Source organism: Lactuca saligna, chromosome 8 (genome assembly GCF_052625555.1).
Source record: "Lactuca saligna cultivar CGN05327 chromosome 8, ASM5262555v1, whole genome shotgun sequence".
Taxonomy (NCBI): Eukaryota; Viridiplantae; Streptophyta; class Magnoliopsida; order Asterales; family Asteraceae; genus Lactuca; species Lactuca saligna.
The window spans coordinates 147709409-147765297 of NC_136424.1; the positions used below are offsets into that span (position 1 = coordinate 147709409).

The 55889-nt window shown below is 37.5% G+C and overlaps 1 protein-coding gene and 1 non-coding gene across 2 annotated transcripts; one reads left to right on the forward strand and one right to left on the reverse strand.

Moving 5' to 3' along the window:
• Positions 1–24057: 24057 nt before the first annotated feature.
• LOC145008141 (protein LURP-one-related 5-like) lies at positions 24058–25340 on the forward strand. Its single transcript, XM_078966755.1, has 2 exons — positions 24058–24554; positions 24638–25340. Exons 1-2 carry the CDS (start codon positions 24192–24194, stop codon positions 25175–25177), a joined length of 903 nt encoding a protein of 300 aa, XP_078822881.1. The 5' UTR covers positions 24058–24191; the 3' UTR covers positions 25178–25340.
• A 19766-nt stretch (positions 25341–45106) lies between these two features.
• LOC145013541 (small nucleolar RNA R71) lies at positions 45107–45213 on the reverse strand. The gene has a single exon (XR_013665094.1). It is a non-coding gene; the product is annotated as a small nucleolar RNA R71 (small nucleolar RNA).
• Positions 45214–55889: the final 10676 nt, after the last annotated feature.

Sequence of the window (55889 nt, forward strand, 5' to 3'; positions counted from 1 at the left end):
CTTTATCACCTCCCACCCCACTCTCGAAACCCTAATTGATCTTGTGCATTCTTGAGCCATTTCTTTGCATTTTGTGTAGCATCTCAGACTTGATAAAGGTATAAAGCTTATACCTTGGCTTCTATCCACTTAGATCTTCATGTATGCTTGTTTATTGTCACTTTTGGGTCATTTCCAAGGTCATTCCGAGATTTCGACCTTAGGGGATGAAAGGACTTCATATCTGGGCATTACTGAGCTTTAGAAGCTCAAAGTCATCACCTTTATTCAGCCATAGCCCCATGCCATGACTTAGACCCCCTTTTTATCTTGTAATGAGTGTTTTGGTCTTATATCATCATATATATGCATGTACAGTTAGCAACTTTACGTGTTATGCTAGTCTAAGGAGTCCAGATATATGAATTACAAGCATTGGAATGGATTAGAATCGATTGAATGTACATGTTGCATGGAGGACTCGACGAGTTGGGGTTGACTGAGAATTAACTTTTACTTTGACCTTGACTTTGACTTTGAGTAGGATGTTGACCTTGACCAAGGGTAAAATAGTCAAGGATTATCAGATTTTGATTAAATGTATTATGTAGTTAATAGCTGGGGAGTCGCGGGTGCAGTAGTCAGAGATTCTTCACTCGAGTTTCAGCAGTCAGCCTTACGAGGTGAGTTTCGTTTCAATAGGCACGGATCAAAGGCACCAATGATGGCCCGTATATGTATGTTAGTATATGTCGGTCCTAACCGATGCCTGGGATATCCTGATACAGCTTATATGTTCCGGACTTCTGTCCGATGTCGGGGCGGTCCCGAGAAGAGTATATGTATGCTTAATGTTTTTGTAATTCATGTATGTTATGAGTTATGTATTTTGGGGCAACCCCGATGCAAAATTAGCTTACATGTTAGGTGTACCAGACTTCCTTATGATGCCAAGGAAAACCCAATGAAGCCTATTATGTTTATATGTTATATGATATGTGTTATGTGCTTGTTGCTAAGATATGTATTCCGGACTTCGGTTTGATGCCGGGCAGGGCCTAATGCCGGACTTCAGTCCGATGCTGGGCGAGGCCCGTTGCCAGATTAGTCTGATGTCGGGTGGGGCCCAATGAAGTGGGCAACACCCAATATGTGTTATTATGTGTTATTGTACGGTATGTGGTAGTTTGGGGGAGCTCACTAAGCTTTATGCTTACAGTTTTCAGTTTTGGTTTCAGGTACTTCCACTAGCAAAGGGAAGGGCTCGAGATGATCGCATGACACACACCGCAGTTTCATCCTGGGAATTTCTTAGACTATGAAGTTTTCTTATTTGATTTTGATACATTATTTAACATGATATTTTGAGATACATGGTTCTTGATTCTATTTATGATGATGGATGATTTATGGTTTTATTAATGATTCAAAAACGAAAATTTTGGACCGTATTTTTTGGATGTTACAATTGAATCACACAAGCTCCCACCTTATTCTACATTTTAACATTAACAATTTGACCAAAGTATTCCTAGTAAAAAATCAATGGTCAAAGATTGATTTGACTTGCCCCCACGTCGTGGTTGATGAGTTTGGCCCCAACCCAACCTATCAAACGCAAGGAAAACCATCGCCATGTCGTGGTACACAAATCTTCTGGGTTTTGAGCATTCTAACACTTCCTAAGTGTACATGCAACCCTAATAAACCTTGGATCTATTTTTTCTAAGATACATGCAAATAATTATTTTTCCAAGGTTCATATCCTAACTAGCATGGCATGGGGAACATGAATCAAATAAAGCTAGTAGAAATACTTACCTTGTAGTAGTAGTTGATTGCTTGGAGTTTTAGAGCCTAGCACCAATAGTGTGAATGCCTCAAATGGAAATCACAAATCACCACAAACTTGGAACTTTGAGAGAATAGTCACTACTATCTTGAAATCGGCCCTCACCTCAACAAGTGTCAACTAGTGTGATTTCAAGAACCAAATCCTCCTTTATATAGTGGGGTGGATTAGGGTTACATCCATGTAAACCCTAATACCCATGTCTCTTCATTTCCATGATATCATTGGGTTAAAGCTCCATGGAGTATGCATGGACTTTTCTATGCAAGCCTAGCCCATTCCAAATAAGCATTAGCCCACACTATATAAATATAGAAGCCCATATTTAATTAGTAATATCTTTGATGTCTAAATTAATCCTAGATTAATTATAGATCAATACTAATTAAATAATATGATCTTATATTAATATATTAGAACTTATAATATATTAATAAATCATAACTTGTACTATTCTCAAATATTATCCATAAATTGTTCGGGTGAAGTGCAACCCAAATGAACCATGCCGGGTCGGGTCAAGTACATACCAAATATAGTTATGGACTTAGACACTATATCCAACAGTCTCCCACTTGGATAAGTCTAATAACTATAGTTGCAAGTATGACTTCCGAAACCGATTAGCAATCGTAGCTCTTTAAACTATGTTGAGCTAGAACGTAATGGATTAGTGTCTAAGCTAGTAACCATATTTGGTAAATACTTGATCCGATTGTGCATGGTCCTTTTGGGTTGCCTTCACCAAAGCAACTTGACTGGAGAAATAATAGAGAAAGAGGTTATTATGATTTATTAATATGAATAATATATTAAAGGAGAAATCATAATTGTTTAATTAATATTGGTCAATAATTAATTAGAAATTAATTTTGTGATCAAGTGTAATTAATTAAACTAGAGGGGCTGAATTGTAATTATGTGATAGTTACAAAATATGGAAATGGTTATCCTAGATATAGGTTGGACAAATTCAAGGGATAATATATCCTTGAAATTGTCCAAAGCATAAGGATAAGGGTTTTCAAGGCTTATCTTATGGTTACTTGGTGGGCAAGCAACTAGATAAGGATAAGGACTGAAACCATAATCTCTACACCTATATAAAGACCCCTATGGCCATAAGAATTCGTCCATGACTTGTCTAGGGTTCCTAGGGACGAATTTCACACCTCTTCCCTCTCTCTATTACCTCTCCATTTGCTCTTGGTGTTTGTGAGCCATTAAAGGCACTACACTTGTGGTGCTTGCTTTCAAGACTTAGGGTTTGAAGATTTAAGTTGTTATTACAATACAACAACAAGAGGTATGTGTTATAACCTTCTACATGAATTTCGAAAATTGTAGGCCACATTAGGATTTCTTTATGTGTTCATAATGTTGTGTATCTAATAGTGAAAACATAGATCTAATTCTAGGGTTGCATGCACACATAGGATTGTTTGTACAAAACCCATCAGTGGTATCATAGACTTTGGTTAACTTGTTTTCAATTAGTTTATTCAATTGTATGAACTTGAAATTTTAGGGTTTATTGCCAATAAACCCTAGGAGGCTAGGGTTTTTCGAGATGAGAGTTTGAAAACCCTAATTTGCAAGAGTTTGAATAAGATCTTCAAATCCTTTGCTTAAACCCTTAAATTTCGAAATCTAGGGTTTGTTTTAATCCATCGATTTTCGAAATTAGCCTCCTCCCCATGATAAGATCCTAAATTTTAGGGATTTGGATTATCCTATATCTTGTAATTATCCTTTAATGATTGTATATGGTAATTAAAGATTTTGAATTATCCTATCCCATGATTTTTGAATTTTAGAAGGATTAAAAGGATTAGGATAAATTAATTATTTAATTGGTAATTATCTTTCATGATTTAAATAATCCCTTATGATTTAATAATTATCTTGAATTAAACTATTAATTTAAATGATTAAATCAAGAGTTTTAATATATAAAATTTTAATTTAAATAGTATTAAATTTCGAAAATTTTAAAGTGAGATAAAAACCTAATTGTTTTGAAAAGTTTCAAAACTTGCCCTCAAGTTTTGGAATTTAAAAGTTGATTAAAAGTTTAATTTAGGAATGTTAAATTCTAAAACCCTAGTATTGTTTTGAAAAGTTCAAATCACACCCTTATGGTTTTATTAATTACTTAAAGTGTATAATTAGAAGAAGTTTAATAAAACCATAAAAGTTTTGGTTTAAAATTAAAAGTATAATTGTTATATTTGACCACCTAACATTTTAAATGTGTAAAATACACCCTATACTATATATAACATTAAAAGTCTAACATTATATATATGTATGAGTAAAAGTCAGTCTTACCGTTAGTAGGCCTCATTCACGAAGCTGGACTATAAGGGGTGTTTAAGGAAATTGCCTATAAAATGGCGATTAAATGGGTATCGACTCTTACCCACCGCACTCTTGATTAGTGGAGGGTCGTTAGCCGAACGGGTAGGATATGACAAAACTTTCCATTATAAGTATAATGAAGTACAAAAGTAACTAAATGTTTTACAAATTCCCAATCTTAGTTACTTAGGCAAAAGTGAATTGATGCTATTCCATGAAATTACACTTTGTGCCATTACGAAGACGTTAGTGGAACGTGTGTGGTTTACCGGCACACTAAATGGTTCTAAGCAAAGGTAGCAAAGGGTGACTCAATGTTTGTCATAACTCGGTGGAGCATGTGTGGTTTACCGGCACATCGAATAGGTGACTGTAACATATGAGGGTACCATGTAAGTTTGCATGGTTATTCACACCCGCTTTGTGATCCTCGGCATCCCAGTCACAAACAAGAGGGGCATATCGAGATTTAAACATGCCATTGAAAGTTCAATGAATCTCAAAGGATCTAGGAGTTTTCATAGATTTAAAACTTAAATTTCTTTTTCGTTTTTCGTGATGGAAATTAGTGAATCGTCATTCACTTACCTTCAAATATTCTACAATTAGGGTTACGACATCCCTCTCCCGAGTTATAGAATATTGTGTTGGGTCCTAGCCTTAGTATCTCATTTGGGTGATTTACTAAGGACTCAAATCAATCAACTAACTTGAATTTGTTTCTCCCGTTTTGTAGATGTCTAAGTTCGACAACTATGGTCTTCCTAAATCCCGTGGAACAAGCATTTCACATGAAGATGGTATTCCACGATTCTATCGAGGAACAAGAAATCATGCTTCACTTCCTCCACCTCCTCCAATTGTTCTCCCTAACCCACAAGATCGAAGAATTGAAAGGTTCGATATCACTAAATCCCTATTGGAAATGAAACATGAAGATGGTAAATCCGTGTGTGCCCACGTTCTAGGAATGAAATCACACATCGATAGGTTGATTATGTTGGGTGTGTCATTTCCCGATGAGTTAGCTGTGAACTGGGTTCTGCAGTCACTCCCTGAATCATATAATGAGTTCAAAATAAAGTATTATATGATGGATCATGACAATAACCTCATTGACCTAACATACATGCTCATTGCTACTGAATCAGAAATGATTTGGCGAAGCAATGGAGCGTATTTGTTAGGAAAGTCAACCGACCATACTTCCGAGGACGTTCTAAGAGAAGCGACCTGCGTTTGCTGCCAAGAGAAAGGGCGTTAGATAGAAGTCTGCCCCAAGAGCCTGAAGATTCCAAAGATGGGAGAGTTAAAGAGTATGGTTGTGCTTCAGGTAAAAATCCACTATCTAACTCCATTAAGTTCATATTCATTGATTCTTAATACATGATGTGATATGATTGTATTTGAATTTTTTGCAGGATCAGTGAAAAGAAAGGAAGCTTGGTAAAAGAGCAAGATGAATCTAATCACAAGGAATGGATCTTGATCACATGGAATTGAAGATTAGATTTTGAGCTTAGATAGTTATGATAGAGTTGTTAGAAATCTTCCTTTTGAAATACATAGTTTTCAATGGATTTTGCATTGTAAGGACAAATGTTTTCCGCTGCTTTTATAAATAAAATAAAATTTTGTTTGACTTATTTATTTATTTGCTTATTTCCTAGCAATGAAATCGTTATGAAAATTGGTGTTTGCATATTTCTACAACGAATGGATATGATTCTTATTTATGGAAATGTCGAGAATTTACCAAATAGGGAGATTTTCTCATCGCCCATGTTTCAATTGGACAGAAATTTGGAATCACGTAACTTGGTTGCATGATGAATGAGAAATTTCATATTTGGAAATTAGACTAATTCATTGACAAAGTGTCAAGTGAAGGACTAGGAGATCGAGTACACAAAGTTGTGTGTTGATCAAGTTCGCCATAAGAGTAACAAAGATATTCGTCATGATTCACTAAAAGTTTAGTAAATATGATTATACTCATAAGATTAAGTGTAATTCTGAATTGATTGAAAAAGTTTAAATCAATAGCAAAACGAATAAGAAGAATCAAGTAGGCTGAAAGATAAAAGTTTCTCCATTCTAAGAAGAAGGGAGAGTACCTTTTATGCTTTATGATAGGTCTTAATGATTAAGAACCATATCTCAACTGATCCTCTAAGTGAGTCTTAGTACAATTGTATGTCTAAGAAGAGGAATCAAGAATTGAAGAAATGGTTAAATCAAAAAGTCAATCATACTTCGTTCCAATAACAAGTCTTAAAGTTAAGATTGTGACATTGAGTGAAAAAGTATTTAAAAGGTTTATGACGTTCATCAAATGTGGAAAGTTGTGATGTCTTGGATAAGAAAAAGTCCAACTAGGACCATTTTATGAAGTGTTATGTTTTGATAAAAACTACACTAACTCTTGAATATTTGGTTGTCAAGAAATGTTTATTGATAAGAGAATCTTATATGTCAAGAAGTCAGTAGGAGTCTTAATGGTATTGAAAGGTTTCAAGAACAAATCAAATAAACCTTATCGATCATCACTCACACACAAGTTGAGGTTAACAACCTATCGTGTTGACATTATTTTGTTTCTGTATTGTTCCAATTGAGTTAATCATGCATGTGAGTCCTATGAATTCTCATTTGAATGCATAAAAGGCAAGGACCTTGATCAATGGAAAGTACATTGATAGGAAAAGGTGAGTTGCTTAACTACTTGGAAGACATGAAGGGCAACCGTGCTACCATAAGGCAAGAAATCAAGATTAAGAAAGTTCGGTCCATATGAGTTTGAATTTGTCGTAAACCTTGGTTTTAACAAATTCACATGGATAGGAACACATACACCGTTTAAATCTAAGTGTCATAAGATTTCCTCCTTCATGAAAGTGATTGTGAGAAAATGCTTTCACTAAGAAAGATTTTAAGAAGATAGTGATTGTAAAATTGCATTCTCAAATTCGATTATGGTTACGGTATCCCTTTCCATGATTTGAATTGTGAGGTTTGGCAATTAGTCTTAATTGTTTAGACACACATATGAACTATCTAAGGCAAAGGTGTATAAGTTCAAGAAATATTGATAAAAGATTATCAAAGCACTAAGTATTAGAAACATGAACTTAAGAAATTCAATAAGTATTGTCTTTCTGAAAGTTAAGTTGTTTCTGAATACATGTCAAAGCTAGTGGGAGCATAAGTGTTATGTTTTATAATAATCATCATGATAGTGGGAGCATAAATGTTATGATTGTATGATTATTAAGGCACGTATTGCAAGTTGGCAATATTAATTATAGAAAAAAAGAGTTATACCTTGCAAAGTTGTAAGGGTTGTAAAGTTGTTTTGCTATAATTAAGGGAGAGAATATTATGCTTCATTTCAAATCTAAAGGCTTAGGTTGAGAAAAGTTAATAAATTTAGTCAAAGGTACATAGTGTGTTCTTAAAATTTCGATTATGATTACGGCATTCCTCTTCACAATTCGAATTTTGAGAACATAGCAAATAAAACATTATGCATCATGTCCCATATGCTTCGGGTATAGTGTCGATTGCAAATGCTTTAATATTTGACCATTCTAAAATTTTCCAAATGTCTAGCACATTTAGAGGGAAAAGGGACTAGAATCGGTTTTGACTAAAATAATTAAACAACTATCAAAGGACAATCCAAAGTTTGATGAGGATTGGTTGCTTGTGAGTAGTTGGAAGCATGGTATTGGATGGACCATATCGGCATTATTATGAATTGAAAAGATTCTATTAAGAATGAGTTGTCATATGGAAAATATGGAAATGTTTCCATATTGGATGGACCATATCGGCATTATTATGAATAGATAAGATTCTATTAAGAATAAGTTGTCATATGGAAAATATGGAAACGTGTCCATATTGGGAATTGAATATTGAAAATCTATGTCTAGATTAGAAACATTTATGCAAAAGGATGTTTAAAGGAATGTATTTTGAGTGAGAGACATCATATCTAAGGAATTGTCTTGTAACAATCTCCGATAGAGGACTTTGTAATATCATTGGCAATAGTCTTTGTGACTTTGGTGCAGTGACATTATGAAAGGATCATTGCATAAAATGTTAGAATCTAGCATATTCTATAAGTAGCAAGAATTTGATATTCTTTCACTTATGGAAAAGGATTTGGAGTTGTGAAATGAGAATGATTGGAAATGTGTTCAATTTGATCTATTTCACAAAGTAAGAACCATAGGTAAACATTGTGTGCATGCTAGGAGCATGAGACAAGTGTAATAATTCAAGTAAGAAGTCGATTACCCGAAACGAAAAATAATGAGTAATCGATATGGTGATAAATAAAAGGTGTTTTATTTATACTCAAAGGTTTAAGGCCATATGAGATTAGTATTATTCTTGTGTTTCACTTTGCATGTTTTGACTTCCTGAATAATTTAATTGATTAAGAACAGTTAAATTATTCGAACGGGCCACAGTCGTTAATATGTTGGAAGTAGGTATGAATGAAGCATGTCGTGAATTGGTGTGTGGATTGTCTAAAAGAGTATTAGACATAAGCAAATGTTTGCTGCAACGTTCATGAGTGCTTATGAATATGATTTTGAGCATTGGAATTGTAACAGCCCGAAATTTCAGGTATTGTTTTAAAACTATTTTTGGGGCACTTTTAGGAGGAGACTCGGCGAGTTGGTGCCTGACTCGCCGAGTAGGACCACGGACTTGGTTGCAGATTCGCGACTGGACTCGACGAGTCCATTAGGGACTCGGCGAGTCGACGCTGTTCAGCAGAAACCCTAGCCGTTTGATTCTGGATCGTATATAACGTCTTTAGGGCCGTCATTGCTCGTCTTTTGGCCGATTGAGGAGAACCTAAAATGTCTGTGGGCATCTGGAGCAAGAGTGAGGGCTAGTGGAAACTTGAAGGCTTTGTTAGACAAGAAGAGGCAAGGTTGTGGTCAAGGAGGATCAAGGGGATTGAGCTCTGAAGGTTGGGGACACAGAGAACACGTTTCCAGGTAATACTCGGACCATTTCTGTCGTTTTGGTGTTGTACACGAATCTAGGGTTTATGAGACCCATTTGGGGATTTGATAGATTATTGTGTGTTACCCAGTCGTTTATACCCCAGTAATAGGATACTTAGACGTCCAGAAAGTCCCATGGGTGTATGTCTCGGGACCATGCGTATTTCAGGGAGCAGGTGATCGACTGCATGGCACGGACTCGCCGAGTCCAATGATCAGACTCGGCGAGTAGCTTGAAGATTTACAGGGACTCGCCGAGTTGTTCTTCAGACTCGGCGAGTAGTTGAGGATTCATTGGAACTCGTCGAGTCGTCTTCAGACTCGGCGAGTGGAGTCGGGGTGGCCCCGCGATTCTTCCACGAGTACCTCGTCGAGTCAAGAGGGATACTCGACGAGTAGAAAGGGAAACAACAGGGGAAGTTGGGGAGGACGTCTAGACTCGTCGAGTCGCCTTTGTACTCGACGAGTCCGGTCAAGTTGACCATTGACCAGAGTTGACCTGCATGTAATTTCGTAGGGTCAGTTGTCTTGTTTGATAAGATTATTAATAAGGGTATATGGTATTATAGGGAGACTGCAGATTGGCGGACCGAGTGCGAGTGGTTTCAAGAGTTTATAGTTTACATACTACGAGGTGAGTCTTCTCACTATACTGTACCCGGAAGGGTTTGACTGTGTGACCGGAAGGTCGAATATGTTATGTGTTATATATATATATATATATATATATATATATATATATATATATATATATATATATATATATATATATATATATATGCTATAATTGAAAGGAATAGTTACTATGCATGCTATGTATGTTTCTATGGGCCGGAAGGCAACGTACTATGTGACAGGTAGGTCAGGTATGATATATGATATATGTGATATATGTGTTAGAGTAAATGTATTATGTGTTATATATGTTTATGGGCCGGAAGGCAATCATGTTATGGGCCGGAAGGCAATCATCTTATGGGCCGGAAGGCAAGTATTTTATGGGCCGGAAGGCAATTATCTTTGGGCCGGAAGGCAATTATATTATGGGCCGGAAGGCGATTATCATATGGGCCGGAAGGCATTGTACTGTGGACCGTAAGGTCCGGGCCTGGAAAGGCGTATATGTGTAAGTGGTATACTGGGGAACTCACTAAGCATTTATGCTTACAAGTTGTTATGTATGTGTTTCAGGTACTAGCGAGGACCGTGGGAAGGCGCCGGCATGATGCATACACACTGCTGATATTTGAGATCTTGGGGAATTTACATATGTATTTGTTTTGAAACATGAAATAAATATTATTGATTGAACGAACTCACTTGATTTAAAATGAAAAATTTATTTGAAAATTTGCGTTGTTACAGGAATAAACCCACGCTCACTTGGATCACTCCATGGATTGTATCATGAGTGATTGGTGAGACGATAACATCTTATATTCTTGAAACCGAGATGTGTGAGTTGTATCTTTCAAATCGGTTGCACATTGATAATATGCAAACGCACTAGTAACTTGCTGTCATAAAACATATTATTGTGTGTGATTTGGTGAGTGAGTGCAAGCGAGCATTGAATCAAATTTTATCCGTTCCTTTTATCCCAAGTAGGATAAAAGCAATATCTTTGGGCCCCTCGATGATTTAGTGATGACAAACGTAAATGCTCGGTCGGGCTAGGGCTAATTTGATTTGTTCAATTAGTCGGTCATCGTAAAACGGAAATCGAGAAACAACACATAGACTGAGAGAATAATTTCAATCCATGTCTCGTGTCAATACGATGTCTAGAATGGAGGAATATATTATCCCTTATCTGAAGGACAGGTTACTGATAAGATCAGAGTTTGATAGCGTCTTTGAGAGCTACAATTGCAAATCGAGGTGTACTTACATTTGTAGTTACTAGATTTATCCAAGTAGGAGACTGTTGGATTAGTGTCTAAGCCAGTAACCATATTTGGTAAATACTTGATCCGATTGTGCATGGTCATTTTGAGTTGCCTTCACCAAAGCAACTTGACTGGAGAAATAATAGAGAAAGAGGTTATTATGATTTATTAATATGAATAATATATTAAAGGAGAAATCATAATTATTTAATTAATATTGGTCAATAATTAATTAGGAATTAATTTGTGATCAAGTGTAATTAATTAAACTAGAGGGGCTAAATTGTAATTATGTGATAGTTACAAAATAGGGTAATGGTTATCCTAGATATAGGTTGGACGAATTCAAGGGATAAGATATCCTTGAAATCGTCCAAAGGATAAGGATAAGGGTTTTCAAGGCTAATCATATGGTTACTTGGTGGGCAAGCAACTAGATAAGGATAAGGACTGAAACCCTAATCTCTACACCTATATAAAGACCCTTAAGGCCATAAGAATTTGTCCATGCCTTGTCTAGGGTTCCTAGGGACAAATTTCAGACATCTTCTCTCTCTCTCTCTCTATTACCTCTCCATTTGCTCTTGGTGTTTGTGAGCTATTAGAGGCACTACACTTGTGGTGCTTGCTTTCAAGACTTAGGGTTTGAAGATTTAAGTTGTTATTACAATATAATAACTAGAGGTATGTGTTCTAACCTTCTACATGAATTTTGAAAATTGTAGGCCACATTAGGGTTTCTTTATGTGTTCATAATGTTGTGTATCTAATAGTGAAAACATAGATCCAATTCTAGGGTTGCATGCACACATAGGATTGTTTGTACAAAACCCATCAGAACGCGCCATTTAGATAAGTGATCATATAATCCTCTACTCAAGATATCAGCCGGACAAATACATGGAACATGGTCTTACTTATTGTCCAGTATTTGTTTCTCGATTTCTGATTTTTTTGACATAGAACTTAACTGAACACATCAATTTAGTTCTGACCAGGCCCGGTACATAGGTCAAAACACAATCATCGAGGGGCCCATATATCAGCTTCTAATCCTAGAAGGAACAGATAAACTTTGACTCATTTGTTTGTTCTACCACTCATTGAATTATACACAAAGGCACATTTTATAACATCGAGTTACCAATGAGTTTTCGTACAATCAATGCATCATCAACTCGTAAGTAACAAATCATATCTCTAGGTTTGAAGACTTATATGATATTACCGTCTCACGATCACTCGAGATAAAATTCCATGAAGTGATTCTAGTAAGCGTGGGTTGAGTCCAATGCTCAGAACTTATGAGCACTCATGATTGTTGTAGCCATGTCCAACACCTTAGACCTCTGCAACCAATCATGACAGTCTTGATTCATACCTACTTCCGACATATGACCGACTGTGGAGGTTTGAATAATATGATATACCAAACATAATTATTCTAGAAGTCAAAACATGCAAAAGAAATATAGTAAACGATTGACAAGAGATAGCAATACTTTACTCATAAATAAAACACCTTTTATTTATCATCTAATGTCAATTACACTTTACAAATTTCATAATTTATCTAACTACTAAACCTCATATCATCCTTCAGCCCTATGCTCCGAGCATGCTGGAGATGCTTAACCCTACTCAGTCCCTTCGTGAGGGGATCTGTTGGGTTCTCATCCGATGATACCCTCTTTTCCACGATGATTCCTTCTTCTATTTGATGTCTGATGAAGTGATATTTTCTGTCAATGTGTCTGGATCTCCCATGATCTGTCAAGTGGAATCAGCCATTGTCTCCTGCTTGGAACTCTTCCAAGTGATTTCTACTCCGTTTAAGGTAAAGACCCAGTCTGACTGACAGCGGAAATTATCCCTATAAGTCTGGAAGCTAGCATCACTATACCCTACAACTCTCAAGTCATCACTCCCACCGAAGGTAAGGACGCAGTCCTTAGTCCTTCGCAGGTAGTTGAGGATATTCTTTACCGCAGTCCAGTGTTCCTTGCCAGGGTTCCCCTGATACCTGCTAATCATGCTCAAAGAAAAGGCTACATTAGGTCGAGTACACCTCATAGCATACATGATCGATCCTACAGCTGAAGCATAAGGAAGTCGACTCATTTCTGCTATCTCAGCCTCAGTACTAGGGCTTTGTGTCTTACTCAATCTGGCGTTACTCTGAATGGGTAACTCACTTTTCTTGGAGTTATGCATGTTGAATCTTTTCAACACTTTGTCCACATAGGTGCTTTGACTAAGTCCAATTAGTCTTTTACTCCTGTTTCTCAAAATCCTTATCCCTAGGATATAGGCAGCTTCACCAAGGTCCTTCATAGCGAAACACTTCCCAAGCCAGGACTTTACTTCCTGCAGGGTTGGGATGTCATTTCCTATGAGTAGTATGTCATCGACATACAATACCAAAAAGCTAACTATACTCCCACTAGCCTTGACATAAACACAAGATTCATCTTCACTCCTAGAAAAGCTAAATTCCTTGACCTTTTTCATCAAAGCAAAGATTCCATCTGCGAGGTGCTTGCTTTAATCCATAAATGGATTTATCAAGCTTACACACTCTATTAGGGTACTCGTTGCTGACAAAACCTTCTAGCTGACTCATGTAAACATCTTCAGTCAACTTTCCATTAAGGAAAGCGGTTTTGACATACATTTGCCAAATTTCATAGTCATGAAATGCAGCTATGGCTATCATAACCCTAATAGACTTAATCTTGGCTACTGGAGAAAAGGTCTCATCATAATCCACTCCAACAATTTGAGAGAAGCCCTTTGCAACCAGTCGAGCCTTATAAGTGTGTACATTACCATCCATGTCGGTCTTCTTCTTGAAGATCCATTTGCACCCTACAGTCTTACGACCTGGTACATTCTCAACTAAGTTCCAAACTTGATTGTCATACATGGATTATATCTCGCTATCCATAGCCTCTTTCCACTTAGCAGACTCGGGGCCTACCATGGCTTCCTCGTAGCTATTAGGGTCATCCAGACCTACTAGTGTCCCATCACTAATAAGTGTCTCACCTTCTGCAGTAATATGGAAACCATAGTAATGCTCAGGTGCATTCCTAACTCTTGTGGAACGCCTCAGAGGTACAGATTCGTCAATTGGCTCAACAGGAGTTTCCTCCTCAAGTTGAGGGCTAGCGTTTGAAGTTCCTTCACCACTTGACTCTTGAATTTCTTCAAGATCAATTTGCCTCCCACTGTCTCCTTGGCTTATAAACTCTCTCTCTCTCTCTCTCTCTCTCTCTCTCGAAAGACTCCTCTTCTTGCTACAAAGACCACATTATCACTAGGTATGTAGAAGAGGTAACCAAAGGATCTTTGTGGGTAGCCGATGAAAATACACCTGTCGCTTCGGGGTTCTAGCTTATCATGAGTCTCGCATCTCACAAAAGCCTCGCAACCCCAAATCTTGATGTGGTCTAGTTTAGGTACTTTACCAGTCCACATCTCGTGTGGAGTTTTAGCAAGTTTCTTTGTAGGGACTAGATTAAGGATATGGGCGGCAGTCTCTTAGGCATACCCCCAGAATGAGATTGGTAGCGAAGCTCGACTCATCATGGAACGAACCATGTCTAACAAGGTTCGATTATGCCTCTCAGGCACACCATTCAACTGTGGTGTCTTGGGAGGTGTCAATTGTGAGACAATCCTACATTCCCTATGATAGTCGAGGAACTATGAACTAAGATACTCACCACCTCGATCGGATCGAAGCATCTTAATGTTCCTGCCCAATTGATTCTCGACTTCTTGTTTAAATTCCTTAAACCTTTCAAAAGTCTCTGACTTATGTTTGATTAAGTATACATATCCATATCTACTGTAATCATCAGTAAAAGTCAAATAATAACGATTAGCATCCCTTGTGGCATGTTTGAATGGTCCACACACATCCGTGTGTACAAGGTCCAACAAACCTTCACCCCTCTCACAAGAACCTGTGAAGGGTGACTTTATCATTTTTCCAAGTAAGCATGATTCGCAACTATCATCTGAATTTAGGTCAAACGACTCCAAGACTCCATCCTTTTGGAGTTGGCCTATGCGTTTCTTTCTTATATGTCCAAGACAACAATGCCATAATGATGCTTTATCCAAGTTATTATTATTAATAGAATCAATACACAATACATTATTTCCTAAGTAATCAACCACAGATACTGTTTCATACACGCCATCACAAGGTAATGCTTTAAAATAAAGAGCATTATTAAAGAAAGCATTAATAGAACCAACTTCATTATTAAATGAAAAGGTAAACCCTTGTTTATACAATGCATGAAAGGAAATAATATTTCTTGCCATTTCTGGCGAATAACAACATTTATTCAAATCTAAATTTAACCCACTACTTAGAGACAAAGTATAAACTGCAATCTTGGTGACAGGTGTAACGTTCCTATTCCCCATGATTAAGTTTATCCTTCCTTGCTCCACATTCTCACTTCTTCTTAGTCCCTGCAAGTCACAACAAATATGAATACCACAACCGGTATCAAGGACCCAAGATTTAGAATGGGGTGAGTTATTAGAAATGATAGTGTAAATACCTGCATGGTTGGGTTTAACTTTCCCATCCTTCACATCTTGCTGGTACTTTGGGCAGTTCCGCTTCCAATGTGCCTTTTCATGGCAATAGAAGCATTCAGCCTCTTTTGGGTCAGAAGAAGGAGTGATGAAACCTTTCTTGGTTCCACTTGAAGAAGATCCATCAAGGCTCCTAACCTTGGTACCCTTCGAAGAACTCTTTCTCTTCTTCCCTCGTCCTTTCCCGATTCCCAAGACAGGGGCGGAGTTGGTAGGAGTAGGAGTAACAATCGCCTTAACCTTAAGACTAATTTTTGCGGTCTTTAAGAGTCCTTGAAGTTTGCTGAGTGTGACCTCTTCCTTATTCATGTGGTATGTCATGTGGAATTGATCATAACATGAAGGTAAGGAATGCAAAATTATATCTATTGCTAGCTCCTCAGGGAAGTTCACACTTAGCTTCAGCAAACGGTCCACAAATCTTTGCATTTTCTACATGTGGCCCGTGATGGGTTCACCATCCTTCATGCGAGTTGTTATCATGGAGGAGATGATTTCATACCTCTCTTGACGAGCACTTTAATGGTATCTTTCCATCAAGTCTTGGTGCATCTCATAGGGGTAGAAATCTTCATAGGATTTTTGGAGATCAGCGGTCATAGTGGCCATCATGATGCATGCCACTTTTGTGGCATCCCTTTCATGTGCCCTAAACTCAGTGATCTTTTGAGGAGTTGCAACTGTCTCATCAATCTCCTTAAGCTCCTTACTGAGGAAATATTCTTTGTCCTCGTAGCGGGTAATCATTTGGATGTTTCTGATCCATTCATTAAAGTTGGATCCATCAAAAGTGACTTTCCCACACAAGTTCATAAGAGAAAATGAGCCATTAGGATTAGAGCCAGTGTTTGCAGACATCTAAGAAGAAGAAACGTTTAGTTTAGAAATAGGAATAATCCTTAATAGAACACCCAAATGTAGTATTAAGGCTAGGACCCAATCACAAAATATTATACTTAGAAGAGGTATGCCGTAATCTAAGTAATAACATATTTGAAAGGTAGGTGAATGACGATTCACCAATTTCCACCAAAGTCGAAATATTAAAATATTTAATTGGGTTCTTAGAAACTCCTAGATTCTTTTAAGATTCAATGAACTTTTCAAAGGCATGTTTCAATCTCGAGTGTGCCCTCCAAGTTTTGTGACTGGGATGCCGAGGATCACAAAACGAGGTGTGAAGTAACCATGCAAATTACTTGGTACCCTTAATAAATTACCCCTCAATCGATGTGCCGGTTAACCACACACGCTCCATCGATACTATGATAAATATTAAGTCACCTTTTACCTACCTTGTTAAGTCCAAGTTAGTGTGTCGGTTAACCACACACGCTCCACTAACGACTTACACAAAGTGTAAAGTGTAATTTCATGGATTAGCACCTTATTCACATTTTTCCTAAAGTAACTAAGATTGGGAATTTAATAAAACATTTAGTTACTTTATAATATTCATCATACTTTTAATGAGAATTTATAAGTCCTTATCTTACCCGTTCGGCTAACGACCCTCCACTAGTCAAGCAAGCGGTGGGTGAGAGTGGACACCCATTAAGTTTCCATTTTATAGGCAACAACCTTATACCCACCTTATAGACTAGCTTCGTGAATGAGGCGTACTAGCGGTAAGACGACTTTGATCTTATACATATATATATATATATATATATATATATATATATATATATATATATATATATATATATATATTATTATTATTATTATTATTATTAACTTATAATATTTTAAGTATAAGGGTTGAATTTTAACTTTTAAAATTCTAAGGGTTGGAACTAAAGTTTTAATATGACTTTACTTGTTCCAAAACTTGAGGGCAAGTTTTGTAAACTTTCAAAACTTTTCATTTCTTGTAACTTGAAGACTCTTCATTTTTCTAACTCTTGTGTTCTTTTAATGGTTTTTAATTCAAGTGTGACTCTTGGTTTTCCATAACTTGAGGACAAGTTATGGACTCCATTAAAACACATTATGATCAAGAATTAAACTACCACATAGGTTACAAATAATTCATATGATCATCTAAACATCATAAGATCCAGAACATGAATATGAACACTTTCATGAATAAAAAATTACACATAAAACTTTGTAATTTTGATAACAAGTTGTTGTAAATGGATTAGCAAAGACATTACACCTTCTAAAACAAGTTTTCAAATACCAAAACAGTTTAGGGTAATGTTTCTAGTCCATTTCCAGCAACTAAAGTCGAAAATATGCACTCTGTCGCTCCTACTCGTCGAGTGCATAAACCTACTCGCCGAGTAGGTTGAAGATACACATGAACTCGGCGAGTCCCCCCATGGACTCGGCGAGTGCATCTGGCAGACATCAAGTTTTTTCGACTTTTTCAACTATATTGCATCAAGTATCAAACAAGCAAGCCTAGGCTTTGATACCACTGATGAGTTTTGAGCATTCTAACACTTCCTAAGTATACATGCAACCCTAATAAACCTTGGATCTATGTTTGTCTAAGATACATGCAAATATTTATTTTTCCAAGGTTCATATCCTAACTAGCATAGCATGGGGAACATGAATCAAATAAAGCTAGTAGAAATAGTTACCTTGTAGTAGTAGTTGATTTCTTGGAGTTTTAGAGCCTAGCACCAATAGTGTGAATGCCTCAAATGGAAATCACAAATCACCACAAACTTGGAACTATGAGAGAATAGTCACTACTATCTTGAAATCGGACCTCACCTCAACAAGTGTCAACTAGTGTGATTTCAAGAACCAAAGCCTCCTTTATATAGTGTGGTGGATTAGGGTTACATCCATGTAAACCCTAATACCCATGTCTCTTCATTTCCATGAGATCATTGGGTTAAAGCTCCATGGAGTATCCATGGACTTTTCTATGCAAGCCTAGCCCATTCCAAATAAGCATTAGCCCACACTATATAAATATAAAAGCCCATATTTAATTAGTAATATCTTTGATCTCTAAATTAATCCTAGATTAATTATAGATCAATACTAATTAAATAATATGATCTTATATTAATATATTAGAACTTATAACATATTAATAAAACATAACTTGTACTATTCTCAAATATTATCCATAAATTGTTCGGGTGAAGTGCAACCCAAATAGACCATGCCGGATCGGGTCAAGTACATACCAAATATAGTTATGGACTTAGACACTATATCCATCAAAATCAGCATGCCATGGAAACGAAAGTTCAAAACATTCACGAATTTCCCAGTCTCCACATTATGGCGAACAGTTTTTCATGCCGTTGGCGATGAATTTTCATTACTTAATGGATTCAGCCTCCAAATCACTAACCTTACCCTTCATCCTTTCGAGAAAGCTTCCTAATTACCATTAAGTACTAAATATTGATGTTTTTCAGTCATGCGTGAGCAATACATGGCTATAGATCAATCTAGGTCAAAAGTGAAGAAAAACACCAATATTTCATGCAAGGTGCTCCAAAATATCAACACACTTTAGATCTAGACTATATGATACTCCAAGGACCTCAAGGATCCATAAAGTTGCCAACTATATTGGATCCTTCCACTTTAACTACATCATCATAACAAAAATAGGACAAAAACCTAGATCTAGAGACATAGAGCAACAAATGTTGAATCTTTATCATTTAAAAAGGTCCAAAATATAAGTTTGGAGATGATGACGAGGCTTGCAAGCTAGATCCACTATCCATGTATGATTCATTCTTCTCTAATACACCAAAATACCAAAAATGCTCAAGATCTTCAACAATAGAGGCTAGGGCTACAAAGAGAGTGAGAGGGAGGTGAGAAGGCTGAGGGTGTGAAAATGCTAGCCATCATATCCATTGAATATGGGCACAAAAATCAGAACTAGGGTTTTGCATAAAATAGACACCACGTTGTGGCCAATATAATGCCACCCGTGGTACTCATCAAGGATGGACGCCCCAAAAACGCACCTCTGTGTCGTAGTGATGCCTCCACCACATCGTGGCCAACCAAAAATCCCATAATGCTTTTAAAATTCATACCTCAAATATCTGGATATTACAACTCTCCCCCACCTGTATCAGAATTTGTAATTGAAGTCCGCAGCCACAAAACAACTCTGGGTACTACTCCTTCATATCCACCTCAGGTTCCTAATTCCACCCAGAACCCTTCTAATGTTGCTATTACACTTTCACTAAGCCCACCACCTTGTTGTGCAGGGTCTTCGTCTTCTTGTAGACAATCACAATTGGTCTCGATACATTGTTTAGGCGCTCATCCACCTGAGCATCCATAGGCACCACTATATAATCATCTGCCAAACATTTCCGCAGTTGAGAGACATGAAAAGTGTTGTGAATCTAGCTAAGCTCATCAGACAAATCCAACCGATATGTCACCTTGACCACTCAAGCAATAATCATGACGGGACCAATAGAGCTACAACCCAACTTTCCCCGCTTCATGAACTAGATGACTCTTTTCCAAGGTGACACCTTCAGAAGCACAAAATTTATGACCTGAAACTCAAGGTCGAGGTCTGATCACTGTCGGTCAGTATAGTTTTTCTGGCGACTCTGCACTCTGCGCAACCAATTGTGCACCTTGTGTATCAAATTGGTAGTCTTGGGTACAACCTCAGTACTCCCTATAACCTAATGTCTAACCTCGCCCCAACAAACTACGGTTCAACACTTCCTCTTGTACAACATCTCGAAGGGTGGTCGATCAGTAATGGCATGCTAACTGTTGTTGTAGGAGAACTCGTCTAAAGGAAGGTAAGTAACCCAACTCCTATCAAAATCCAACTTACACACCCTGAGAATATCCTCGAGCATCTGAATAGTGCACTCACTTTGCCCATCAGTTTGGGGGTAGTATGATGTGCTAAGATGGAACACAGTACCACATTCCTCATGAAACTTCCTCCAAAATATGGAGGTGAAAAGGACATCGTAGTCAGAGACCATAGAAACTGGAACCCCGTGATGAACAACTACCTCCTTGTTTTAGATGTCAGCCAAATTCTTGGGAAAAATGCTCCTAATTATAATAATGACATAAGCACTTTTGGTCAATCTATAAACAATGACCCATATGCAGTCCACTTCACACGTCGTCCTTGGCAATTTAGTAATAAAATCTATGGTAATATCCTCCCAATTCCACATGGGGATGGGTAATGGCTGGATCTTTCCATAAGATCTCTCATGTTTGGCCTTGACTTTCCTTCAAGTCAGGAACCATTCCACATACCATGCTATCTCCCTCTTCATACAGTATCACCAATAACTCAACCTCAGGTCTCGGTACATCTTTGTGGCCCCCGGATGAATCGAAAACTTCAATTTATAAGCTTCTTCTAATAATGTATGCCTAAAGCCCCACCAACAATTAGGACCCAAACCCTACCGCATTGAGTCAGTAGTCCCCGACTATCCCTGAAGAAATGTGAAATATGACCCCCGATCAGGAGATGCTCGCACCTCCTTAGCTATCAACTAAAATGCCCTACTCTTCAACATCAGAGCCTCCGCCTTTCCATAGCGACCATCGGTAATCCTCAATGTAGCTGGTGCAGGCACCACCACTGCTCATCCCGTCAGTCTTAGGCAATCAACCTTTTTATGCCCCCTCTGATTGTAGTGGAACCATATAAGTGCTCAACAAGTACAGTCTCTACTGAAATGGACTGCATGGCCGCATCTGAAACAACCCCCTCCCTTCTCACGACAACTCCCCTCATGATACTTCCCACACTTGGCACAACGGCCCCGACCCTACAAGGTATAAATGTTAGTATATATGTTTTCATATGTATGCATTTGCATTGGTAAGCCCGTGCCACACCTATTAGTCTAGGCCCATTTTGTGTATGTGTGAATGTATATGTTCATTGTAATATCTCGTTGGTGAATCAAGGAACATTATTCCATAATATGGTATCAGTGCACAAACTGGACTCATCCGGACCTCCTGTCATGGACCCCATGCTATATCGCAGTCTGGATGGTGATCTTAGTACTTAACGTTCGCTAGACCTGATATTACTTTTGCTGTTCAACAAATCTCTCTATACATGCATGACCCCAAAGAGCAGCACTTTCGTGCTCGTAAACTCATTTTGCGGTATATCTGCGACACCATTGATCGCAGCCTTTTTAATCATGTATCCCCCATTGCCAATCTCGTTGCCTACTCAGATACGGTTTGGGGAGGTTGTCCGGCGTCACACAGATCTACATCTGGACATTATGTCTTTCTAGGAGACAACCTCATCTCATTGTCTTCCAAACGAAAAAGAGTTGTCTCACGATCCAGTGCAGAAGTCGAGTATAGAGGGGTTGCAAATGTTGTTGCTGAAACCAGTTGGATCTGCAATCTTCTTTGCGAACTGTGTTGCCTTACAAACAGAGCAACCATTGTCTACTGTGATAATATAAGTGTTGTATACATGTCAGCAAACCCTGTTCAACATCAGTGAACAAGACACATAGATATTGACATTGATTTCATTCGAGATCAGGTTGCCAAAGGACAAATCCGCGTCCTTCATGTTCCCTCATCTGCTAATACGCCGACATCTTTATGAAAGAGCTAGTGTATATTTATCGGTATGTATGCATTTGCATTGCTAAGCCCATGCCACACCTATTAGTCTAGGCCTATTTCGTGTATGTGTGATTGTATATATTCCTTGTAATATTTCGTTGGTGAATCAAGGAACATTATTCCACAGTAATAAAATGATAATATTCATTTAAATAATCCGTTGGGTGGCAAGTGAGATTTATTTTTACTAAAGTATAAATATATAGACAGATGGTCGTTTAGGAAGTGGTGGTCAGAATATAACAAAAATGTTATCATTTAAAAAAAAATACTTCATAATCAAGCAAGTAATCTCCCAAAATTTGAACTCTCATATAGAATATTTTTGATAATATACAACATAGTTTTGAATAGTTTCATAAAATACTTTACACTCGTTACAGATATATAAATTATAACTTAGTCGTTTCAGTATTGGATTTCGTTAGCATTTTTAAATAAGACTTATATTGCTGAATCATTTAACTGTTATTTAAATCAGCTATATAATAAGGAACTATATTAGGCTCATTTTCCCAATTACAACACACACACATCCTCAAATAAAGAAACATCTACGAAACTTATTGGTTGAGAACGAACCAATTTATACACCACTAATTAATAATAAATAATTCAATTTACAAACAACAGATTTGAAGTTGAAGGCGTAACTACTTTCTAATTCTGTTCATATCTTCCACACCACTTCCCAACCATTACATTCTCTCTCTCTCTCTAAAACCATTGATTATTTTAACCTGATGCTCCAAATACGCTCTTACATTCTCATAATACTTACTAATTTACATGAAAATGGCTATTGTATTATCCGTTTTTGATTTGCGAGTCTCGTTAAATTCATTTGTAATTGTATAATCAAAATATTGAAATAGTAAAAGAAAATAATATTAATTACTTAGATTCACATATGAATTTAGTCAGATTAATTTTCTTAGATTCACATATGAATTTAGGCAGATTACATGTGAATGTCAACATCTTTTCGACTTCATATGTAAATTCGACATATCTAAATTAAAGATCGTTTATATAGACAATTTTCATTCATATTCATTATTGACATGTGAAAAGCAGTCATGTAGAGCAATAAATTGATAGATAATATACGATGCTTGTACATGATGACAATTTACATTGAATGTTAATGATCAAAAAACATATGCTTATGACTTGTACATAATGATAATTCACATTGAATATTAACTATTGAAAAAATATATGTTAACGACTAATTAGCGAATGAAGAATGATTAATAACTATTGAAAAAAAATGAGTACAATCATTCACATACGGATTAACTTTTATAAAAAAAAAAAAAAAAAATGCTACACTTCATATTCACATTTGACAATGTGACTTGAACTAATATTTTGAAGAAAAAATAGTTATATATATATATATATATATATATATATATATATATATATATATATATATATATATATATATATATATATATATATATATATATATATATATATTGATACAAAAATGTCTATTAATAATGGTTAAAAAATTATGAATTTTAATTTTTTTTTTCCAGTTAAAAGAAACTGAAAAAGGATGAGTTTTTATGTATATAATTGGTATATATGTAAAAATTTAAAAGGATAAATATAAAGATAACATTGGTTTCTTAGTTCTTTTTTTTTAATTATATAGTACTTTTGTAAATCATGTATTCAACTTTTGTCTATATATAGTACTTTTGTAAATTAACATTGTTGATATACGAAAAATAGGATCTATAAGCTCCAAATTGGCCGCTTAGACTCGCATCGAATTCATCTCCCAGAAATATTTAAACTATAATCACTAGATTGCCAGTTGCGAATTCAAGAAAGAGAGAAATGTCTAGAATTCATCCATCTTTGGAAAACAAAAGCGGATTAAATCGCCTAACAAGCGATGATCATGATCATCTGGACCCGATTCCAGTTCCAGTTTCAAGTCCAAAACACACGACTCTTACTGTATGGAAACGATCAAGCATGAGCTTCCATGGCACTGATGGGTTCACTGTGTATGATCGCAATGGAAAGCTGGCTTTCCGCGTTGACAACTACTCCAGGAACAGCCATGTTCGAAGCCGCTGGTCTTGCTCTTCTGTTAACACTAACGGTGGCGCCGGATGTGGTGGTGGTGGTAGCGGTGGTGGTGCTCTTGTCCTCATGGACGGATCCGGCAATCCTTTAATTACCCTCAAACCACAGGTACGTATATCTTCTTAATCATGTATGAATATGCTGAGATATATTGATTACATATTATCAGATTTATATTTATAGAAATTCAGATTTTCAGTATTCAAAACCAGTGGAATGGATGTATATATAGAGAAGATGATAACATATCATCAAAGAGCAACAGAAGAATCTTCATGATGAGGAGACCATCGTCGTCTATGATGGCTTTAGGAAGAACAAAACACGAGCAAGATGAATGCGAGGCTGAAGTCTTCTTCACAGGCACGACAACCGAGCACCAAAACCATCATCATGCAGAATCGGAAACCGGTGGCGGCGGTGGTTGTGATTCAAGAAAACTATTACGCAAACCTGATTTCAGAATAGAAGGTTCGTTTTGGAATCGTAATTGCAAGATCAAGAGCACCGGTAGCGGAGAAGTGGCGGCAAAGATTATGAGGAAGAGAACAGCTCCGGGAGCGGCGATGATGAGTGGTGGCAGTAGCAGCACTGGTAGTACGATAATGTTGAGTGAAGAGGTATTTACCCTGGTGGTGAAGCCAGGTTTCGACCCTCAACTCATCATGGCTTTTGTTGTTGTTCTTGATCGGATATGTTTCAAGCCTTTTTTCACTCATCTCATGTGTTAATTAATTTGTCATGTGTTTGCTTCAAGATGTACAACTTGTTATTCATCCCTTTGTTTGAAACAGGATTCCATTCATCAACAATAGCACTTTAAATGTAAGGTGGATGGTAGCTTGTTGCAAATCTATTCATTAATTACTGTCTATGATGCATCGGTTGAAGGAATCAATCTTGTTATGATGGATGATCCAAATTAAACATGGATTCTGAAAAGAAAATGCTTGAGGAATTTACAAAGACCGTTTAAAGATTGTATTTTCATTTCAACGACTTACATAAAAGTATATGAACACTGTTAAAAGTGTTCGAGCCGATGACATATACCTTTTACCAAGATGACATGCAATTTGAGAAAATTGTTTATTCTAGCAAATATGTTATCACATTTATTTTGTGGGCATGTCATCTTTAAAGAGGTGGATCTACTTGTTGGCATTGAAACCCCTCATATTTTACCATCTATAAATTCGTCAAAATCTGTCACAAACCGTCGAAATCTGTCACGTATCCTCCGTTGGAAATCTATACAAAGTTCTAATAAGTGTAAATTGAGTGTAAATATATCGGTTTTATCTTTTAGTGATGGATTTTACAATGAAGACTATCGTTCAATTTTTTTTTAATAAGGCAACCCCTTGATATATTATATATTTATTTGTGTCTGCTGCTAAACCTTATATCGAAAATCTCATGATCTATTTTGGACACATTGAGTGAAAAAAGTCTTTAAAATTGGTTGAAATGTGATAACAATTCTGTCGCAAAACCGTGATAATTAAACTGAACGGAGTGTCGCTGTCACGATGGAGCTTTTAAGTTTTGCAATGGAAGACATCGTCGCTAATCCCATAATCCTGTAAATTTTGTTTCCCACCCACTACGATGCCAACCAAATAGCAACAGGGGTTTCATATGTTAATAAATATTTAGCAACAAAAAGAATTTAGCGAAGAATTAGTGAAAGATTAGCAATGGTTGGACGGTTTATTCGTTTAGCGATAAAATGCAGTTAACTTATTTGTTTTCTTAAACAATTTTTTTTAAATTATACAATCAACACGATGATTTGGATGTTAAGAGACATTATCGATCATGGAACTAGATATAGTATAAATAATTAACTAAACTCACAACATTCAAAGATTACATCTTTTAAGCAGTGTTGTAAACTCGGCCTACTTAGCCGATTACTCACAACCACCTATATGTTGAGGTCATTTTCTAAGAATCAGGCAAAAACCTCGGAATCGGTACTCGGGATCAACTCAGAGAAAATCAGTCTAACTCGGTCAACTCAGAAAACTCGGCCAAACTTGGAAATTTTGATATTTTTTGTAATAAAAAACTGTAATTGTTATTGGTATTCATCTATTTTGTTATAAGTTTTAATAAATTTATGATATTTATTATATATAAAAATTTCTAAAACTTATTTCTTTAGAATTCACTCAATCTGAGTATTCCATGTCTAGACCGAGTACTAACTACTCGCTACTAGAATGACCGTGGAGGCCTAATGACTTTGGTAACACTACTCTTAAGCACACCCTACAAATGTTATGGCATCCTCTCTCTCTCTCTCTCTCTCTCTCTCTCTCTCTCTCTCTCTCTCTCTCTCTCTCTCTCTCTCTCTCTCTCTCTCTCTCTCTCTCTCTCTCTCTCTCAAACCCATATCTCTAATTACATCTTCTAAGTTTTCTCTTGTCATCCACCATGAAGAACTTCACATCCCAATATTATTGGCCTCACCGTTCAAAATTGATGACGAGACTCTGAAATCCGAATAAGCAAGTAGTCATGAATAAGAAAACTCAATGAGACATCGTAGTGAGAAGCAACGACAATGAAATCTGTAAACTCAAATGTTTGGTGGTCGATAAGTGTTGATGTGCTCTAGGCTATGAACCAAGGTAGAAAAATCTCCAATGGGAATAATCAGCCTCAACTATCGAAAGTAATCTAAAAAAATATGGCATTTTAGTGAAAACCCATAAAAAATACCCACTTTAGAATCAAGCACTCCGAATCACTTTTATGCACCTCAGACAATTAAGAGCTCCTGTCAATATCACATTAGTCTTCAAAATGAATCATGAAAAACATCTAGTAATGCCATAATCACCTAAAAGCATTATGTGAGGAATCAAAAACTTGATTCTCAGCCAAACTCATTCAAGGAGAACTAAACTTGGGTCAATCAAAGCACGTAGTCATCACATGAAATAAATTCTGAAATATGCTCACCGAGACACAAAAAGTACACAACTTCAATAAATCTATTTCAAGCTTAACAAAAAAAAAATCAAGATTTGAGAAATAACAATCTTCTTTTGAGTGACCCTATCAAAATCTTCCCCTTTTTGTAATTGAAATATGATTATAAAATCTTGAAATGGTCATGAGAATATGTTGGAATCATATATGTCAAAGTAAAATCCCCTTGATATGAGAATAAACGTGAAGCACCAAATCTGAAAAATTCGAAAAATATGACATTTAACAATTTTTGAGTTATCAGAAAACCTTTGACTTGCATCTAAATCAAGAAATAGTTTGCTCACTTGAAATATTCTTGCAAAAATATTAGATATGATCATCTAAAACATCAACTCAGCCAACTCAGAAAACTCAGAAAAATCGGAAAAACTCAAGATTTTTGATATTTCTGTAATAAAAAACTATAATTGTTATTAGTAATCATCTGTTGTGTTATAAGTTTAATTAACTTATGATATTTGTTATATATATATATATATATATATATATATATATATATATATATATATATATATATATATATATATTGAAACGTCCCAAAATACGATCCAAATTTTTTTGTTAAAATAATACTAAAACCATAACATCGAATGCCATAAAATAAAAATCATACGTCACTATCTCAAAACCATCATAAAGTGTCGTGATAAAAACTGTATCAAACCATGTCAAGTCATATTTAAGAAAAACTAAACCAACTCCCGGGATAAAACTGAAGCCGTGGTGTGTGCGATGCCATCATCCCGGGCTCTTCCCTTTACTTGCGGAAGTACCTGAAACCAAAACTGAAACTGTAAGCACGAGCTCTTCCCTTTACTCACTGAGTCCACCTGCAACTTAGTGGTTCCACTCGGCATAACCCAAAAGGGGAAAATCGGGGACTCGTGGCTCGACTCGCCAAGTCTGAAGAACAACTCGCCGAGTTGCTTCCATGCAAACACTATACAGTCGATTCTGATCAATTTCATTGCATTCAACTTATAGATCTCGGTTCCTAAGGCTTGTTTCACACGTAAAGTTTCCAACTTTACGTGTGTATATGCATCAATGAAGGTTTAAAGGCTCTAAAGGGACCAAAAGTGTAGATCTAGGGCTTTTTATGCAAGAATGGTCCCATAAAGGCAGTAGATCTGAGCTTCTAGAGCTCAGACATGGGTAGATCAGATGGCTATTCATCACCACATGTTCTCCATACTAATGCCAAGCCAAAAATGGCAAAACAAGCCAAATAAGAGATCTAATTGAAGAAGGACAAAGGTTTGAGCTTGATACCTCAAAGAAGACTGTAATGTAACAAGGAAATCGAATCTACTTTGCTCCCCCTTGATTCCTCCTCTTCTCTTCTCTTCTTCTAGCTTTAAATGCACCAACAACTTGCACAATATGAGAAATCACACCACAAATGATAAGGAACGGCTAGGGTTTTAGTATGGAACTCTCTATGGGTGAGGGAGGCTGATTAGTGAACAAAAAGTTGTTTAAATAAGGTGCAAACCCTTAGCTTTAGGGTTTCATCCAGACTGGCGGATTCGCCGAGACCAAGCATATGGACTCGCCGAGTCGCCGGCTCCAAACACGTGCTTATCCCGTCTCTACTTGACGAGCCGGGCAACTGACTCATCGAGTCCCTCTTGAAAACTTGAAAAATTAGATATTTAAATACCTACCAGAATTGGGGCGTTACATATATATATATATATATATATATATATATATATATATATATATATATATATATATATATATATATATATATATATATATATATATATATTTCCAAAATTTATTTCTTTAAAATTCACTCAATCCGAGTACTCCCCGTTTAGACCAAGTACTCGCTATTCGCTACGTGAACAATCTCAGAGGCCTAGTGACTTTTGTAACTCTGCTTTCAAGAAAACCCTACAAATGTTATGATAGTCACTCTATATAGGAGTGTACACAAGACTCTCTCTCTCTCTTTCTCTCTCTCTCTCTCTCTCTCTCTCTCTTTCTCTTACGTGAACCGACAAGCTTAGCATGGAGAGCCCCTTGACGCCATGTAACACGCACAAAATTCATGAAAATTTTAAACTTTTAAAATAAACTCAAAATCATCATTGTTTACAAATTTTATTTCAAAAAAAAGTTTCAAATCAGAGAAATCCAAAAATCGTAAAACAAAACATGAGGATGTGCACGATCACGACTTCACGTTCCCACGATCCTCTGAAGTATCTGAAACATAATCCAAAACTGTAAGCCCAAAGCTTAGTAAATCCTCCAAAATACCAATACATAGCAAATAACACAAATATCATAACAGTATGCAATGGGTCCACATCTCTACAGATCGAATTACCCCAGAGCCCACAACATAAGTCTGGCTTGCCCTACGGGCCACAACTTAAGTCTGGATTACTCCCCGACCTAAGTAAGGCATGCTATTCCTGGCCCTTACCTTGTATTTGGAATGCTCATAAGTCCTTAGTATGAGTCTGGCATACACTCCCTGGCCCTCAGCTCATATTTGGCATACTCCAAGGTTTGTTGCCTACAACACAAAGCAGTACTACCTCAGCCCATCCACACAATATGTTGACATATAACATATAATATCATAAACAGATAAACAGGTAATTCACATGTAGTCCTACAGATCTACCGAACTAGCATATCAAGACTACCATGCATAACTATATCATACTCAAGATATCAGCAGCATCAGGTTATCAAACCAATGAGTCGGCCATGGTTCCTTTGACCCGAAAGTATAGTGAGGAAGACTCACCTCACAATGTCGAGCTGAACTGAAACCTCCGACTGCCGACTCACTGAAATCTCGAACTATCACAATAACAAACACCTAATAAACAATTGAAATACCACTCTTGACTAAGGGCCCCAGACATAAGGTAATTATCAATTACCTTTTCTCTAATTGGGCCAGGCCCAAGTCTAAAAATTTACATCCAAAAGGCCCAACTATTTCAAGGCCCATTATTGGACCAACTTTCCAAATTGGGCCCAATCCCCTTGTTGGGCCTCACCCAAAGATCCGGTCCTCTTATTAACCCAAAACACATTTGTCCAGATGGTCCAATAAGGCCCAAGCATCAAATCCTACCAAACGACCAAATACCTGAAGCGTAAAGTAGCAAAACCCATCAGGCTAAGTACTCGGAGCATACTCAGTTGTATGCTCAGCGTACCCATCTTGACCAGAAAGATGACACAGACCACCTACTCCTGATGTACGCCTTGGTATGCCCAGCATACACTGTGGCCATGAAAATCTCCATTAAGTTCCTAATATCTAACATTCAGACGTCCTAAGCCAGATCTACACCAAAAAAGGTGTCCCAAACCATAACGTTTCCAACTTTATGGTTATGCATGTCCAGTAAATACCTAAACTCAAAACCCTTGCTTATCTTAACCATTTAAGACCTTTATAACATGCATGAAACCACTAAATGGGCCAAGATAGCATTTTATGACATAAAATACCCTAAATCTCCTGAAAGGACGGACCCTTTGGTCCTATAGTAGCTCAACTCATCAAGACCAAGAAAAGGGGACTTAAGCTCACATAAAACTTTTAATGCAAGATCTAAGGGAAAATACAAGTAAAGGTAAAAGCTTTTTTACCTTCTGCAGCTTCCCAAAGCGATGAAGATCTGAGATCCAAAGCTTGAATCCACACCAAGGCTCTTCAAGGAATCTCTTCTTCTTCTTCTTCTTCTCAACAAAAAGGACCCTCACACACACTCAAACTCACACACACAAGGCTAGGGTCTTGGAAAACGTCTCAAAGATATGGAGGCTGAAAATGTTGGGAGAAATGAGTTATAAGGACACTTATATACCACCCAAACCCTAAAAATTAGGTAAGTTTGAAGACTGTTGCAACACCACATCACTCCTAAACACATGTTGGTCACATCTCGAATGAATATAATTGATCAGCCTATATTGATCCTAGCTATGATTACATAACTGTCCAGGTTTGACCGCAGTGTTCAACCTTTAAATACTTCTGTTCTTGCTCTTCTTGTGATACTTGTTCTAGTATGTATATATTTATAAGCAAGTAGGTATATTTTTATAACGTATTGTTATATTCTTAAAATATATCATTATCTAGAGAACTTAATGATGGGTTTTAGCCATAAGAACTTTCCTATGTGCGCATGCAAAACCCTAATGCTTGGATCTAGGCTTTCTAATCAAACATGCTTTGAATCCAAGACTTCTAATGACTATTTAGGTGTAATAACAATATTGAAACAGATCTAGAATCATACCTTTGAATTCCTTGTTGATCTTGTTGTCTTGGAGCTTCTAGAGTCACAATTGTCACTCCTCTAATGGCTTACAAACACCAAATAGCAAGAAGGATGATTTGGGAGAGAGGAGAGGGGAGGAATTCGGCCAGAGTCTCTCTACTTTAGATGGGATGTCCAATTCCCTCAGTCATAGGGTCTATTTATACTTGTAGACTCCTTAAGGGTTACAGCTTAAACCCTAATTGGATAACTTAGACTTTAAGTTAATCCATATCCTTTCCTTGATAACCCTATGGACGATTTTGGCTTATAATAGCCTTAGAAATCGTCCAATCCTTTATCAATAAGGATTTACAGTCTAAAGTTTAACTATCAAGCAATTGACAGTTTATACCCTCTTATTTAACTAATCTCTTTAAGTCACCAAATTAATTCCAATTAATTCTATGACTTATATTAATATATTATTCTTTATATTATTCTCATAATATACTAATAATATTTACTCTCTCTTAATAAATCATCCTATCATGTTGCTATGGTGAAGGCAACCCAAAAGGACCATGCACAATCGGGTCAAATACTTGCCTAATATAGTTGCAGCCTTAGACACTATTCCAACAGTCTCCCACTTGGATAAGTCTAGTAACTATATGCGCAGGTACAATCCGATTTGCAATCGTAGCTCTCAAAGACGCTGTCAAACACTGATCTAATCAATCTTGTCCTTTAGATAAGGGATCGTACAGTCCTCTGTTAGAAATCATGATGACAATACTATGGAATAGTTAGTCTAGCATTTGGTTTCTCGATCTCCGATTTATTTGACATAGAACTTAATCGAACACATCAATTCAGTTCTGACCGGGCCCAGCACATAAGTCAAATCAAATCATCGAGCGGCCGAGATATCACTTTTTCCTTCTTAGGATAAAAGTTACAGATAAACTTCGACTTATATGCATTTACTTATTCATTAACCAACTACACACAACAATGTGTTTTATAACATCGAGTTACCAATGCGTTTTCGCATTATCAATGTACAATCAATTAACCAATAACAAACCATATATCTAGGTTTTAAGACTATATGATATTATCGTCTTGCGATCACCCTTTTATATCATATTCCATAAGGTGATTCCAGCAAGCGCGAGTTTATTCCAATGCTCAAACCTAGTTCATAAGAACTCACGAACGTTGTAGCAATCTTTTGCTATATCTAACACCATTTAGACACTCTACATACCTATTCATGACAATCTTCATTCATATCTACTTCCGACATATGAACGATTGTGGACTATTTGAACAATTTGATTATTCTTAATAAACTCAATTCATATCTTCATTCATACTTCCGACATATGAACGATTGTGGACTATTCATGACAATCTTCATTCATATCTTCATTCATGACAATCTTCATTCATTGATTATTTGAACAATCTTCTGGAAGTCAAAACATGCAAAGTGAAACAATAGTTAAACAATTAACATGTGACAGTAACATTACTTATAAATAAAACTCCTTTATTTAATCATCAAATGTTAATTACATTAATCTATTATATGTTTCTAATACTATCTAATCTATGCTGATATCATCCTTCAGCCCAATACTCCTAGCATGCTGCAAATGCTTAACCCTAATCAGTCCCTTCGTAAGCGGATCTGCTGGATTATCTTCCGATGATATTCTCTTCACTACGAGTTGTCCTTCTTCTACACGATGTCTAGAAAAGTGATATTTTCTGTCAATATGTCGTGATCTACCATGATCTCTCGGTTCCTTGGTCAAGGCAACCGCTCCTTCATTATCACAGAAAATCTCCATCGGCTCCTTTATGGCAGGTACAACTCCAAGATCACCAATGAAGTTCTTTAGCCATATTGCCTCCTTCGACGCTTCTCTCGCTGCGATGTACTCTGATTCGCACGTTGAATCAGCTACGGTTTCCTGCTTGGAACTCTTCCAAGTTACTGATCCTCCATTCAGGGTAAAGACCCAGCCCGACTGCGAACGGTAGTTGTCCCTGTCGGTCTGAAAACTGGCGTCACTATACCCTCGCACCTTCAAGTCATCACTCCCTCCAAGGACTAAGAACCATTCCTTGATCCTCCGAAGGTAATTAAGGATATTCTTCACCGCAACCCAATGGGCTCTGCGAGGATTCCCTTGATATCGACTAACCATGCTCAAAGCAAAGGCTACATCAGAGCGAGTACAAGTCATAGTGTACATGATTGAGCCAACTGTGGAAGCGTATGGAACTCGGCTCATCTCATCTATCTTGACTTCGGTACTTGGAGTTTGAGTCTTACTCAACTTGGCATTGCTTTGTATCGGTAATTCTCCCTTTTTTGAGTTTTACATACTAAAACGTTTTAGTACCTTCTCTAGGTAAGTGTTCTGACTGAGTCCTATTAGTCTCTTACTTCTTTCTCTTACTATCTTTATTCCCAAAATATAGGAAGCCTCTCCGAGGTCCTTCATAGCGAAGCACTTCCCGAGCCAGGACTTAACCTCTTGCAGAGTCGGGACGTCGTTTCCTATGAGTAATATGTCATCGACTTATAGAACGAGGAAGCTTACTATACTCCCACTGGCTTTGACATATACACACGATTCATCTTCGCTTCGTACAAATCCAAACTCTTTGACTTTCTCATCGAAGCAAAGATTCCATCTGCGAGATGCTTACTTTAGTCCATAAATGGACTTCTCAAGCTTACACACTCTATTCGGATGCTTCGGATACACAAACCCTTCTGGCTGAGCCATGTAAACATCCTCAGCCAACTTTCCGTTAAGGAAAGCGGTCTTGACATCCATTCGCCAAATCTCATAATCATGAAATGCGGAAATAGCTAGCATCACTCTAATAGATTTTATCTTCGCAACTGGTGAGAAGGTCTCTTCATAGTCAACTCCGGGAGTTTGAGTAAAGCCCTTCGCAACTAGTCGCGCTTTAAACGTGTGTACCTTTCCATCCACGTCGGTCTTCTTCTTGAAGATCCATTTGCACCCAACGGTCTTACGTCCAGGCACATTATCAACCAAATTCCAAACTTGGTTATCATACATGGATTGGATCTCGCTATCCATTGCCTCTTTCCATTTTGCAGACTCCGGGCCTGCCATGGCTTCCTTATAGCTATTAGGTTCATCAAGATTTATTAGTGTACTATCACTAATATACGTGTCCCCTTTGGTAGTAATATGAAAACCATAAAACTGGGGTTGAAACCTAACTCTTTCGGAACGTCTAAGAGGTAATGATATGTCAATCGGTTCAACCGGAGTTTCCTCCTCGGGTTGAGCGCCAACGGTTGAGGTTCCTTCATCCATCGACTCTTGAATCTCTTCAAGATCGATTTGCCTCCCACTGTCTCCTTGGCCTATGAGTTCTTGCTATCGGAAAACTCCTCTCCTCGCAACAAAGACAACATTGTCCTTTGGTCTATAGAAGAGATATCCAAAGGATTTTTGTGGGTAGCCGATGAAAATACATCGCTCACTACGAGGTTCGAGCTTGTCGTGAGTATCTCGTCTTACGAAAGCCTCACAACCCCAAACCTTGATATGTGCTAACGAAGAAGTTTTCCCCGTCCACATCTCATAAGGTGTTTTGGAAACCTTCTTAGTAGGGACTCGGTTAAGGATATGGGCGGCAGTTTCTAAGGCATACCCCCAAAAAGAGATAGATAGTGAAGCATGACTCATCATAGAGCGAACCATGTCCAACAAGGTTTGATTACGCCTTTCTGCCACCCCATTCAATTGTGGTGTCCTAGGTGGCGTCAATTGTGAAACTATTCCACACTCCTTGACATAATCGTGGAATTCAAGACTTAGGTACTCTCCTCCTCGATCGGATCGAAGCATCTTGATCTTCCTGCCTAATTGATTTTCCACTTCATTCTTGAACTCTTTGAACTTTTCAAAAGTTTTTGACTTTTGCTTGATTAAGTAGATATACCCATATCTACTATAGTCATCGGTAAAAGTCACGTAGAAGCGGTTACCATCCTTCGTGGTAGATCTAAACGGTCCACACACATCGGTATGTATGAGGTCCAATAGACCCTCACCCCTTTCGCACGTACCAGCGAAGGGTGACTTAGTCATCTTTCAAAGTAAACAAGACTCGCATGTGTCATCTTCCCTAAGGTCAAATGACTCCAACACTCCATCCTTTTGGAGTTGGGCTATGCGTTTCTTGTTGACATGTCCAAGACGACAATGTCATAAGGATGCCTTGTCCATACTATTGGAAGAATCCAAGTACAAAACATCATTTCCTAAGTTATCAACAATCATAACAATTTCATAAATTCCATTACATGGTATAGCTTCAAAGTAAAAGACACCATTTAGATAAGCTAAAATAGAACCATTCTCATTATTAAAAGAAAATCTAAAACCTTGTCTAAACAAATCATGAAATGAAATGATGTTTCAAGCCATTTCTGGCGAATAGCAACAATTGTTCAAATCTAAAGATAAACTATTCCTAAGCACTAAAGAATACACTCCAATCTTGGTCACAGGCGACGATCTTCTGTTCCCCATGATTAGATTTATTCTTCCATGCTCCACGTCTCTACTTCTTCTTAGTCCCTGCACATTAGAACAAATGTGATAACCACAACCGGTATCAAGAACCCAAGAAGTATTGTGGGAATCATTAGATTTAATTGTATATATACCTGCAAAAGATGGCTTGATCTTTCCTTCCTTGATGGCTTGCAGGTACTCCGGGCAGCTTCTCTACCAATGTCCTATCTTGTGGCAGTGGTGGCACTCTGCCTCCTTCGGATTAGAGCAGGGCTTAGCGGGATCAACTTTGGTCCCACTAGAAGAGGCACCATCTCGGGCTTTCACCTTGCGATGGTTCTTTGACGAAGCCTTCCTCTTCTTTCCTTTTCCTTTTCCAATTGCCAAGACAGGAGCAGCGGGTGGATTGGGAGTTGGTGCAACAGACTTGTCCTTGAAGTTGCTCTCAGCGACCCTCAAGAGACCTTGGAATTTGCATAGGGTGAGCTCTTCTTTGTTCATGTGATAGGTCATCCTAAATTGATTGTAGCTCGGAGGTAAAGAGTGAAGCACCATGTCGATCGCCAAGTCCTCCCCAAAGTCAACATTTAACTTGCGAAGGCGGTCGACATACCTTTGCATCTTTTGCAAGTGCACGGTAAGAGATTCTCCATGACCCATCTTAGTGGAAATCATGTTCGTGAAAATCTCATAACGCTCTTGTCTCGCGTTTTGATGGTATCACTCCAATAAGTCTTGATGCATTTCGTACGGATACATGTCCTCGTAGGACTTTTGGAATTCGGAGTTCATAGTCGCGATCATGATGCAATGCACTTTCGTTGCATCACGTTCGTGAGTTTCGAAAGCGGTGATTTCGGCGGGAGTAGCGATTTCGGGGTTGATTTTCTCGAGCTTCTCATCGAGGACATACTCCTTATCCTCATAGCGAGCAATCGTGCGAATGTATCTTATCCGTTCACTAAAGTTCGTTCCATCAAAGGTGACCTTTTGACAAAGGCTCATCAAAGTGAAAGAACTCACAGCAGCATTGTTAGTGTTCGACATCTACAAATAGAAAGAACAAAGATAGATTAGAATATGAATCCCTAATTATCACCCAATAAGAAGAATTAGGGCTAGGATCCAACAACAATATTTACACATTAGAAAAGGGATGCCGTAATCTAATATGCAAACAATTTGAAGGTAAGTGAATGACGATTCACTAATTCTCCACCATGAAAAACATAACTTTAAGTCCTAAATGTATTGAGAATTCCTAGGTTCGGATGAGATTCATTGAAACTTTTCAATGGCATGTTTAAATCTCGATATGCCCCTCTCGTTTGTGATTGGGATACCGAGGATCACAAAGTGGGTGTGAATTACCATGCAAATTCACATGGTGCCTTCATTGTAACGATCACCTATTCGATGTGCTGGTAAACCACACACGCTCCATCAAACTATGATAAACAATGAATCACCCTTTGCCATCTTCGCTTAGAACCAATTAGTGTACCGGTAAACCACACACGCTCCACTAACTTCTTAGCAAGGTGCAAAGCGTAATTTCATGGGATTGCATCAATTCACTTTTCCTAAAGTAACTAAGATTGGGAAATTTTAATAAAACATGTAGTTACTTTGTATTTCTTATTATACTATAATGAGAGGATGAGGTTACCCTATCCTACCCGTTCGGCTAACGACCCTCCACCAATCAAGCGAGCGGTGGGTGTGAGTGTACACCCATTAAGCGTCATTTTATAGGCCGCAACCTTATATCCACCTTATAGATCGGCTTCGTGAATGAGGCCTACTAACGGTAAGACTAGCAGTTAAGTTATACATACATATATATATATATATATATATATATATATATATATATATATATATATATATATTAATCTTGTAATATTATATTAGTATAGGGTTGTATTTTAAACTTGTAAAATTCTAGGGTTTGAAATTTAAATTGTCTAAATTAAACTTTTAATCACAAAACATAAATTTCAAAACTTGAGGACATGTTTTAAACATTTAAAACGTAAAGGATCAAATAAAAAATAATCAAAATCACATAATTATCTATATTTGATTAATAATTATCATATAAGGAAATCAAATATTTTATTAATTGATAATTATCTTCAATTAGATCAAAAATATAGTCATATATATCACAAAATCGGATTAGGGTTGATCTAATATGATTAAGGTAAGTTTCCGTAAGATAAACATGAAAAAAATCCCGTTTTTGGCTAATCTTGACGCTCGGACTCGCCAAGTACACAAAGGGACTCGCCGAGTCAGGCCTACTCGCCGAGTCCACTTTGGAACTCGCCGAGTCCATGACTCAGAAACATAAAAATCGAATTTTTCAGTTTAGTTTCATACAATCAAGCAATAATTCAATGAAAACCAAACCAGGCTCTGATACCACTGATGGGTTTTAGCCATAAGAACTTTCCTATGTGCGCATGCAAAACCCTAATGCTTGGATCTAGGCTTTCTAATCAAACATGCTTTGAATCCAAGACTTATAATGACTATTTAGGTGTAATAACAATATTGAAACAGATCTAGAATCATACCTTTGAATTCCTTGTTGATCTTGTTGTCATGGAGCTTCTAGAGTCATAATTGTCACTCATCTAATGGCTTACAAACACCAAATAGCTAGAAGGATGATTTGGGAGAGAGGAGAGGGGAGGAATTCGGCCAGAGTCTCTCTACTTTAGATGGGATGTCCAATTCCCTCAGCCATAGGGTCTATTTATACTTGTAGACTCCTTAAGGGTTACAGCTTAAACCCTAATTGGATAACTTAGACTTTAAGTTAATCCATATCCTTTCCTTGATAAACCTATGGACGATTTTGGCTTATACTATCCTTAGAAATCGTCCAATCCTTTATCAATAAGGATTTACAGTCTAAAGTTTAACTATCAAGCAATTGACAGTTTATACCCTCTTATTTAATTAATCTCTTTAAGTCACCAAATTAATTCCAATTAATTCTATGACTTATATTAATATATTATTCTTTATATTATTCTCATAATATACTAATAATATTTACTCTCTCTTAATAAATCATCCTATCACGTTGCTATGGTGAAGGCAACCCAAAAGGACCATGCACAATCGGGTCAAATACTTGCCTAATATAGTTGCAGCCTTGGACACTATTCCAACACTTAAGCCCCATTATATTTATAGTTTTATATCTTTTATCGGTTGATATACTTAGTTCACTATAAACAATGCTTTGATACGAATCTGTCACACCCCAAAACCGGAACGACAGAAACGTTCGGGGGTGGAGGACGTCATGTTTACTATCACAAGACATGCATCATAGTAATCAAAGTAATAAACAACCATTTCATTAGAAAGAAAGTGTTTATAAAGTGTGTGGTTCACAAAACATAGACTACATATTTAAATAACAAAACATGACATGAAGCAACTATGCTCCATCTTTTGAATCTCAGCGCGCGTACCTGTCTACTAGTTTCCTGATAATACAAATTATTTTGAAAGAGTTGATCTTCATTTAAGCTGGTGAGTTCATAAGATTTTAGTGATGTTAGTAAGTTGTAAGTAAGTTGTAGTAAGTTGTAAGTTTTGTTTAGAAAAGCTCGCTTGTTCCTCCAGAAAATCTTATATTTCCTGCTTTATTGAAAGATAAGTAAAAATAACTCTACAATCCTTTCTATGAGTACTAAGTAGATCCAAGTTATATAAAACCCAGAGTAAACAAACAATCGATTGTGTGTATCTGCCCTAAGCCCACAACCAAACAAGGAATAGGAAATAAGGCGGAAGGCACACCTCCCATTATTTGTTAGATCCTCATTGTATATAACCCTGGCATATTCACTTGGTACTCACGTAGTTAACTGTAATAGTTCCTCTATATTTGATGAAAACATTCCTTAAGGAAAACCCTTATTTCCTTTAGTAAAAATGGTAACCATATTAGTCCGTTCTATAATCACTTAATTTATACAAGCTATATATAATCTAATATCGAATAGATAGTTAATTTTGTGGATCTGCCCTAAGCCCATAACCAAACAAGGAACAGGAAGTAAGGTGGAAAGCACACATCCAACTGCCTATCGGATATTAATTATATATAACTCTGAAGTATAAACTAAGGTATTACGGAATTAACCACTAAAGGTCCTTTAAGTACACTGGTTTAATAAAATGGATTAAACCCTTTTTACTGATAAGTTTCTAATTTAGTCTACTTTGTGTTCTTTCTAAAAAGCATGTTCTTGTACTAGAAAACGATGTATTTGAATTAGTATACTATGACTCGACCGATAACTGGTACTCCTTATTATTACTTGGTGTATACAGAATATATATATATATATATATATATATATATATATATATATATATATATATATGTATGTATGTATGTATGTATATATATATATATATATATATATATATATATATAACTAGGATCGGATAGATACTAGACTAAGTGCATCTGCCATAACCCCACAACCAAACAAGGAACAGGAAGTAAGGCGGAAAGCACACGTCCTACTATCTCCTAGACCCGATTTAATATATATCCTTGATGTATACACTAACGAATCTTAAAGTTAGCATTATATGTCCCTTTCTACTTAATGTTCATGTTATGAATAAGTTATGTATTTTATTTATTACAGTCAGGTACTTTACAAAGATACTCTATATAAATAATTTCGATTTAATATATTGCTATCACCTTGTGCCTGCTAACCCTGGGTACGTGTAATCGTACTAGTGTTAGCGCAAACCTGGAAAGATATATTATTATGTTTTATCACCTCGTGCCTGCTAACCCCGGTACGTGAAATCGTACTGGTGTTAACGCAAACCTGGATAGATATATTAGTATGTTTTATCACCTTGTGTCTGGTAACCCTGCTATGTGAAATCGTACTGGTGTTAACGCAAACCCGTAATGATATATTAACATCTTAATTTGTTACAAATAATGAATTAAGGATACAATGTCTTCCTAGAGTACTAGTTATAGTATATTCCTCCTTGTACTTGTTATAATATGTTCCTCCTTGTACTTGTTATAGTATGCTCTTCTCTCTACTTGTTATAGTATGCTCTTCTATGTACTCGTTATAGTATGAACTGAACCCCTAAACTATACCTATTATAGTTTACTAGCATGTTTACTTGAACTGATACTGAATTGATGAAAAGACTCATTTTATGTACTAAGTTATGATTGTACTTTAAAAATGGAGTTTTGTAAACTATAAAGTAACATAACTTTAAAAGAGTTTTTGAAACCTTTTGATCACTTAATAAAACATAAGCAACCCTTTAAAAGATGTTTATATCAAACATTTGCACAATTATCAATTGTGTTCAACTTGTATTCCCCCCCCCCCCCCCACCTAAAAGCATTTAAAACAGTTTAAAAGATTGATTATACGGGTATGAACTCACCTTATGTGGGTGATTCAAACGAATAAATGCGTAAGGATGAGATGCTCCACCAGTGAAGTCCCGAGACACATACGAGTCCTAAATGACATATAATGACATATATTGGCATGAATATAGTGTTTAGAAGCAACCACATGTAAGGAAACACCTTTAGGGACTAGGAAACACTTGGACCAAATGTTAGAATCACATGTGATTCATATAAGGGGAGTATACAACCACAATGAGGAGTGTGCAGCCATGGGTGTACGGCCAGGGAGTGTACGGCCGTACACTCATGGTAACAAGTGCACAAAAGTTTGCTTGGATGATAGGGAAGCTTGTGGGACTATTGCTCATCAAGTGTTGAAGCTAGATTTGCACTTTGGAGGCCCTTTAGGGGTGTTTTGAGGGGTGTACCACCACACATGGGTGTACAGCCGTACACTCCTTATGATCTTATGTTATGGTCATTTTTAGGGTGTTAAAATAGTGTTCCTAACATGTACTAAGCATAGGGAAGGAGTACTTATGATTTGGAGGCTCGAGAGGGTTCATAATCACCAAGAACAAGTGTGTGTTCGTGGTGTTCTTGGTGAAATGGATGAAGATTTGAAGATCTAGCCAAACGATGATTTCCATGGATGTAATAAAAGGGTGTTACTACGAGAAGAAGGATAACAAGAAATCAAAATGGAATAAAGGCTTACATTCTTGATGATCGGGTGAAAAGCTTGAAGATAGTTGAGAGAAAACTCGAGTTCTTGACTTGGACACTGAAGAAATGATGTAGAAATGAAGGGATATCACTCTTATGGAGGGGGTGTACAACCAAAATAGGTCTACGGCCACACACACATGTGTACGGACATACACTCATGTGTACGGCCGTATACTCCCTCACATGGAGTGTTCGGCTCGATTTCAACGCAAATAACTTACGGAACTCTTTCCTATACCCAATGCTTGAATGTACTAAGCTTTGAACCCTTAAACAGACTCTAAACAAGGCTAAATGTTGATATTTGCATAATTAGCCATATGTTTAGCATATATTTTTATTCATTTCTAGCTAATTATATGCATAATATGGACAAAAGGTACTTAATGATGCTTAAATTGTGTTTTCAGTCCAAGAGACAACTTTGGAGCAAAAAGGAGTAAGGAGGAGCAATTAAAGACCAAAGAATGAAGAAAAAGGAAGAATCACACATCTACTCGGCGAGTCCACGCACCAAATCGGCGAGTTCGTAAGAATGTTCCCGAAGAAAAGTCAAAAATCCTTGCCGTACATGGATTCCATGAACCTACTCGGCGAGTCCACAACCTACTCGCCGAGTATCCCCTGTTTTGTGATAACTATAAATATGGAGTTTTAATCCGAATTAAAGACTTTTCTGGCTTCCTTGGAGATAGAGCTACGATTGTAGAAACCCCTGAAGACCTGAAGAACCCTAATCTTTGATCTTTTGAAGTTTGGAAGCGAATTAGGTTATATTTTCCACTTAATCTTAGGATTGCATTATGTTTAGTTTAATCAAGTTCATTTTTGAGCCTGGTTTCCTTGTAATCATGAGCTAAAACTCGGATTGTTTCTGTTTAGGAAGAACCAAATTACTCCTATGGTTTAATTAATACTTTTGTTGATTGTTTATTGGTGATTTCATTAAATTAAGTTTGTTAAAGAACCTTATGCATTGGTTACAACTATTTTCTGTTAATTGGAAGACAATTAAGCTGCATGAACATCTCTTAGTTGTTAACCTCATATGTTTATGTGACTACTTTATCATATGACTAGGAATAATGAACATGAAACTAGAATTAATAAGAGAATGGGTAAATTAATGTGTGAGCTTGTTTGAGAAACCAACAAACAAGAGGTTAATTGAATCACCCATTTGATTAACCAATTACAAATCTTATTTAATCCAAATAATTGAACTAGGGAATTAATTAGTTTAAACAATTGGCCACTGCTTGAATTAATTAATTATCTAAGGGTTAGTATTAGTGAATATGAACCTAACCACTATAGTTGGTAACCAATAACAATTAATATATCACATTACTATAAAAATAACCATAGAAGTGAATTGGTTGGACCTAAACAGAAACTCTTTATCAAAATTTGGTGAATTTTTACTTGTTAGCTTTTAGTTAAATTTCATGTTAGGTGTTTTGTTTAAGTTTGTAGTCTTGTAAAACTAGAAAAAAAAACCTTTACTTTTATTACTTGCTTAGTTAAAATTAGTTATTAGTTTAATTCCCGTTCCCTGAGTTCGACACTCTACTTATACATCTATACCACTAAAAGACAGGTTCACTGCCTTTGTGTGCTAAATTTATAACTTAAAAGTAGGATTAAAACCAGTGCATTTACAGACATCAAGTTTTTGGCACCGTTGCCGGGGAACGGTTCAAATATTAATCTAATTCCTAATTTTATCGATCCTTTGTGTGAGTTTTCTGGCACAAAGTTAATTTATTTCAGTCAAATAGTCAGTAGTTTAGGTTTTAGAATTTGTTAGAATTTCTTTCTTTAGCTTTGTTTATTTTTAAATAACAAGCTACTCACCGAGTGCATTCGCACCTACTCGGGGAGTAACCTGCTGTTTGACATTTATTTTTCTGTTTAGTTAAGTTGCATTTTTTTTGTTCTTATTACGTGTTTATCTTGTTTTATTTTAGGTCTTTCATGACCAGAGGATCAAACACTTCGCTGGTACCCCCGTTTGAAGACCCGGAATCCGCATTGAGAAAGAATAGAGGCAAGGACGTGGAGAGCTCAAATACACCTAAGAAGTCACCTTTGTCTAACTTGAAGACTGTTTTTGGAAAGAAAAAGAGCAGCAAATCAGGAGCATCCAACGCATCTTTAGCAAGCGAAGACCCGATCAAGGAAGACACCGAGTACGACACCGATGAGGAAGAAGAACCTACATACGGGCACGACTCCGATACCGGCTACGATTTAGCTCTTACCATGGCTAACATTGATGAAATTCCCATGGGAGAGTGGAAGAAGTGGATCCGCGATGATACCGGCCTGGGACTTGTGCAACTCGCAATTCCTGCTACTACTACTTTCGAACTAAAGGGCCACATACTCGCTCAACTAAAGGAGATTACTTTCTATGGAAAAGATCACAAAGATGCTTACAAGCACTTGGATGAAGTCAATGATGTAGATGATTACTTTATTGTTCCAAATGTGCCTCGCGAGACCCAGCTACTTCGTATGCTCCCAGTTACATTCAAAGGTGCTGCAAAAGATTGGCTCAAGTCATTCCCTCCTGGGTCAGTCACCACATGGGCCAAGATGAAAGAAGAATTTATTGATCATTTTTGCCCACCTTCCAAAATATCCAAGTTGAAGAAGGTCATTGCTAACTTTGAACAAAAAGCTGGAGAGTCACTATATGAAGCTTGGGAGAGGTACAAGTGCCTGCTAAGGAATTGCCCACACCATGACCTTAATGGCCAACAAGAAGTCTCCATCTTCTATGATGGAGTCAATGTCACAACCAGGCAGTTACTTGACTCGCAAGGCCCGCTCACAAAGAAGCCACCCCCGGTGATCAAGGAATTGATTAAAGAATTCTCTACACATTCTAGAGAATACCATAATCGAAGAAATGATGTTACTAGGGGAGCTGCCTATGCAGCTACAGAAGACTTATCAGCGGTCATGGCTATGCTAAAAACCATGGATAGGAGGATAGATAAAATGGATCAAACGATCCATGCTATTCGGGTGGGTTGTGAGAATTGCAATGGGCCTCATCTCACTAGAGACTGCGACATGGATGAAAATGGCAACAAAAAGGTGCAAGTTTGTTACGCAAGTGGGGACCGATATGATGAAGATTGGCGCAAACCAAAGAAGGAGTGGCTCCCTTATGACGAGTACAAGAAGGCTAAGGAGGAGAAGTACAAGCAAAAGGGAAGGGGGTTTTACCAAAAGGAGGAGCCAACACAAGAAAGAAAACAAAGTTTGGAAGAAATGCTCACCAAATTTGTAGCTGCTTCAGAAAAGAGACACAATGATCATGATGCTGCAATCCAAGAAACAAAAACCATACTTAGAAATCAGCAAGCATCTATCCACAACATTGAAATGCAGCTTGGGCAACTTGCTCAACAAATCAACCAAAGATCACTCGACGAACTCCCTAGTAAATCCGAAAACAACCCACGAGGCGCACACATAAACATAGTCACAACAAGAAGTGGGAAGATAATTACACCTCTAGCACCCATTCAGAATGAAGCTCCCAAAGACTTACAAAAGGAGGATGCAGAAAAACGGGACCAAAATAAAATTCTGCATGACACAGACATTACTCGCCCAGTCCATAATATGGACTCGACGAGTCCATTGCAAAACATGAAAGAACACGTTTGTGAAAAGCCCTTTCAACCTCCAATTCCATACCCAGCCCGAGTTAAGAGGGAAAAGCAAGAAGAGGAGTACTAGAAGTTTCTGAATCACATCAAAGCTCTACAAATCAACATACCATTCATTGAAGTCGTCGCTCAAATGCCAAAATATGCAAAGTTCCTCAAAGAGCTTCTAACAAATAGAAGGAAGATAGAGGAGGTGAAAGAAGTGATTCTTAATGAAAACTGCTCAGTTGCCATGTTAAACAAATTACCAAAGAAGAAAGGTGACCCGGGAAGCTTGAATTTGCCTTGCCAATTTGGCAACTTGGCTACCATCCATGCGTTGGCTGATTCGGGAGCAAGTGTGAACCTCATGCCCTACTCATTCTTTAAGAAATTAGATCTCCCGGAACCAAGGCCAATTCGCATGGCAGTTCACTTGGTAAACAAGATAGACATATTTCCAAGAGGAATATGTCAAAACTTATTGGTTAAAGTGGACAAGTTTGTATTTCCTGCAGATTTTATAATCCTAGACATGGAGGCGGATCCTCAAGTCCCGATCATCCTTAGAAGACCCTTTCTCAACACGGCAAGTGCTATAGTGGACATGAGAGACTCAAAGCTTACTTTACGGGTAGGAGAAGATTCAGTCACCTCCAGGGTTGATCAAGCTATGAAGCATGTGAGGAATAGTGATGACATAGCATTCTCGATAGATATGTTTGATGAGTTGATGGAAGAGTGTGATAATGAAGATTCCAACAAGTCCACTGTCTTTGATGAAGAATTCGATGCTGAAAAAGACCTAATGGAGATCGAGAGGCTGCTGGAAGAAGCGGAGTATGAAGAATTAATAAGGCAATCTGATAAAGCTAATCGACGAGTAGGGCCAATCTACTCGCCGAGTTCATGTGCAGAAAAGGTGGAATTCATCAATTCAGCATCTGACTTGCAGAGTTCCTTTCCTGTACTCAGCGAGTCCAACATGTAGAACCCAAAAACTGAGCTACAAACGTTACCAGATCACTTGGAGTATGCTTTCCTTGAAGATGGCCATCAAAAGCCAGTTATAATAGCCTCTAACCTCTCCGAATCTGAGAAAGAAGCACTAGTTCAAGTATTGAAGAAGCGAAAACGGGCCATACCATGGAGCATTACCGACAGCAAGGGAATAAGTCCTTCTTATTGTTCATACAAGATTAACCTGGAAGAAGGAGCCAAGCCAGTTGTACAACACCAAAGAAGATTAAACCCAAACATGCAAGAAGTAGTCAAGAAGGAAGTAGTCAAGCTCTTAAATGTGGTGATCATTTACTTTATTTCCGAAAGTCTGTGGGTTAGTCCGGTCCAAGTGGTGCCCAAGAAAGGAGGAATGACGGTCATAACCAACGAGGACAATGAGCTTATTTCGACACGAACGGTAATCGGTTGGAGAGTGTGCATCAGTTATCGAAAGCTAAACGATGCCACTCGTAAAGACCATTTTCCCTTATCTTTTATTGATCAAATGCTAGAACGATTATCGGGCCATAGTTTCTATTGTTTCTTGGACGGATTTTCTGGTTATTTCCAAATACTCATAGACCCCATGTACCAAGAAAATACCACTTTCACTTGCCCAAGTGGGACTTTCGCTTATCGATGCATGCCCTTTGGGTTATGCAATGCAACCGCGACATTTCAACGGTGCATGACAGCCATATTCCATGACATGGTGGAAAAATCATGGAAGTCTTTATGGATGATTTTTCTGTTTTTGGATCTTCCTTCCTTGATTGTCTCATTAACCTTGATTTGATGTTTTCTAGGTGTGTAAAGACCGATTTAGTTCTTAATTGGGAGAAATGTCACTTTATGGTCAAGGAGGGTATAGTTCTAGGCCACAAGGTTTCCAAATCGGGAATTGAAGTGGATCGGGCAAAGATTGACACCATTGCCAAATTACCTCCACCAACTAATGTAAAGGGCATTAGAATTTTTCTTGGACACGCGGATTTTTACCGGTGTTTCATAAAAGATTTTTCTAAAATAACTAGACCTCTAACACAATTGCTTTTAAAAGATGCACCATTCAATTTTACTAAAGAATGTTTAGAGGCGTTTGAACTCCTGAAAGATAAATTGACTAATGCCCCGATCATTATTGCCCCGAATTGGGAGTTACCATTTGAAATAATGTGTGATGCTAGTGATTTTGCTTTAGGAGCTGTCCTTGGTCAGAGGGTTAATAAGCACTTTCAACCCATTTATTATGCAAGCAAAACTCTAAAACCACTCCGCTATCAAGTATTTGTTTGCCAAGCAGGATGACAAGCCAAGATTGATACGATGGGTTCTACTTCTTCAAGAGTTTGACATCGAGATAAGCGACAAGAAGGGAATGGAGAACGTAGCATCCGACCATTTATCTAGGCTTGAAAACCCGCAGTTGCAAGAAGACAGAGATGGAGATGACTTCCCGGACGAATACATTATGGTAACCACAGGAGAAGAGCCATGGTTCGCAGACATAGCTAATTACTTAGCTAGTGAGTACATCCCAAAAGATCTTACCCGCCAACAAAAGAAGAAATTCTTTTCAGAAATAAAATATTGCTTTTGGGATGAGCCTTATCTTTTCCGAAGTTGCACGGACAGAATAATATGAGGATGTGTGTTCGGGAATGAAAGCCGACAAATCTTGGAGCATTGTCATAGTGGGCCCACCGGTGGACATCATGGAGCACACTACACTGCTAAGAAGATCTTTGATATTGGGTTTTATTGGCCCACAATTTTTAAGGATGCAGATCAATTTGTCAAAGAATGTGATGCATGTCAAAGAGCGGGAAACATTTCATCCCGAAATGAAATGCCACAACAAAGTATTCAAGTGTGCGAGGTGTTTGATGTTTGGGGGATTGATTTCATGGGACCATTTCCCGTGTCAAAAGGCAACAAATACATATTAGTGGTGGTGGATTATGTATCCAAATGAGTGGAGGCACAAGCATTACCAACTAATGATGCCCGGGTGGTGGTTCGATTTTTGAAGAAGCTACTTTCAAGATTTGGAGTCCCAAAAGCCCTTATAAGTGGTCAAGACACTCATTTTGCCAATGATCAATTAGAGAAGGTGTTAAGGAAATATGGGGTAACTCATAAATTCTCTACATCTTACCATCCACAAACGAGTGGGCAAACCGAAGTGACCAATAGATCCTTGAAGAGAATCTTGGAAAGATCGGTGGGGAGCAACCGGAAAGAGTGGTCGGACAAGCTAGATGATGCACTTTGGGCCTTCCGAACAGCTTTCAAAACACCTATTGGTACTACACCATATAGGCTAGTTTATGGAAAGCAATGTCATTTACCGGTGGAGATCGAGCATAAAGCTTTTTGGGCTTTAAAAATGTGCAACTTCAACATCGCGGAGCTCAAGAACAACCGGTTGATGCAAATGAATGCTCTTGAGGAACTTAGACATGATGCTTATACTAGTTCTTTAATATATAAGGAGAAAACCAAAAGTTGGCATGACAAGAGGATCAAGAGTAATAAAGACTTTCATGAAGGGTAAAAGGTGTTGCTTTTTAATTCAAGACTAAAACTTTTTCCAGGCAAACTCAAGTTAAGATGGGATGGTCCTTTTCTAGTAAAGAAGGCGTTTCCACATGGTGCTATAGAATTATTATCAAAAGATGGTACCCCTTTCAAGGTAAATGGACATAAAGTGAAAAGATGTGAAGAAGGAGTCCCAAGGAATGAAGACATAGAAGAAGGGTTGTTGCTGGAGGGAATGGTAGAAACGTAGCATGGGAGGAGTCCAGCTAATGACTCTTTCAAAAGAAGCACTTCCGGGAGGCGACCCGTGTTTAGAGTTTGCATTTCTTTTCCCTTTATTTTCTTTTTAATTTCTTAGGTGCTGTTTTATTTTCATTCTTCCTCTACAAATATGTTTTAAATGATTGCTTGAGGGCAAGCAATGCCTAGAGTGTGGGGTGATGTGTTAAAAATAAAAATAAAAATTAAGTTTTTTTCAATCTGCACGACTTACTCGCCGAGTTTATATGCATACTCGGCGAGTACATCTTAAAAAACCCAGAAACTCACGAATACGTGGACCTACTTGGCGAGTAGGAATTTTCTACTCGGCGAGTAGAAAATTTACACAGGTAGATTATAATCTGTAAATAAGGGTTTTCACTCATTCTAAACATTACCCTCATACTCGTCGTGCAAATCTACTCTCAGGCCACTTCTTCCATTTTATTTGTTGAATCTCCATCTTTGAAGCAAAAAGGTATGATCTTTACTCCCAATACTTGTTAAAGGTTAAAGCTTTATCAATTCTTATCCCTTATTTCACCCAAAACTCAGATTTAGGGTTTCCTCAATTTTTAGGGTTTTGAATTTAGTATGAATTAGGAGATTTTAGGCAAAATTTCTTTTGGATTTGTGTTTTATGGACTTAGTACAGCAAACCCCAATGAAGAATTAGATGTTTTGACTGACCTATAATGGTTCGATGATAATCTGGTCCCAAAGTTCTTCCTACTCGCCGAGTAGCTCTTGAACTTGGCGAGTAGGTGTTTTGATAGATCTGTATTATTGAAATTTAATTATTGGGTGTTGTTTGTTTGTGCTTTCTTAATGTTATTTTGCAGGAACCATATCCAGGAGAGGCCAAACTTCACGTGGGGGAAGCCAAGGAGACATCTCGTGGCTTTCTTTTCGCCAAATAACCTCTAAATCTTCACAAGCATGCGCTAAAAACAGGCTGGAAGCATTAAAGCAGAAGGAGATCCACCTCCCTAATGCCATAAATTGGGACTGGTTGGGAAAAGTCGGGTTGGAGGAGGAATTAACGCCATACTTGATAAAGGCTTGTGATGTGGGAGATTCCACCATCATTTGTGATGGCTGGCTACAATTGTTTAAAATTCAAGAACCGGTTTACGCAGAATTGTGTTGGGAATTCTTTGCTACCATTTCATTCCGGGGTAATATTATTTCATTTTCACTCGGTGGGGAGCTGCGACAATGCAGCATGGCTGAGCTTTCATGGAGGATTGGCATTTATGACCCAAGTGCCATGCTAAATGAAGACGTTGAAAGCTTTTTGGAGCAGTGCCACAAAGACCTCCCCGAAGAGGTTTTTGCTTCCACTTGGTGGAACACTATTGCCAACCGGGTGTACATTCGATCTTCCGCGCAGGAGGGCCACATCCGTTCACCAGTTCACCGTCTTATTCACCGCCTTATTGCCAGCACAATCAACATGCGGAAAGAAGATGATAAAGTCCTGACACTTGATATCTTCTATCTTTGGAGCATCATTACTCCTGGTGTTTTTTGCAACCTTCCTTACTGCCTACCTAAATATCTTGTGGACGGGGCAGTCAAAGACAAAGTGACCTCCAAAATCAATGGAGGGATGTTCGTTACTAGACTCGCAAAATCATACGGGATCTTGGATTTGCAAGAAGCAAGGGCATTAACCGTCATTTTCCCCCCTCCTTTCAACACTACTTTATATCGGAGGGCACGAATTGTGGAAAAATTTGGAGATTCTTATGCTATTCCGCATGAGGATGAGGCGGTTATTCTCGAGGAGTCGGGGCGGTGGGTGAGGCAAAGGAGCGAAAGGGTCCGAGAAGATCCACCGGTTATTCTGGTGGAGGATGAGAATGACGGGTGGAATCAAGTTGAGTACCGTCGATACTTGGATAATATTGGGAGAGGCATAAATTACAACAATCAATCGTTTGAATATCTCTTCCAACAAATGAATATCGCCCCGAGACCCAAACCCGTTTATCCTTATATTATGAATTGGGAGGAGAGGATGCACAGGAACCATGAAGAGGGAGGAAGTGGTGCTGGGGGAGCTAATATAGACGAGGAAGATTGAGATTTGGTTGTTTTGTGATTTTTATTTGTTTTTATTGTGTTTGGTTTTGAAACATTGTTAAACTTGGATGATCATATTTTTTTGTTTTGGTTGCTTTCACTCGTGGTTGCACTTTTTTTCAGGTTTGAAGGTTAGGATGCATTTAGAAGTCTTAAGGATCAAGATTCAAGTGAGGAATGTTTTGAAAGAGAGTGCGATGTTTTTCTATTAAGGTCGAGTCCCTTAGAGTTGGGAGTGATTGAGTGTGTTATTATTGAAGAATTTAGAAGAAGAGTCACTGGATTACCCCTATGTAGCACCTAAGTCGAGAAGTGAACAAACAGGAAATTTTTCTCAACTCAGCGCCTACAGGGCGAGTACATGGGTAATTACACGACATTAATGTGAGTTGGCAATATACTCGCTGAGTACACGATATACTTGCCGAGTTCAACTACATTTATGGAACCCCATAGTTGTTTTGGGCATATTAATGGCAGTGTTGTCCATCTTTTTCGTAAAGCTTCACTTCTGAAGGTTTCTAGGAGCTTTGTCCTATATAATTGAGTCGTTTGCAAGTCTACCACACGCGATATGACACCCATGACATGGATGAGCTGTTCCTATGTCTAAAGTCATTCAAGGATGGAGCTGAATTGAAGAAAACCACCTTCGCAACTGCTATCCCATGGGAGTTTGTTCCAATTCTCTCTATATTTCACGTTTTTTATTTTCATGCATAGCATGCAATGGGGACATTGCATGAATTAAGTGTGGGGTGGGGAGTTGGTTACATCTTAGTAAATTTAGAATCCTAATATCCTAATTTAGGTCTATTTTAAGAAATTTTGCTTGCCAAAAGTACTTAGGATTTACTTTAGAAAAATTTAGTAAAGAGTAATTAGGATTCCATGTTAGAATTGTGTGAATGATTGCATGAAAACCCAAATGTTTAGTTGAGCCTATATACATTCTAGTGCATCTATGGCTTCCTTATTCCAGTGAAATCATGGGATAAAAACACGACCTCACTTAGTTTGAAGGATGCAATATGTTTAGCATCGTGTACCAGAAATGTATCCAGGAAAATTATTATTGTTCACCAATAGAGGTTGAAGTTGAGTGCCCCTACTTAAGCATGTAGGGTTTTGAGTGAAAGAAAAAGTGAGTTACATGTTAAAAAAAGAGAGAATTACAATAAAAAGTTTGAAGAATATTTGGAGCATCAAAGTTAAAGTATGAAATTAAAAGATCAAAAATTCTGAAGAAATTCAAAAAGTTGAAGATACCAAAAATCAAACAAGAAGGTGGTGAATTCAAAGAAATCAAAGATCAAATATCAAAGAAGTGAAGAATTCCAAAAGAGCTCCATTGTGGTATCAAAAGTTGTAATTTTTTCCAGATTATGTATGCTTGGGTTGCTCAACCAAAAATACCTTGAGGTTAAGAGGTTTTCTGGGGATGGATTCGGAGGGATGCATAAAATGAGCATTGTTCGAAAAAAGTGGGCGAATGTTTATGAGTATTGTGAGTATTTGGAGTATGGGGGTTATTAGGAAATTTTTAAACACAAATGCATGCGTTGCGGTCTTGGCATAATGGTTGGGTTCGATTGGAGTTGTCCTATGTGATTCTAATGTGCTAAAATTCAGTTTTACTTGGGGGAAAGCAAAAGTCAAGTGTGGGGTATTTTGATATTTTCATAATTAGCCATATGTTTAGCATATATTTTTATTCATTTTTAGCTAATTATATGCATAATATGGACAAAAGGTACTTAATGATGCTTAAATTGTGTTTTCAGTCCAAGAGACAGCTTTGGAGCAAAAAGGAGTAAGGAGGAGCAATTAGAGACTAAAGAATGAAGAAAAAGGAAGAATCACACATCTACTCGGCGAGTCCACGCACCAACTCGGCGATTTCGTAAGAATGTTCCCGAAGAAAAGTCAATAATCCTTGTCGTACACGGATTCCATGCACCTACTCGACGAGTCCACGACCTACTCGCCGAGTAGCCCCTGTTTTGTGATAACTATAAATATGGAATCTTAATCCGAATTAAAGACTTTTCTGGCTTCCTTGGAGATAGAGCTACAATTGGAGAAACCCTTGAAGACCTGAAGAACCCTAAACTTTGATCTTTTGAAGTTTGGAAGCGAATTAGGTTATATTTTCCACTTAATCTTAGGATTGCATTATGTTTAGTTTAATCAAATTCGTTTTTGAGCCTGGTTTCCTTGTAATCATGAGCTAAAAATCGGATGGTTTCTGTTTAAGAAGAACCAAATTACTCCTATGGTTTAATTAATACTTTTGTTGATTGTTTATTGGTGATTTCATTAAATTAAGTTTGTTAAAGAACCTTATGCATTGGTTACAACTATTTTCTGTTAATTGGAAGACAATTAAGCTGCATGAACATCTCTTAGTTGTTAACCTCATATGTTTATGTGAGTACTTTATCATATGACTAGGAATAATGAACATGAAACTAGAATTAATAAGAGAATGGGTAAATTAATGTCTGAGCTTGTTTGAGAAACCAACAAACAAGAGGTTAATTGAATCACCCACTTGATTAACCAATTACAAATCTTATTTAATCCAAATAATTGAACTAGGGAATTAATTAGTTTAAACAATTGGCCACTGCTTGAATTAATTAATTATCTAAGGGTTAGTATTAGTGAATATGAACCTAACCACTATAGTTGGTAACCAATAACAATTAATATATCACATTACTATAAAAATAACCATAGGAGTGAATTGGTTGGACCTAAACAGAAACTCTTTATCAAAATTTGGTGAATTTTTACTTGTTAGCTTTTAGTTAAATCCTGTGTTAGGTGTTTTGTTTAAGTTTCTAGTCTTGTAAAACTAGAGAAAAACCTTTAATTTTATTACTTGCTTAGTTAAAATTAGTTATTAGTTTAATTCCCGTTCCCTGAGTTCGACACTCTACTTATCCATCTATACCACTAAAAGACAGGTTCACTGCCTTTGTGTGCTAAATTTATAACTTAAAAGTAGGATTAAAACCAGTGCATTTTATACACATCAAATGTACTAAGCTTTGAACCCTTAAACAGACTCTAAAAAAGGCTAAATGATTAGACGGCGGATGCAGACCGCTCAGAGTCGGCAAAAGAGTTACGTTGATAAACGCCGATCAGATTTGGAGTTTCAGGTTGGTGACAAGGTGCTTCTGAAGGTCTCGCCCTAGAAGGGCGTGATCCGTTTCGGGAGGAGGGGAAAATTGGGTCCCCGTTATATTGGGCCATTCAGGATCATTGTCAGGGTTGGCAAGGTGGCTTATAGGCTAGACCTACCGAAGGAGCTCAGCCGAATTCATAGCACGTTCCATGTTTCGTAATTGCGAAAGTGCGTTATGGACCAAGATGCGATAATATCACTGGATGATATTCAGGTCGATGAGCGCCTAAATTACGTGGAGAGGCATGTGGCCATCTTGGAGATGAAGAAGAAGATTTTGTAGAACAAAGAAATACCTTTGGTGAAGGTGCAGTGAGAACATCGAAGGGGATCCGAGTGAACATGGGAGCTGAAGGTGGAGATGCGCGAGCATTACTCGACATTATTTTCTCCAACAGACTTCGAGGGTGAAGTCTAGTTTAAGTGGTGGAGAATTGTAACGTCCCGATTCTCAGGTATGGGTTTAAATGAAAGTTATTTGGTCTTGAGACCTACTCGACGAGTTTGTTGCCCTACTCATCGAGTAGCAGCGAGGTGGGATCACGTATTTAGTGGCCTACTCGCCGAGTCCATAAAGGGACTCGACAAGTAGGAGCTGGCAGATGAAACCCTAAATCCCGAGGTTTTGCACCCTATTTAAATAAGCATAAGCCCCCTTTAGCCTCTTTGCAGACCA

What these genes read in the sequence shown, in the direction of transcription:
- LOC145008141 (XM_078966755.1), top strand. Translation starts at nt 24,192, where the DNA reads ATGTCTAGAATTCATCCATCTTTGGAAAACAAAAGCGGATTAAATCGC. An exon ending in TAATTACCCTCAAACCACAG is followed by an intron (nt 24,555 to 24,637) that starts GTACGTATATCT and finishes ATAGAAATTCAG; the next exon opens with ATTTTCAGTATTCAAAACCA.